We start from the raw sequence: 72,089 nt of genomic DNA on the forward strand, positions 1-72,089 counted from the left end.
AAAGTACTCATGCACACAAGTCAAGGTCTGTGTTCTGTTAAGAGTTTGTAGGCCAACAGCTTTAATTTTAGTTTTCTTGGCTTTTCCTGCAATAGTGCCATGACATTGCCATGAAAGATTTTGTTGGTAGTGTCAGAAAAATAAAAATACAGGTTTGTTACATAAACATTTCTGTCTAAAGTCACAGTAGCCCAAATATTCCATTTATCTTTATAGGCTCTACACAATCTAGGTCAGTAGTGAAAACAGATCAGTAAACAAATTCCTAAATTGCTTCACGTTTCAAGTTTATGTTTAGCAGGGACTACAAGGAAGGACTCCACAGGACAGCAAGTGAGGCATAGAATCATAGAATCATAGAATCAACCAGGTTGGAAGAGATCTCCAAGATCATCCAGTCCAACTGATCACCCAGCCCTAAGCAATCAACTAGACCATGGCACTAAGTGCCTCATCCAGTCTCCTCTTGAATGTCTCCAGTGATGGCGACTCCACCACCTCCCTGGGCAGCCCATTCCAGTGGGCAATCACCCTCTCTGTGAAGAACTTCCTCCTAACATCCAGCCTATACCTCCCCTGGCACAACTTGAGACTGTGTCCTCTTGTTCTGCTGCTGGTTGCCTGGGAGAAGAGACCAACCCCCACCTGGATACAACCTCCCCTCAGGTAGTTGTAGACAGGAATAAGGTCTCCCCTGAGCCTCCTCTTCTCCAGGCTAACCAACCCCAGCTCCCTCAGCCTCTCTTCATAGGGTTTGTGCATAACAGTCTCCTTTCTGCATCTTCCAGTGCTTTGTGGCAACTCACTGTGTGAGCAACACCTTCCTCCTCCAGACTATGGGCTCTAGAGTCCTACAAGCTGCTTGCTCTGGAGAAGGTCATGCAGAAGACAATGAGGGAGGTTGAAAGAACAAGTGTCATGGACAACAAGGAGAGGTAGCTGAAAAAGCTATTCCAGGACATCCTAGAGATGCAGGAGCTTTTGGTGTAGGTGTTTTGAAAGGAAGTCCTCAAATGGCTTACTTCATAAGGTTTTTAGAGGATCTTTTTCCTCTTCCCAGTTTTGATTTTTGTTGTTATTGCAACTTATGTGAGAGCCTCAAGTCTGTATATCACACAATCAGAATTGGTTATTACAGACATCATACCCAGACTTCAGGTCATTGCTACAAGCAAGGTGCCTGAACATTAAAGTGAGGAAAACATCCTGGTGCTGATGCAAAATGTTATAAAAACTTAACTGGAAAAAAGAAACAAAAGGAGTAATTTTCCGTGGTTTCTAAATTGATCATCCCAGCTCTTCAAGGAAGATGTGCAGCTCAGAGTTACTATATTCAACTCTAGAAAAGTTTGTTAGGGCACAGCAAAGGCTGGCCAAAGTGAACCCAGTGCCATCCATGCCCTCACCAAAGGGCACTGTCTTGCAGAGTCTGATTTCAGCAGGCAGAGCCAAAGGGCAACAGGGTCCATTGACAGCTCCTAGTATAGTGAGGGGATGAACCAGGTTCAGGGTCCATCCTGGGGGTTCAGTAAGGAGAGGGCACCAGAGCCAGAGCTGGAGACAAGGCAACAATATAATCACAGAATCAGAATCAACCAGGTCGGAAGAGACCTCCAAGATCATCCAGTCCAACCGATCACCCAGCCCTAAGCAATCAACTAGACCATGGCACTAAGTGCCTCATCCAGTCTCCGCAGGGGGCAGGGATAAAGATGGAGTGAGGGACAAGCTACAGCATCTGTCCTAAGGATCCATCCAGGAGATGAACTTACACAGCCTAAGGCTGAGGTCTACCCAGAGGGCCTGGGGGGACCCACTGTGGCACTGCTGAGGGGGACACTGACTTCTCCAGGCTGAGATGAAATGTGGATCTGTAGGTGGGGGTCCCGGCTGAGGGTTGCTGTCAGGCCTGTTAAAGTACTTACGTCATGTGGAGAAGTCATCTCACAGTATGGTTCTTTGCATAACTGGTGAGCTAATTTTAATTTTTTTGCTCTTTATTCTTTTATTGTTGCATTTTCTTGACAGCTCTTTCGCCCTCTAAATTTGAATGTTGTTAATCTACGCTGCAAGTGAGCCATCAGTACTTAATGGTTGTCAGACATCACTCTGCACATTTATCAGGCAATCTATTTTAAATCGAAGGAAGCAGTTGGAGACAAACAAGCAGAATTACCATGTGAAAAAATAAAGTAGTTAATCAATCTCAAACATTTCCAGTATATTAAGGTAAGAAATTGCAATCTCCAAAAATGTAAGCTATGAAATTTTTTTTTCCCCCAAATTCCCCAGGACTGAACATGCAACTCCGTGAAAACTTGTTGGGTGAAGTAGACTCCAAAGATCCTGCTGACCCTACAAATGAGACATTTTTAACATAATCCTTACTGTAAAAATATAGATTTATATTAATTTCATCCTCTTCCAAACCTTGTGGTTACTCTCAAATACTTCTTGAAAAAGTTATCCTCAGGACTGAGAGTGAGTCTGTCTGCCCATCCATGTTCCAGTGACACTCAGTAGGAATCTCAGAAAAGGCTGGACTTGACCATTTGTAAGTATACTGAAATTAGGATATCACAGAACACTCATGGTTTCTAAAAGCACTGAAACAAATGGAAGTGATGAGGTGGGCTACAGTCTGATGGCACTGTGAGTTTTGATGGGAGTTGTTTTGACTTAATAGAGAGAAAAGAATTTGAGCAGACTTAAGACAAAAAGAAGGATGGTAGGATGGTTTTCTCGGGCATCCAAACAGATGGAGGAGAAATCTGGGGGTGGTTCCAAAATGGAAAGGCAAAGACATGCCTTGTGGGTTGTAATCTCTTTGCTTGATTTTGGTTATTCTCCTGGAAGACCCCTTTTTGATGCCAGTCTGGTGGTGTTACTTTTCTTTACGGAACATGATGGAAGCACCATTACAGCTGATCAGCTGGAACAAAAATGCTGTCAACTTTCACAAGATTGAAAGTAATGTTTGTGCTGCTCAGGGGCAGATGAATATAATTTCAACTTTCTGATGAGTTTAGCAAGAAATGAAGAATAAGCAAGATGTTGGGAAGAAAAACCCAAACAAACAAATAAAAATTGTCACTGTCTAGGGAAAAACATACATGGGGAGGAAGTCTCACTGGTCTACCAGTAGTTAAACTTCAAACTGCTTGTATTTTTACATAGGCAGGATCAAACTTTCTCCCTGGATGGAAATATGTGTTTTGTTTTGTTTTTTTTTAAACACCCTGAATATAGCAGAGTGACTGTGATCACAGTGATTTACTTTCCCAAATCAGAAACATGAGAAGCGTAGCAGTTTCCCCCCCCCTCCTTCTTGATGATAGCAGTGCAAAGAAGTGAAAGTTTGACTCCTTTCTCCAGTTCCAGGCTTTCACTAGTGCTAATATTCTGGGTCTCAGTCTGGAGTTTACCTTGTTTGCCCCACACTTGAGATAGTCATGACTCTAATCCAGCAAGAGCTGCATTTTTGTTTTCTGCTGAGGGCAAATGGACATAAACTGTGCTGGATGAGCTCTAGATAGCAACACAATAAGCTGGAGGTGTAGAGTTATCAAAATATACACAAGTAAGGCTTTGACAAGAGCTCAATACTTTAAATTGCATCACTTACTAACTTGATGACGCAATTCATCTTTATTTGTATGACGCAGAATTGATGAATTTGATATATTTTATTTCTGAATTCATTTTTGTTTGCCTATGTGTGAGTGGAGATTTTTACTGTCATTTATTTTTCCAATTAGAGGTTTCTTTCTCCATCTGAAGAACTGTGATGATGGAGGTTGGTAATAAATTTTTATTTTCTTAACTCTGTTGACCTCAAATACATTTTCAGATAAATCTTCATATTTTACTTCATGGTGCACAAGAGAAGGTTACATCTTCTAGTTTACAATTCTCTTTCATTTCCCCCCCCCCCCCCCCATCCCTTATAAATCATACGCTCTGTTTCTTCCAGATTTATTTCTTAATTTACACCACTTTTTTACAAATACACAAAAAAGCAAGAGTTTGCTTAGATTTCCAGCTTTTGTCAGCATTTCTTTACTGTATTTTGGCATCTTTTCTCACAAAACAAATCCATCCTCTTCCCCCTTACCTTCGGATCTGAAAATCTGCATTTATATTCCTGTAAGGTTCTGCTGTACTGCATGCATGAATATTGGTAGGATGAGAGATACGTATTTGAGGTTGTCAGTGAAAGTGAGAACCTTTCCAAGGAAGCCTTGGCAGAAGGGAGCTTGTTCTTAAATTTGCAATTTCTGGTGAGTGGATTAAAGTAGTGTTATTAATAACTACAGACTTTTTAATAAGGTGACAGCTGGTAGAATAATTTAATGGACAAGCTTGAGAGGTTTGGTGGTTTTTGTTTTTTTTTTTTTTTTGCCTTCTTCTTCTTCCAGAAACAAACTGTTCAAACTGCAAATAAACACTAGTGGGTACAGAATCACACATTTCTGAGATGTTAATGTAGGCTTTTCAATTTGCATATTCAATTAGGACTGGCTAAGTAGGCATTTTAACCATTGCAATTATGCTCAGCGCTGCAGTCCTGAAACACCTTGGACAGCTCAGGATATGGCACACCACTGAACAGTGAGGAGAGTGAAGACAAACTGGTTCAGCTGAAGCCTGGGAAGGTTTCTAATTTCCAAAATTCCACTCCAGGTTGGAGTTTAGTGGTTTATTTACTTCTGAAGCAAATGGAAAGCTGCTGATTTCATCGATGGAGAAAGATCGTATAAAGATTCAGGCTCAATTTCAGGGACTAACTGGGAAAAACAGAACTACATTCTGGTATAATGAAATAAAATAACCTGTGCTCTTTAAAGTGAATAGCCTGCTGTGCTTTCTAATGAGAAAGTACAGTAGAACCTACAATAGTTTAAAATCACATGCAATCAATGAACATGAGTCTTAATCCTCTTCCTTTCTGGGACACTAATTCTGCAAAGGATTTAAGCATGTGTTTATCTCCATTGTTGTTGCTTAAGCACTTGCAGTGCTGGTGTTGAGATGGAACTGGATTTTGTTTATAAAGCTAAACATGAGACTTGATAAAAAGAGTTGGATAGGCTTACTGAGGCCCTGTGCAATCCAGAGCTGAGGATCTGTACAGCAGGCAGTGCCTGGTGATAATCAAAACTGGGTAAAAATATTATGTTTTGGGTACAATTGCCAAATAATTACGTTTTTCTCAAACTAGTGAATATTGATTGAAGCCAAAGATAGAAAAGAAAGGACATATATGCATCAGGACTCAGCAGTGTCAGCAGATTCCTGCAGTGTGCTCTATGAAATCAGTGGAAGGGAATCCAGGGTGGCTGGCAGCCACAGGCTTGGCTCTTAGTCAGCAGATGTAATGCCCTGGCCACTCAAGCCCAAATATCCAGTATAGCCTGGATCGATGTTCATTGTATGCCCTGTCGGATAGATTGCATGGCATAGGACTGCAGCCCCTACCACTAGCAACACAAGTGTGAAAAGCCAATGCCCTGTCTGGAGAAAATACATTCATATATCAGTGGGAGTCCTGGACTCAGGCTGACCGGGGCTGGCAGACTCAATGTCCTGTCTTGCTAATTAAACTGTTTGATAAATTAACACATACAAGGTATCAGCTTCCTCCATGCCACAGGCCAAAAGAAAACTCAGCATTTTGAATTGCAAGACTTACCCTGTGGGGTCACTGAATCACTTTACAAGAAGGTGCAGGCTTTGTCAATCTAGGTTTACTGAGCTTCTCTCTGAAAGCTTTTAGAAGCACCTGACACTTTTCCAAGATCACATAAGTATCTGATTTAGATATTCTGAATCACCCTGGTGGGGTGGGAAGCCTAAAGTTTAGGTGCTGCAGTGCTACACTTAGGTGTCTAAAAGGAGAAGTCTGAATATAGCTTTCGGTATCTAATGTGTGGGTTAGACACAAAACACTATCAGGTTCTAAATTACAGTGTGAAGTTAATTTCAGGCTCCCATCACTTCAGACTAATTAGTGCAAATTAAATTTCATCCTTGTCAGCTGAAGACAGTAGTACAAAATATGCCATTTTGGAATTTGTTTGAATACTTTTTCTGGAAAAGATCATGCAAGGCATAGACTTGGCTGTAGAGATTGGCCAGAACCTTTACAAATGCTACAGCAAGTGTATGAGGATAGGAATATTGCCTTGGCTTAAGATGAACTCGCTGATGTCTCAATATCCTCTGTGACTCCTTGATTTGGTTGCCAATCATTACATCTTTTTCTGTGTAGGATTGGAACAGCCAGGGAGAGATCCTCAACTGATGTTCAGTGTCATTGCACAATGGTGGAAACTTGCAAATATATAATGTGATATGTCCTAGGATACCCATAAGGAATGATGAATTGGTGTCTCCCTTGGCTTCAGTAGAGCTGGAGAAGTTGTTTTTTTTATCTGATTAAATCACCAGCACATGTTTTAATCATTCAGTTTAACTGTACTCCTGTGCATATACATAAAAACTGTAGTTACCCAGTGCATGCCCCTACCCCTTCAAGCATCTCAAGAACTGCAAACTCTGAAGTAGAAGTGGGTTATTTTCTCCTTGCCTAGGGAATGCTAGAGCTGGTTGTGACAAATATGCTATTCAAAAGAAACATAAATATGCACAAAAGAAGGAGGAAGCATTCTCTAAGCTTGCAGGTATAGTTCTTTTGCATCTGAGAGGATTTTGTTTTGTTTTGATTTTTTCCTTTTTTTTTGGTTTTTGGTTTTGGTTTTGTTTTTTTTGTTTGTTTGTTTTTTTTTTTTTTAGTTAGGCATTTTCTGGCATTAACGAAGGGACCACACAAGCGTTCATGACCTCAGAGAGACAGAGCACTAGAAATTTTGAAAGAATTTGTCCAAACCTCAGAAACCCTGTATGCACTTAGCATCCTCAGGCACAAGTGGTCCAAGAAAAGCTCAGCTATATTATATCAGGTGGACTGACTGAAAGCATCCCAGGAGTTGCTGCATTCAGAGATAGTAAAAAAGTGTGCTGCATAGAAAGCTGAGCTGATAACAGATGTATCAGTCATGAATGATCTTGGGGTTCTGTTAGGAACCCACCACTGAGCACAGCTTTGTCAAGGTCATGAATTTCTCTCTTCCTCTGTCTCCACAAAATAAGCTGAGAACAGTTCCTTTCACCCCATGTGCACATAGTTGTACATGAACAAGTGTGCAGTATTTATTGTCTTTCTGCTGCTTTTCCTTAGTGATCATTGTTTTGATGGGGAGAATTTGGCACTGAGAAAAGCAGTACAGGGATTTGTGCTCATATAGTACCTAATTGTAGAGAGCTCTGATTTTATGAGCCTTGGCATCTCTAACTGAAAAGAGAACAGAAAAATCGAGGACATGAGAGAAATCTGGGCTGGATATTAAGAATTACTAACACACAAATGCACAAGGATAAATGAGGTAGAATACACAGAGGAGGATCAATTTGTGTGAAGGACATTTGTTTTTTTGGACACTGTATTCTTGTCTATTACATTTCTGGGGACTAAAGTGGTGAAAGTGATAGAGAAGAAGGCTAATATTCAATAATCTGTGCTAGCTGAGCTTTGCGACGACTTGAACATAAAAACCAATATGCATGCCACAGTCTGCACTGGCCTTAGAAGCTGTAGCTGCAAAATCCAAAGTGTGTAGCATTAGCTGATGCTGGGGAACAGGATCAGGCCAGTGAGGGTCTGCTCTGGTACCGACTCATTTGATGTTGCTCAGGGGAGGCTGTGGTGCACTGGGGAGATGTACCTGCCATGGATGAAGCAGTTGGTGTCCTGTCACACTGCATCCTGGTGTGTGCTAGGGATCTGCAGTCTCCAGCTCCAAGCACATTGCCTCTGGATGCCAATTGTAATACCTCCCCAACAACTCACTTTGTGCTCAGGGTAGCCTCTGGTCTCCCCTGTGCTTTGGTGCTGGCTCTGAACAAGAGGGGCACAGGGAGATGGAGGACAAGACCTGGTTGCAAACAAACATGACTGGTAATTTGTCTAACTATTGGAAGGCAGGACTTTGCTTTTATGTGATCTGCTCCCAAAACACTGAGCTAAGCTGATAAACATCCCACTTGCTGCATTTGTGTTAGCTGCCAGATTCAGCTTTTTCAACCAGAAGAGAGGTAGTGTGCTGCCTGGCTTCTCTGTCTCTCCTGGCATGCTTACTTCATGCTGTCTTTGCAGGTGGCCTTGGTTTCTTCAAGACAATCTTGTCACCATTCAGTGTTTCTTCTATAATGAATTGCAATGTCTCTGTCCTTGCATTTGAAATGATAGTTTGAGGGAAAGATAATTTTTTTCTTTTCTGGTTATGTCTGCTGTCTAGTTAATTAAAATAACAATAACGATAATGGTGGTAGTAATAATAATAATGACAACCACTCTCTCTTCTTGTTTTGAACAGGACAGTGATTTTTAAGGTATTTAGTTGCTAGTCTGCTTCACTTGAAAGCTGTAGGTTGCAGTGTTGATGCGAAAATGTCATTGCATGTTATTAAGGGAAAACTGAATTATGGCAGTGACAATTAAGAGAGCCTGAAAATGTGTCTATTAAACTCTGTGTCACACTTCACATTTGGTTGAAAAGCTCTCGAGGGTTCTGTCTGAGCAAAGTAATTAAATTTGTGTCTAACTTTAAGGTTATGCTTAAAGTTATAAACTTAAGAGGAAGTACATGCTTAGCAGATTTTCACTTTAGAGGAAGCTTTCTTTCAATTGTTTGAACCTCAAGTTTCATGTTTCATCTTGTTCCTTTTCTTAGTATATGTGTTTGTTTTCATTATCCTAGGCTGTCAAAGACCTTACAGCATCTATCACCACCACACTATCTGGATGCTTTCCTTGGCTCAATTTGCCTGCCTTCTTTGTATAGTCCTTTGGTAACAAATTGTGAAGTTATTTTTGAAGGTTTATGTTGCTGTCTGTACATGGTCATGAATTAAAAGTGGAAGAAATATGCCTCATCTTCACCCTTAGGAAGAAAATCCTGTTGAGTTGGTGGAGCAGAATTGCTTACAGAAAGTTTCAGCTGCATGTCATAAGCTAACTTGGAGATACTGAATGCACGTGACCATCTGTACAGAGGAGAACAAGATTTTTAATTTGAACAAAATTTCCAGGGGTGCCAGTGGAGAATGCCTAGGGTAGCTTGGATGGGCAAATGGACAGACACAAAGTCTTTGTCTCCAGGTTACACCATTATCTAGACAGGTGAGGCAGGGTCTGCTCAGTAAAGAGCATGGAAATAGTTCCTCATGGAACCTATATAGTGTTTTTGTCTATCAGTATGAAAGTATACTTCTCACTACAACACGCACATCACCAGGCAATACTATCTTCTATCATTTCTTAATGCACAGGGAAATCAAGCTTTAGAGGAAATTCATTGTGATCATTCTTAGCATATTGTAGTAAGTCCAGAAATGGATTGCCAACAGGAGTAACTCTATCACTTCATTTTACAGTCAGGGCAGCATTTTAATAGCACTTAATATACCCAGCATAGTGGCTGTCCATATTTCATTCTCTGGCTTTGCTTGCCTAGAAGCCAGTGATGAGGCTATTCTCTTTTGGGTATCTGGATGCCTCTTGCCTTCTTGACTATGATCAGTTTAGACAGAGGCATGAGAATTTACAGTATTGTGTATTTGCTTCATTAACACATGAACAAAGGTGTGACTATTTCTTCTTCAGCCCAATATTGTTCTGGTGATCCTTGCAGTTATTGCCTTGAGACTGGTTCCCTCCTTTGGCTTTATGATGGGATGCCATGTCTCGAATTGTTAGGGAATCATCCCTAAGAAACATGAGTGTGAGGACCCAAACTTGGTTTGCACAGAAGGTGCAAAGAGGTTGTAATCAACCTGTCAGTCTTCAGAGTGCAGTAGAGATACTAGAAAGACTGTATAACAACTTGAGGAACTATTGAGTATGTTTCCTCCCTATGTAACTCTTCCTACATTACTACAAAATATTTCACTTCATATAAAGGAGAGATTGTAAACTCAATTCCAAAGTGAGCTCTCATTCAGTATCTGCCTAACTGAAATTGCCAGAAGAATTTTTGTTTTTTTTCATCCTCTGTGTTTCCTGGCCGGGAGTCTTTTGATAGCATTGTGTTTTGATGGATAAAATGCTCAGATAAGCATGGCACAAAGACAGTTTTTGTGAGGTTTACTTTGAAATTGAAGAGACTGTCTATCCTTGGTCATGTTTGCTCTGCTGTATTAATAAACTCATTAGGTTCTAAATCAAGTGTGTAACAATTGAGCTTAAAAGTAACAATTAAATGATCACTTTATCTGTCTCTTCTGTTGCATTATCCATGAAAGCTTCTATCTGATAAGCAGTACAGCTGTTAATAACGTAATGATTATAGGCAGGAGCAAGAAGAATGACAGGATGATATGTTTGCTTGCGTGCTGATGAACACGAGTTGTCTGGATAACTGGGTTACTTAGGAGAGGATGACAGTGGAGTGAAACCTTCTCCAAACATATAACATCTAAACTTTCAAACCTGCAAAGATGCAAACGGCAGGCGCTCCCTGGCTGTGCCGATGGCCTGTGCATGATTGCGTGCTAGCAAAGGACGTGCTGTCACAGTTGATTCATGTCTGCTTCTTCTGGCCAAGAATCTACAATGCACATTATAAATCAGGATCTAGTGATGTGCTAGGCTGATGAAGGGACTGTGCTTTCGAGTGTTTTTGGTCAGAGCTGGATAGAAGCACAGAGAAAGCCAAGACCTTGTTGTGCAGAGAATAAATGTGGAATTATCTAAAATGGAAAGCAGATGGAACGGTTCCAGGTTTACACCAGAGCAATTGGGATCATAACATATCCCAGAAGTGTTTCGATTACTGGCTCACTTTTTCTCATGGATGTGGGTGGAGACAGTAGTGAGGGCTGGTTGGTAGGTTCAAAGAAACACAAGAAACATTGCTTTGGGCTGCTTTCAGACTATATTTACGTTATTATGAGCGTTGCTGGAAACCTTTCCACCTGGGACAAACTGTTCGAACAACTGTTTTCCTAGATGGTTAGAATATAATTATGATCAGACTTCTAAAGTTTGTTGATGGAAAAGGAAAGGCTGAAGACTGAATATAAATATGTTAGTATCTTGGAAAAAAATAGGCTTTTAAGATTTCAAAATCAGTTTTACAGTTTAGATGCTAGTGTTTGGAGAAGGTTTCATTCCAGTGTAATCCTCTCCTACTCTGTAAGACTTGTTCAAGTGTACAGTTTTTAAAATCTCCTCTTTTGGATTCTTGGGACAAGTTTTCTATGATCAAGATATTTGATTGCAAAGAATTTTATAACCTTTGCAAAATAATTCAATGTAGCCATTGGGATAATTAGCACAAATATTAGCTGATACCCTCAGAAAATAAAGGGTGTTAGCCTTAGAAGAGAAAAATATGTCCAAGGCTCAGAAACCTGGATGGGGAGTTCACATTTCAACATCTGACTGTCAAGGTAATTACAGGTTTCTTGCCATCGAGGCATCAAAGCACCTACAGATATTTTTGCTGATTGATGGTGCTCTAAAATTAGGCTGTGCCCCAGTCATTAAGAGCTATTTAAAAATCAGACTTTCTAAGTGTTCTTTTCCTGGGTGCATAGGCTCAACTTGGCATGGTTGTTCCTTCAGCCTTTTTTTGTATCTCTTATAACAATAATAACATTATAATGAGAAATCTAAAAGTTGTTGCATCCACAACAATTGCAAAACAGCGAAGAGCTGGCTGGTTGTCAGGGCAACAGTGAGAGCATGCTGAGCAATACCTGAGGAAAGGCATCTGTGGACTTTTGCTCTGCTTCATTTTGGTGGGTAGCTGATGCTCAAGTTAATACTCAGGGGCAATTTAAAATATCTTGCTCATCTAATTGTCTAAAAGTCAGGAAAGAGACATTAAAATTACTTTTTTCTTTTCTCTCTCTCTTTTTTAATTTCATATTACTTTCGCCTTTCACTATGTGAATACAAAATTGGATTATTTAAGGTTTTCACACTGTACTTCATTCTAAACACCAAAGAGGCTTTTGGTAACTCTTTCCCTGGACATCACTTCCTTCACTCCTGTGTCTTTGCCCAGATCTGGGCAAACTGAGCGCCATCCTTTACCAAACTGTTAGTCCCCGGCATCAGGGAACACAGCATCAGGCAATGCAGTATCACAGTGCTGCTGTGGGAGAGCTAGAGGGTAAAGTTAGGGCTTTATTCCTGCCTGTGGTGAACAGAGGGAGTGTGAGGAGTGAAAAAAGGAAGATTTCCTGGGGAAAGGCCTGCTGGATGCAGGCAGCAGAGGAGAGGGCAATGGTTCCCTCCTTCTTGTACCCCTGTACACAGCACTGGTTAGGCCACACCTTGAGTACTGTGTCCAGTTCTGGTCCCCTCAGTTTAGGAAAGATGTTAAATTGCTGGAGCATGTCCAGAGAAGGGCAACGAGGCTGGTGAGAGGCCTTGAGCACAAGCCCTATGAGAAGAGGCTGAGGGAGCTGGGACTGTTTAACCTGGAGAAGAGGAGGCTCAGGGGTGACCTCATTGCTGTCTACAACTACCTGAAGGGAGGTTGCAGCCTGGAGGGGGTTGGTCTCTTCTCCCAGGCAACCAGCACCAGAACAAGAGGACACAGTCTCAAGCTGCGCCAGGGGAGGTTTAGGCTGGAGGTGAGGAGAAAGTTCTTCACAGAGAGAGTGGTTGGCCATTGGAATGGGCTGTCCAGGGAGGTGGTGGAGTCACCATCCCTGGAGGTGTTCAAGAGGGGATTGGACGTGGCACTTGGTGCCATGGTTTAGATAGGCATGAGGTTTAGGGTGACAGGTTGGACTCGATGATCTTTGAGGTCTCTTCCAGCCTTCTTGATTCTATGATTCTATGATTCTCACTGCTGTGCCCCATGTAGCCCTGGAGAGCCCAGTCTGCATGCGAGGAGCTTGTCACCTTCAACACCGTTAAGTGCTGTGCATGTCAGAGCAGTGCAGTACCACTGTCTGACCAAGAAATTTGCCTCATCCTGGTAAAAAGTGATTTAAATGAATGCTTCCAACCAAAGTGACATTTATGCTAGGGATTGAAAAATGAAATAGCCTTTGTACAGTTGTAGAGTAATGTGGATGTTAATGGGGATGCTGTTCCTTTGAAGATGAACTCATACTGAAGGTTGATGTCCCATTCCAGGTGGTTTTATCTGTTTAGTATCTGCAGCCCATGACTGCCAGCTTTGTAAGATTGCATTGCAGTTTTGATATGCCAATATCAGCAAGAAATTATTCTGAGTACCTCATCTATCTCTTGGTGTGGGGCTTCAAGTGTTACGGACAGTCACTTGTCAGCTTCAGAGTTCCTAATCAGAAATACAGGAGATACTGTTTTTTTTTTAACCTGTGCAGCTGGTATACTGACCCCACAGCAGCTGTAAGTCAAGCCTAACTACTCTCAGTGTAAAAGTGGTACTTTACAAGAAGTAATCCCCAGATCTTCCTCAATCCCCAGATCTTCCTCATGGAGCATGGGGCATTCCTTCATGGTCAACCTTTTGCTTCAGTTCCCTTCTCCACTTGGGCCTTGAGACTTCTGCCCTGGATTCTGGTTTAACCTCAACTTTGCCTCTCTCTGTTTTGCTCTGGCCCCCTGTTTTAGTGGGGGATTTAGTCAGTCACTTCTAAGTAGGTACTCAGCAAGACAGAAGATCAGTGTTTCCTCTCCTGCTCTGGAAAAAGTAGATCTGAATGGAGAACACTTACAAAGGAGAAAGCTGTTATTAGAAATGATATGTATTTTTGAAAGATTTGGCTTTTTATGTCGATTCACCTCATTTAAGAAATGTCTGGGCATGTTTTTAAAATATATTTTCTCCTCTCTTCTCTGGTTCTTCTCAAGAGCAATGTGAGTGGGAGTGTTGAACGGATTTGATCTCACTTTAAGGGGAGAGTGTTACATCTCTGAAGAGGCCTGGTATTCTTCAGAAAGGTTAATCAGTCACTGAAGTTAAAGTAATGCTTGTGAAAATCAAACTGTAAAGACTGTAATTTTCATGAGGTGTATTAACAGATCTGGTGAAATATATTGTAGTCACATTGCGATTTTGGTGCTAATACTTGTTCTGTGACATGTCTAGAAACTGGGCAAAATGGAGTGGTTTCATGCTTTCATGTCATCTGTACTTGCAGTTTTAAATGGTGGTGTGAGGAACCATTGATACAAAGGTTTAAAATAGCCATATGGTGATTTTGGTAGAAAACCTTTTGAACCAACCCCGTGTCCAGCAACCTCAACACTTCTCACAAGCTGGTACATTTTTCATGTCCTTGTAACTAGATTCTTAAATAACAAAAACTTGGTAGAAAGGTATGCCTCAAACTTGAGACATAGATGTCTCAGTTAGCACTATGAAGAGACCCTTTTTCTCCTGGATCAGAAAGTTAAGTCCCAATGCTTTTGTCTTGAGAGCAAAACAATGCCAGGACAATCCTTGAAAGTGATGGATGTGATGCCACTGCTCATGGATAGGGTACATAGCCAGGAAACATGAACTCGTATGCTTTCTATTCCCTCAGGAATTCAGACTTCCAGTTCCTCCCTTGGATCCCAGGAAACAAGGCAGGTGAAGAAGAAAGAAATTCTTCTTCTGTTTGGAGCTATTCCTCTAGGCAAAGGAGAACAGCCAAGATGGGAAAGCATGCCTTGCACCTGTGCCCTCCTTTGGGCTGAGGAGAGCTTGGTTTCACTGTGCACATCTAGTATCTGATGTGATTACATGGCTGCAGCCACAGCCTCCACTGAGAGTCTAACTTCTGGCCTATTACTATGATGCTCCGATATCAATGTGGCAATGACATTTTATCCCTGGTAATTAAAATGTAAACCGGGTTGCCCCTCATTTTATGTTCTTTCTGTTCTTCACTCCCAACACTTTTTTAATCCACCTTTTTTTTTTTTTTTTTCCCTATTTAGAAAGCTCTCTACCAGTGGAAGTCCATGTCTTTAAGATCAAATAATTTTATATTTTAGTTATTTTCTGTTATAATTGTGTTCATCACCAAAAGCAGCACCCATGGATGTGTGGACTTTTGCTACCCACAGTGTTCACTCCCTGCAGTAGCGCATGGCTTCGGATAAGATAAGGAACCAAGTGGTACTGGATTGTACCTCACTTAACATATAATGCTGATGGAATGGCCTGGCTTCTTCACTATGCAAGTAGAAAGTAAAATACTGGAATACAGAATTTATAATCAGAGTATGATTTTAAATTTCACATCCTAGACTGCAAAGTGACACAAATTTCACATGAGACATCCACAGGATGAAAGTCCAAGTGTTTTGGAAAAGGGCTACCTAGATTGACTTGGTAGTATGAAGTTTACTAACACGTGGGGAAACAATGTGTGTGTCTGAAGAAGTATTTGTGGGCTACTTGTGACTACACTGACTGTTTCTTTAATGGTGTTATCTTTTGGCTTGTTCTGCCCAATGTGTCTCCTTGTTATGAAGCTGAACCTGTGGACAAGGTAGTGTTATTCAAACTGTTCTCCCTCAGCACTGGGCAATGAGTCAGCTTTGAGAATGGGAAGAGTGGATGGAGGAGCAATGTGGTAACAGAAAAGAAACCTATCCAACTCTAGAATGATCTGTTGGTGAGTACAAAAACAGATTGAACCTTCCTTATTTTCCCTTCTCTCATTGGTGGCTGTAACACAAACTCTTCTATATATAAAATCAAATACATGTATATACATGCATGGAAGTGCAGGCTGAAAATTATTTTATTTCTGGAGATAGCATCAATAACCTCACCTGGAAGTGCTAAGCCATGTGAAAAAGCATTTATTATAGATAAGTATATAAGGCATATATGTGGATATATACAGTGTATATGTCTACACTAGGGAAGGCCCAGTCTAAAGGATGTGTGGACTTGTGTGGACTTTGCTGTGCAGCAGCAGCAGAAGTGAGTGTACAGAAAAATTAAGGAAAATGTACACTGAAGTTACACAGACCAGAGTAAGTTGGTGAAAAATAGACTGTGAGAGGATAGAAAGGACCACCAAGGCTCAGCCTAGCTATTTGCATATCATTGCACCACTGCAAGGAAGGGAGGTGTCTTACTTATCCAAAGCTGAGAACCAGCACAGCAAGACAAGCAAAGCACAACTGTCAGTATAAACCGCAGCACAAAACTTAGAGAAAGGCAGTTTGTTTATTTGAATCTGTCTGAGTGTACTGAACAGGTCTGGGTGGATAGGGAGAAAAAAGGTCCAGATCCTAATGGTTTGGAAATGGTATTTTTAATGAGCAAGTGTTTCCCAGCAGCTTGATTAGCTGTCTTAAAGCAGTGCAGCAGGTCTAGTATACTAGGAATAGCACTTGCTGGTGACACAAATAATTGTATATTCAGTGGACTTAGAATTGACTTGTATCGATACATTTTGATTTTGTAATTCTGTGAAGAAGACCTGAGATTGAAAGATGTGTGGCAGATAGTGTTTCATTCTTCTCAGAGTGTTTTTCAAGCTCTGTGCTCACTTATTTTGAAATAAACCAGCTGTGGTTTTGTTGTAAAGCAGAATCCCATTAAGGAAGACTAATTGATTCACCTTTTAATCAGGATGCATGGAAGACTATTGTTTATCAGTTCACTGCCAGAAACTGCTTTGGCACCTTAAGAAACCTACTGAGTAACTTAGATATGGAGAGCTGCTTTTAGTTTATCTTCTTATGACATCAGAATAACTTATGCCTAGTCCTTATGGAAAAATAATGTAATGCTGTGGCCTCGTTTTAGTTCTATCTCTTATGATTTTTCTGCTCATTTTAAATGACAGACTGATGACCTGTTAACCTAGTATTCTAGTTCTGTTCTATGTGATCAAAATAGCAACAAACTTCTTCAGCATACTTCCATTAGTGAAGTGGTTACAGAAGTTAATTCACTTGCAGTCTGCAGTATTTAGTCCGCCTCTTTAAAAGTAAAAATGAATGCATAGTCATAACCCCAGAAGAATCAAATATGATTATGAGCCTATGAGCCTCTACTCCCACTCAATTCAGAAGCCTGTCTCTTTAAAATATTCTTTTACTCTCCATCAAAATGTTATTTATTGTCTCTCTCTGTAGACATGGTTATTAGACATTTTACATATAATGCCTCATACATTTTCCCACTCACAGGGGTTTAAGCTGTCAGCTAGGAGGCTTGAATAGCAAGTAGAAATAGATGAAGCTAATGACATTAACACTATACCAGCATAATAAAAAATTGTATTAAATGTCTTGAGATGTAAAATTGTAAAAATAACTTAATGTGAGCTGAATAGAAATAGTCATTATCTTTTACAGCTATTGTTTTTATAAACCAAGAGAACTCTTATTTAGCGAATTAGGCTCTACAATGGTTTGCTGTACCTGGTGATTTCTTGTATTTAACAATATTTGAGAATCTTTTTGCTTTCAAAACAATTAAGTGAACTACTGGACTTCAGTTTCCTAGACATGTTCAAAAGAGCAAAATCAGGTACCCTACTTGGCCTGAATTTTGAGTTGTTCGCTATCTCTGAAAAGTGGGACATTCTGTTTTGAATATTTAAATATTGATATAAGAATTGAGCAGGTTGGAGTATTTCAGGTTTTGGAAGTGTTTTTGTCAAATGTGTGAAAAACTGGGACATTTTCAGGCATGCACTTCTTTCAGAAATCACACGTGTTCATCAGCCTACATATCTCCAGTCCAGAAAGGAATCTGGAGGATCGAGAGGTAAGAGGCGAGACACCTAAAGCGAGATACATCTCCTGTTTCCAAAATTTCCCAAAGGAAGGGCTCAGATTGTCATCTCAGAAGTGTAATATCTACTTCCGTTTTGCTGCAGAATGAAACTTGAACATGCACATATTTCTCAAAGGAAGAATAAATATTTTCATGCCAAACTGCATGTAGCAGGATATTGCTAGACACTCAGATTTGAAAGCTTTCCCTGAAGCAAGTAAGCCAAACCAAAGAAGTGAAGGGACTCAGTTCTGGAAGTTAGTTGTCTTTTGGAAATTGGTTGTCCTTTGGAAGTCTATTGTCTTTGCAAACTGAGAGATTATTCTGGAGGAGTAAGTCCAAGTCAAAATCTGACTTAGTTACTCTGGATCACCCTTAGAGAAGCCAATGTTTCTCCAGTAACTCCAGGCTGGCCTGAAGTGACCAGACAGCAAGAATAAGTGCCTATAATTTGGCACAGTGAACACTTTGCAACACACCTGTTGCTGTTTCCCACTGTGCTAAAAGTGGCATTTTAAGCTTCCCAGCAACATCAGCTACTATACAGAAATCTGCAAAATATATGCCATCAGTTTTGAGACAGAACTTCATTTTAGTGAAGACCTCTCTTTATAAAATCATAGTACCATATGGCCCAGTATATCAGATCTAAACTATATACACTTATATAAGCTTCTGCTGTCGATGAACACCACACGGACTTTGTCTAACTAAGGAACAGGATTTTGCCCTGAAAGAATTTGCCTAGATACCTGACTGGCATTAACTTTCTCAGGACATTAATTTTGATAAGAACTCAACTCATCTTTTAGTAAAAAGACTCTCCTCTGTGCTCAGAAACCCCCAAATGAACAAATCCACACTCCTGGCGGTGCATTTTAATGAATTTGGCATCAGATATCCCTCGATTGTTATGAATAAGTAACGAGGAAATTATTAGTCTGTGAATTAAAATTGGGCATGAATCCCCATCTCGCAAGCAGAAACTGGTGTTTTGTTACACTAAGTTGATAATGATCATCACTATGTTTTATTAAATATAGTAAGATTTCTTTTCCTGACTAAAATGGGGATTGGTTTTCTGATTCAACATAGTATTTTTCACATTGATTTTGGTTTTTTTTGGTTGTTGTTTTGTCTGTTTGTTTGTATTGTTGAATATGAAGCTAAAACAATACAGGAAATTACTTTAAAGACTGCATGCTAAATAATCAAGCAGTAGTTGGTGTTCCCTTGATCTTTGTCTCATGCTGAGAGATGTAGACTGTAATCTGTAGGAGAGAGGAATGATTTTACCCACCGTTAATCCTACACCAGGACCCAACAGCAAATATACTTCATAACCCATGGTGAGTTTGTCCTGCTCCATTTGATCACTTCAGTTGTTTAGCATGACACCAGCACATACAGGCATGCTGAGAGGGAAGTCTGATGGCTCACCCAGTACATGAATCACACTGGGAGTCTGTAGCTACTGGTGCCTGCAGCTGTGAGATGTAGGCATAGGCTAATGTTGCTGCAGGTGCCCTAGGCCCTTGCAAGCTTGTAAGAACACAGAAGAACCTGGAGAAGCAGGGATAGAGAAGGGGACTACCTAGCCTCTCACCTGTAGAAAATAAGGGCAAACATTGACAACTCTAAGGGTTTTGCCACTGTTGCCTAGACTGGCTGAGGGCAGACTGGGCAGAAAGAGCTCAACAGAGCCCATGAGGGAAAGAAAGAGTGGGCACAGGAAGGCTTGGTTGGGAGGCAAGAAGCATTTGATGTGAAGAAGCTGGAGTTCAAGGGGCTGGAGTTCAAGGACTCTTGCTCTGCTAATATTTGAACAATTTCTGGTTTATTTTTCAGCCTCTTTTCCATGAATATACCAGAAACCTCCAGAACCTGCGACCTTGACTGGAGATTGATGTATCTCGTCTGATCTTAGTGGCATCTGCCCAGCAGTGACATATGGCAGATTTGTGGCCTTCTGGAGAGCAGGATGACAGAGAAAATGGTGCCTGAGGAGAGAGACATGGAGGGGAAATGGTTTCTGCCACTTGTCCCTTCTTCCACTTGCATGGGTCATCATTTCCTGGGTATATATAAAGAAGCACTCTCTGTGAAGCCAACCATCCTACAGTATCATTTTCTTGATCACGTTACCACATCAAGAGGATGCTATTTTGATGGGCAGATTCAGCCTGCAGAGAGTGCAGTGGCTCTGTGGAAACTGGGCAGCTTGTGCTCTCTGCGGCATTTGTAGTACAGGACGCTAGTTTTCACTGCCAGCAATCTGATACCTACGTCCTCTCACTGCTGGGCACACACGTAGTCAGCCAAATTTCCTTCCAAGGGTCAGAGCCCATCTGCAGGAGTGCATCTGCTGTTTTGATGCACTGGGGTTTTTCTCTTAAGTGTTCTTATGAACTGAACATATCCTAGATACTCGGTGTGTCTGAGGTTTCAAGCAGTGCTGGCACTGTTTTTTGTAGGTTATGTTTCTGTAGGACCTTTCATGCCTTAACTTCCTCTGTACACACTCTCTGTTCTCACAATTTCTAATGATATGAGAGAGGTGAAAATTTACAAATGAATCTACATTGTGTACTTTGGCTTCAAACTTTAGCCCAGCAAACTTCTTAACCTGGTGCTGTGTCCAGACCATACATAAACATTCACAAAGAAAAGTCAAGCCAAGACTTGCATAGGTGCAGTTCTTGAGCTGTTTCCTGCAGGAGAAGGAAGACCTCAGATCAGATTTTGTCACCAGCATATCTAGGACTGATAATCTTTTTCCAAACCTAGTTGGTAGTTCTGGAAACTGCAGCTATAAGACAATTAGCAAGGCTCAGGCTTCACTTTAAACTGTTGTCTGTTATTTTACTACTTCAGTAGAGATGCAGCTGCTGAGTGTGTGAACACTCCTGGATCAGATGAACCAGTGTTGAGGGTAATTAAGCAGATTGTGTGGTACACTTCACTTTGCACATGTGGGACTGCTTCTCACCACTTCTTTGCTGCTAGTTCAAATCTTCATTTTCCTGAGCTCCTGGATGTCTTTTGTAATTCTGCCAGGTGTCTAAACTGTACATTGGGAGTAAGATAAGCTCACACAGAAGGACAAGGTAATCTCTTTCCTCTGTGGGATGCAGAGATATTCAGCTCTGATCAAATAAGGCAAAATGCCAGACATCTAGAGAAGGTCTGAGTTCTGTACTGAGGGCAAGAATAACATACAACACAGCTTTCTGAACAGAGGTGTAGTGTCAAATACTGATTTGTGATCTTTTGGGGATCATCCCCTTAATCTCTGCTGTGGTGCTGTCAGATCACACATTTCCAGGAGAGGGGTTGCTGCTTCTCTCTGCAGGCCTCAGTACAGCAGGGGCCCTGCTTGGCCAACCACATCCAGCAGAAGATGAAGCTATGGCCCTTCTCAGGACCTGCATGCTGTACTTCCTAGTAGAGTCTGCAATTCAAGAAACTGCCTTGGAAGGCACAAGTCCCCTGTCTTCAGAGGTATGCCATATCTTTCTCCTGATGCATGAGAATTGTATGGGTGCATTCCCCCTGCTGCCATCTCTTCTACCTTTCAGCCTCTGTGGCCTTGCAGATGGAGACTAGCTGGTGACATTGCCAAGGAGAACTGAGTGCTTGGGCTGGATGCATTTTCTTCACGTTCAAGCACTAATGAATCCTTTTGTTCTTCCTTCTCTGCATATTTCATCCTAACATTTGACCTAACATTACAAGCTACTCAGAAACAATGATGATGAGCTTAATACAAATGTGCTGGCAATACTTCCATGCTACTTTGTGAATTTATTTTCCATAAATGCTGGAGGATTGCAAAGTAATGAAAGGTGTGGGCTACTTATTGGTTTCCTTTAGAGTACTGAGTCTATGAATCAGAGAAATCCTATTTTGAACTTGGATTACTTTTGTAAACGTGGCTGCTGCCTACTACTTCCCTACCTCCCTACAGTGGCACTCTTTGTCACAGTGGGACCCTGTGTTAATCACTGCACCATTTCACCTGGAGCCTCATTTAATAGGGTTTTGTTGAATAAGTCAGAAAGCAAAACCCAGGTTGCTTTCTAATTGCAAAATACCTAAATGACATGCATGCTAGATTAGTCAGTGTGCACTTTCTTTCCTTTCTTCCCTTTTCCTTTTAGCATGACATTCGGATTTTTCGCAGCACTTAATTTGCCTTCATCAAGAGAGATGGCAATTGTCAATAATCATTGCTTGTCCACATGAATGAACAAGGAGAACCATACTGTATGCTGCTGAGGAGCCCATGGGCTTGGCAGGAAAATGTTAGGCATCCCTTACTGAGGAAAGAAGAGTTCATGTTGCTGCAATATTTGCTTTACTTTCATTCCCTCATTTATCTGAAATGTTTGCTGAACATACCTATTATCTGTCACAGAGGCTGGACCTCGTTCATTTTCACCTCTTAGCTCTCTTTCTTGCAGAGCTCTACTGCTAGCTCTGTCTCAGATATTACAACACCAGGAAAATAGTGTTCACAAGGTTCCATCAATTTTGTTTAATTTCATTTAATTGCTGTCTCATAGCTGACTATAACACAGTAAGAGCAACATGAATTTCATTGATCACAACAGACTGTAGGCTTCCTTTGTAGTATTAGTCAGAAGAAGTAGCAGCTTTTGGGTAGAAAATACACTTCTCTGTTCTGGACAGCACTTTCTTTTTTGAGAAAGGGTTAATGGTGGAAAATGAGACCTGAAACTTTTCAGATACAGAAATATTTTCTGAATTATAGGGCATTTGGGGTCAGAGTTTCTGCTGCAGCTGAGATCTGCTGGGGCTATGGTTGCCAGGAAGCCAATTATGAAGGATTTGTGTCTGGTTACCACAGCCTGGGGATTGCTCTAACCTGAGCTCAGCTGGCTCTGCTTCCCCAGGGAGAGCATGCCCCCTCTGGATAGTGCCAACACACGTGTGCTGCCCATCCTCCTTCTCACCTAGCTGCTAATAGCTGTATGGAGGGAGCATAAAGAAACAGACAGAAAGATGGACTCAATTTATGAGAACAAAGTGGTTTCTAGCTCTGTGTGTTTGCAACTGAGAGTCAGGCATTGATGCGTGTCCATTGAGACTACATTTGTATTGTCTTTGGGCAAGTCTGGCTTTAACTTCTGAAACCTCTGTTACTCAAGACATTTATAACCACACTGTTTTTATGGGGTCAGCTGCAAGCCCTGCTCGGTCCCAGACTTCCCTATAGCTGGACAGTTTGGCTTGGAGAACCTATGGGTCAAAAGGTGAAAGCCATGAGGATGCCTGAAGAACATGGGTTTGGGCATACATTTAGTATCTTTGCATATTGTCTAAGGAGAGTTCATCTGCTCATCTGATCTAAGCCCAGTTGCTTAGCACCACATCAAATACAGCAATATCCCTGAAGAAATAGTTTGTGTGGTATATCACAGTTCTCAGCTGATCTTGTTTGTGGTTTTGCTCTAATTAAATGGTCCTTTGGCAGACAGATGCTATCAATATCCATATTTGTTTGCTGTGAAAAAAAGATTAAGTAGCATGCCACAGCGTAAAGTAACAGTACAGTAAAGCAAATACTTTCTCCAGAAGAAAAAGTATTGTAAATAAAGTAGAAAGGTGTTTTAAAAATAAAAGAGTTATAGGCTATGAAGGGAAATAAACACTGATGTTTAGACAAATCAAATTTCAAACCATCAGCAAAAAAAAAGCTACAGTAATGTGCAGAAAGGTGTTATTAACACTCAGAACTGATGGCTGATACTTCGAAAGTCACCTGCTTAAGTGGTGCACTCAGGATGCATATTTGCATGTCATAATTGAGGGTTTGACTGTCTCAGGCAGGCAACATGACTGAACCGATGCTACTGTAAGACTGGGGCCTCCTCTGCTCTCTAGTTGGTTTTCTGGCTTTGCTTCTTTCCTGTTGTGAAATTGTAGGTTTGGATTTGGTTTAATTGCTGGGTTTAGACCTCCCCAGGCCACTTCATGATGAAAAGTGCTTTTCATGGCTTTCTGGAGTACCTAGACATAAGTAAGAATGAAGGAACAGAAAAAAAGCAATTTCAAGCTAGAGCAGGAGCTTCTTGGATGGCACAGGGGGTTGTACAAAAATTTGAGCACAGAAAAGACAGACTCGGTATTGGCGATGGTGGAAAGAATTGGCTAGCTAGATGCTCTAGCAATGAAACAATGGTGTTCACTTGAGTTGGATTAGCCTACTAAGTTTAGGTACACCTTAATAGCAGTTCTTTGTAAATCATTAATGTGTTTGTTGCTATATGTCCTAGTTTAGAGCAGGACAGATTGCTCTAATTGCTCCAGAAGGGGCAAAAAGATAACGCTCATACAAATGGATTGGGTAGTCATGGAAAGTTCAAATGAAAAAGCAATTAATATACTACAAAACTACAAAACTACACAGAGGTGAGCACAGCAAAGCATATAAAGTTCAAAGAAATCCCCAATCTAAACACACAAATTCCTTTACACCAGACCAAAAACCCAGCACTTCCCTTCTCCCCACTTGGGGTTCACCAAAAACCCCAGGGCTCTTTCTTCTCCTTCCCTCCCCCCCGCAATGCTAGGCTGATTTCAGGATGGCCAGTCCTGAACTGTCCCCCCCTTTTTTATTTACCCTGGCATTAGACAGGCCAAGATTGTGCAGGAAAAAAAGAGTTACTCAGGCCAAAGAGGCCTCTGATGCCCCTCACCCCCCCCCCCCCACCCCCCCCCCCCCCCCCCCCGGGTCACCAGATAAGAGAACATCTCTGCAGCAGAGAGGGAAGAAAGAGAAAGACAATTGCCTTGCACCCAGATTTATAAGGGTGCAGGATTTATGGGTAGAAATACACTAGCTCCTGTGTCCACCCACTGGGCTGGACACTCTAGACACTGGAGGTCTCAACTCTGTGGTTTCTATTTTGGGGGCACCCAGCCTAAATGGCCAGACTGTATATATGGATACAGGTTTTATACAAACATACTGAAAACAGTGCAGCTTTGGGGAGGTGAATACTCTTGTGTAGCTGTAGCTGACTGCAGCAGTTTCACAGGTGTATATACTTCCATACTGATTTAAGCAGGTTGTGAGCACAAGGATTGCATCCATTAAATCCTTTTAAGTGTAACTAAACTTCTACAAAACCTGAATGCTTGGTCACACAAGGGAAATCAGATCACTTTAGTTATCAACTTGATAATACATGTATTGATTTGTTTTCTTGGTTTAAACAGAGCTAGTTGGCACACAAAATTATTTGACAGTGTATATGAAACGCTGGTTTACTACAGCACTCAAATCTACTCTCTTAGGCGGGACACTGTCTCCTGTATGACTGCCAGTCTGCGCAGGGAGAAATTTGCAGTTGTGCAGACACACAGTGTCAAGTTCAGGGATATGTTAAGCCCTGTCTAATCCCTGTGTTGAGGCTGTGTCACACAGCCCCTTTGCAGACCCTCTGTTAAGCACAAAGTTTCACCTTTCCTTTATTAGTTTTGCTCTGATGTTCAGGTTATCCATCACCCTCCTGGGATAAGCCAGCCTGAAAGGTAAGGGCAGTGCCTGTTGGTGATTTGTCTTTCAAGTGCCAGCTTTGGCCAAACTATCCACAACAGTCACTTTTAGAAATCCAGAGCATTTTTCCAGTGCTGGCAATGCAGATACTTCAGAGAAGTATGTCCCACTTCCCTTGGCTAAAAAGAAGGGAGTATAATTTGCAAGGGACTAAATGAAATTCATACAAAACGTGCCACGTTCACCAAACTTGGCATCTCCCCTACCCTAAACTCTCTGCCTGGTATAACTAGATTTTAAAGGAAAAGAAATAAGGTCTTTTTCTGATGGTGGTGCCACTACATATCTCTGCTGTCCCGCCTCACTGACTGCAGTTAAGAGTCAGTTTAGGCTAGCTGCTTCCTCAGAATACTGCCAAGGTGAGCCCCATCTTTGGCAAAACCTTTAGTCATCTTTATTTAATGTGCTGCCAGCTGTGAAGTGGTTAACAGTGTTAACCTGTTAAGGTGCTCAGCCTTGAAAGCAAAAAAACAACTGGTTTAGTGAGCACTGCAAAAAAAGTTCTCTCTCCTTCTTTCTGTTGTTATGGCTTGCTGCAGTGGACTATAATTCTTCAGTAAAGCTGTGTCTCTGCGTATTATCTGCTTGCTGTGCTGTGTATTGTGCTGTTCTTCCACAATACCATATTTCTCTGGGCAATTCAGGATGCTTTTCAGAAAATTCCTCAAGCCTATCCTGGTCTTTCTGTTTAGAAAGTGAGAGAAGTCAGCTCAAGACAAATAAAAGACTTTCTGGGTTTGTAGCATGCAGGTCTAAAGCCTGTTCATCCTGAAATACCTTGTGAAAATCTGTATATTTGCACTCAGGTTAGACCCTGTTGCCAGGATAGATCTGAGCCTATGCTATATTTGTTCTGGTGGCCCCAGAAGACAGTGGGTTTAGGGGAGTTATAACCTTTTGCACCTGCCTTCCACTGAAACTCTGAGCCAGCACTATAACATCCTTTTTCTTCTTTACACATTTGATGACACAAACCAGTCACACAGCTAAAAAATCCAGCCCCTTCAGCAAAAGGACTCGGAGGCTGGCAAGTAACTATGACACTGATGGAAACATCCCCCAGTCCAGCTGCCCTGAGGTCAGCAGGAACATAACTGTAGTCTTCAACTACTTTCAGCTTTCCCTCCAGCTATATTAAGAAGCTGAGATTTTGCAGCTGAACACTTAAGTGAACATCACCTGAAGTTTGAAATTGACTCAAGTACCTTCACATTTTTTTACCCCTTGAAAACCGGTAGAAAATGTGTTCATAGTTCCTGGGGAATGCAAGAAATTAGGACTTAAAATATAACATCTTTTAAATATTTGAAAATGTAGGAAAACTGAAGAGTTGTCTTTAGACAGATAATTTCTGTATATAGTCTCTGTTCCTCAGTTTGTATTTGATCTCACAGGGGTCTACTTGTTTAAAAAAGTCCTTAATGAAAGTCTGCATTGTCAGTGCAAAGGCTTCTGCACTTAATTGTTTTGACTACGGCATGTAAATAGTTTACAAAGATCCATAAGCTGTGTTTCTTGAGTGTCTTTTCTCTGCCAGATAATGTGTATGTTCCCACAACCACAGGGAATGGGTTTGATTACACCTGGGGATCCTGGAAGAGAGGATGAGATTTTCTGTGTGGCTTCTTAAGATCATAATTACCAGTGGGATTTATCTTGTGCAATTGCAGGGTATACATCGCATGTAAGGTAATTATTTGAGTTTCTTCTGTGAGAGGAAAGTGGTCTTTCCTGTGGGATTTCCTCCCATCTTTAAATGAAAAACAAATGAAATTAATCTCACTCTAAAGGTATTTCTACCTGTCTAATGACCAGAGGAGGAATCTAGATGATTTTAGACAAGCTAAGTGAGATACTGCAGGGTGGATAGGACAGCCTTTTTTTTTTTTTTTTTCTGGAAAAATGTTTTTGCTCAGCTATGATTTGTGAAGGTGCATTTTCTAGCTCTGAAAGTGAACGTGGTACTAGAGCTGTTTCTTGTTGGCCCAAGAGCTCTGATCCCCTTTGTCACACTAGCTGTGCAAAGGAGCACCCCCAGAGGAAGGTTCAAGCTGGCCGGGGTCTGTAAGCACTGGAACATTACCATGGGAGCTCTGTCAGACACAGGTTTGAAGGGCTCCTTTTTAATTTCAAATAAATTGAGCCTTTCTCTCTCTCTGTGTTGGGGATAGAAGATATAATGTGTTTTAGGATAATGTGGGTTATTACAGCTCTTTGCTCAGCTGCTGTTTAAAGTCTTATTTTAAAATGCTGACAAAGTTTTCTGCTACTTCCCCCCCCAAATATTTGTAATCAGTTAAAATACTGAAGTTTTATATCTCTTTCCTCGTATCTATAAATTTCTGTGTCAAGTTTGCCATTTGTGATCTTATTTTCAGTTTTCCAGGATTAGTAAGAGTTTTTCAAGGTAATGGGAGACAGTGGGCTCAGCCTTTCTAGAAGAGAGAGTTATCTCTGTAGAGAAAACAAGCTATGTTTCATATTTTTACAAGAGCAATTGCAGGAGTTTTAGACTGGGGCTTGTGGAAGGACAAAATGTTCCCAGCTTGACCTTGGAGTTTTCTTTTACTCAACTGTTGTGTGTATTGCTTGGCCTTTTTTTTTTTTTTTTTTTTTTTTTGCACAGAGAATGAGAGAGGAATAAAACACAGTCTCCACTGGGAAAACTGGCTAATTTGAAATGGGGCCAATGAAGATAATAACCATGGAAGCCTGCAATAAAATTTAATTGTGTTAATTTTCAGATGATTATGCATATTTCTTTAAATAGTTCTGCGAACTTCTCCATCCACCCAAAATGAGTCTCTTCTCTTTCTTGGAACTTGCCAGAAATAAAAAGTAAGAAAACAATGGTAATCTTCAAATCCAGATCTGTTGTCTAGGGAATCACATAATTTACTGCTAAAGTCTTTTATATTACATCCAAGCTTTCTGGTCCAGTGTGAGAATTTTAGCTCACAAGTTATTTTGGAGCTCCCTGGATTCAATCCTGGTAGTTTGTAATATGTTAACAGAAAGTCACCCTTGACTGAAATAATAGTTTAGTAATAATTTAAACCCATCCCTTTTCTTCCTTTCTAAGGATAGGAGTCAGCACACAGGAGGGACTGGCAGAACAAAACCTGCTGGTAGGGGCTGCAAGCTTGATCCCACACAATGAAGAAGCCATGTGGCCTTTGGACAAGTTTTGTCTTTCTTCTCCCACCATTCTTTGCTCTTCAGACAGAAGCAAATCTTAGACTTTGTTGCACTGTGAAAGTGCTAAACTACAGGGAGAGTCTGAAATCCCATGTGCTTCAGACAGCTCCCCCTCTACAAACAATTTCGTCTTGAGTGCATTCTTTTGCCAAAATAATGCACTCTTGTCACAACTGCAGCCTTTAGTTTCATATTGCATGGTTTTAATTTTAACATCTCAACTAAGAATAACTTTCTCATACAACATCTGGTTAATCATCCTTGATTGTCTGATCAGTGATCCATCTACAGCAGATTGTACAGGTTAACTCATCCCCTGGGACTCATTCACACTCATGTACAAGTTGGGTCAATACATCTCAGCAGATCAGAAAATGATTGCTGAAAGTGAGGGAAATTTACTTTTGATTGACCTTCTTTTTTTCTGCTTTATTGTACATTGCTTACTTGATGAGGTTAGTTGCCCTTAAAATGAACTCTTGATTCATTTCACTTGAGCATGGGACCATCCTGTAAGTCAGCAATTTGAACAGTAATTTCACTCTAACGTCTCTGACATGGCTGGACTGAGAGATTTGCTGCCATCTCCACCAATCTATTCCATTTCATAACACAGAATAGCCCCCAGTTGCAGGTATTATGTCCACTGGGGTTTAGAAACCCTAGGCTGAGCCTATCTCCAAGGTGTGAAACATTTTTAAGAAAGGGTAAAAAATATGGTGCAGCAGTTGTGTGAGAGAGGAGTGAGTTAAAAAGGTTGAGACACAATCCTGCAGCCCAAAGGCAGAGCAGAAGTGGAGTGGGAGAGCAGATGTGTGGGTGACTGGCAGCTGAACAAGGTCAAGCACCTCAACAGTTGATGGTTCTGCCTGTGAAATACCTTTCCTGTGTTCTTGTGTAACTGATGTGTTTGGACTCATCTTCTCTACCATTTATTATGATTTTCCCTCTTTCATTCCCAGAAGTTATGCAAAGTCTGCAAGATTCTTTTTGCCAAATCTATTTCAGCCTGCCAAATAATCACAGAATCACACTGGTTTCCACTTGGATGTTGAGCTGTAACTCATTGATTGTAACTTTTTAAAAGACTTTTGTTAACCCCCAGACCACCAGGTGGTCTGGTTTGTTTAAATCTTTTATAAGTCTCTGTAAGACAGTGAAAATGTAACGGTGAACCCTGTGTTGTTACCATCACATATAGGGATGGACAGTTCTGTTTCCTGGCTGACAACCTGAGGCTCAGCTTTGCTCACAGTTTAGTTAAGGATCACCTTTTAGAGCAGCTATGATTTTAGTCCAAATGCAAAAGTGGAGGGAAACTGCAGGACTGTCTGTAGGATTCATAGATCTGTCCTGAGTAATATTAAACCCACTGCAGAGGAGAGAGAGTTTCTCAAAGGGGTGATGAGAAAAGAAGACAGAAGAGAGATTTGGGGAGCTGAGAAACAAATGAGAAAGAGAATGTTGCTGTGAGGGGTGAAGGCTTGTAATGATCTGCATGATCTCTTTGCACCTCCCCTGTTGGAATCTGAAGGAAAACCTTCTTGCTTCCTCATACCATTGTTCCTGCTCCTGCTCTGCCTTGAGTAGCCACAGCAGTAAGGTGAAAAGGTGATAGAAACATTAATCAATCCTAGTGCGATGTGCAGCCCCAGTCCCATGGGCCCCATTTTGGAGGCAGATTGTGATGAGATGAAGCCTGGAGAGAAGCCAACATGACTCTCCTGATTGATACTGGGTTCACTTACAGTCTGGGAGATTCTGCCACTCCCTCACTTCCTAGCACAGATTTGTTGCAGTTGTAAACATCTTGAACAGGCTTTGAATCCAGAGCTTATAGTCTTTTGCTTTCCTCAACCTCCAAAATTTCTGCCAGAAAAATGACAGAAGTGCATCTTGTCTTCCTCTGCTACTTCTTTGTGGGCTGTGCAGGCCTGCTCTCTCCTCCATTCCTGCTCCCTTATTCCCCTAATAAATGGCTAAGAAAAAGCTGTGTGCTCACGGTTCTGCTTCTAAAGTTCCTGACTGCTGTGACTGTAGGTGATTGCTCTGGGGCAGGACAAGTCTGGAGAGCTCTGGGAGAATATCCATAGTTTCTGTTATACATCTGATTAAAGCAATTCAGCATCTTGGCAGCAAATCAAGATTGCAGGGGAAACAGGTGATCATAAAGGCAGAGTTCTTTTGTGTCAGGACTTGGCTTCAGCTCTCAGCAGATTCAGGTTGTCTACTCTGTCAAAAATTCTTATAGGCCTGATTTACTCTTACTTGGGATTGTTCATTCTCTGTGTGTCCAGCTCCACAATGATGCTTTGGGGTCACCATGGACCTCTCACTGCATCTTATAGGGTGTTGTGAGGAGGTGGCTGCAATAACCTCGTGTGCCAAGCAACCCTTTCCATCTACTGGCTGGGACCCTCATCATCTTCATCACCTCAAGGAAGAGTCCAAAGACTGGATTTGCAAATTGTGAATTATATAATCCTTGGCAAAAGTCCTGATGGGTGAAAGATGTACACTGATACAAAATTTGACCTCTATGGTAGAAGTCAGAATCAGAGCAATGAAGAAATGAACAGAAAGAATGAAACACGAATGAGCTATGACTGACTGAAGACTTGTCAGAATGAAAATATTTATGTAGTGATAATCTACAATGACCACCCTGAATCATCTTTGGGCTCTGAAAGCTGTTGGAGCTCAATGGGATCTCTGTGGAAGAGCAATATATTTCCATGTATAAAACACTAAGGTTTGAATTTACCTCCTTTGTAAATCTCAGTGGGATTTTGTGGATATCAAACACCATACATGAGTTTATGAGACTCACAGTGTTGTCTCTATCTCTGCATGGGATTTATGGGTGGGGTAAGAATTTGAGTGAAAAAATACTAATCTCTTCTTTTTCCTTTCCTTTTTCCTTTCCTTTTTCCTTTCCTTTTTCCTTTCCTTTTTCCTTTCCTTTCCCCTTTCCTTTCCCCTTTCCTTTCCCCTTTCCTTTCCCCTTTCCTTTCCTTTCCCCTTTCCTTTCCTTTCCTTTCCCCTTTCCTTTCCTTTCCTTTCCTTTCCTTTCCTTTCCTTTCCTTTCCTTTCCTTTCCTTTCCTTTCCTTTCCTTTCCTTTCCTTTCCTTTCCTTTCCTTTCCTTTCCTTTCCTTTCCTTTCCTTTCCTTTCCTTTCCTTTCCTTTCCTTTCCTTTCCTTTCCTTTCCTTTCCCTTTCCCTTTCATTTCCCCTTTCCCTTTCATTTCCCCTTTCCCTTTCATTTCCCTTTCCCTTTCCCTTTCCCTTTCCCTTTCCCTTTCCCTTTCCCTTCCCTTCCCTTTCCTTGTATTTAGGTCCAAATTCAGAATGTAAAGGTAAAGAGAGAGAAGAAACAAGAGCACAGCCTCTTGTCCTAGTTCTGAGCCATGAGCCGCCCAGGGCAAAAGGACAGAAAAGGTATTTTACCCCTTCCCAAGGAGTTAAATAAAAATGCTCCACAATGGAAGTTTAAATGGAAATTCTATTTACAAATAGATACAAAAGGCATTCAGGTAGAAGGAATACATCCACAATTAGGCTCAGTTCTTCACCTGGGCCAACCAGCCCAAAAACCTTCTAGAGCCTTCCAAATACCTGCACCCCACTCAGCCTCAGCAGGCCCAAGAGCAGCTGAACTGCCCCCCACTAGACACAGGCCCACCACAGGCTTCAACAGGCCCAGTGGTGTCGCTGGAAATTCACTGCCAGCCAAGGCCAGGAGAAAGCCTCTCCCCCACAAAGCATAAAGATAAGGCATGCACGCTTCCCGAGAAGGAGAGAAGAGAGAGAGCTTTGGCTGTACGCTCCCTTAAATAGAGACATACAGGAAAACAGAATAGAATAACAGATTACAACATCCTGGGACAAACTGCCTGTCCCTCTGGGACTTTCCAGCCTCTGGAGGACTTCTGTTTGTGGTTATACGAATTAACTCTTGACTTCTCTTAACCTACAACACCCCTGTAGAACCAAGACATTCCAGAGACCTCTGAAGTTACTCAGCTGTTGTCTATAGCTTCACTAGAGCTATAGACAAGTCACAGCATGCAGTGGTGACAAGTGGCAAGGCTGAGTATGACTTCTAGTACATTTCTTTCCCACATGTCTTGCATCAGGAAGGGTGACTGTTCCTGGTATTAAAGTCACATCTTGAGATTACACAGCTTTCCAAGGCATTGTGCTTAGAAACAGCCTCTAGAGTCAAAGGTACAGAGCTCTGGCATGTTGAAGAAATCAAGGGTGATCCTAAGAACTTCAAGAAAACAGCCATGGAGTTCACCAAATTCCCACATAATGCTTTACAATTTTGGCAAGAATTTATGCCACTTGAGACAGGACTTAAAAATCCTACTGGTGTTTTCCCACACAGAAATTTATTTCAGCTAGGCTCTAATCAAAAGAGGAGGAGAAAAATAAAGGGAAAGCATAAAGCCTAAGGCACTGTAAAGGAAAATGGCAATAGAATTATGAAGTGCTCTTGCTTCTTCTTATTTCATCAGAATTTGTTTGTCTTCTCCAACTCCAGTCATTGTTTCACTGCAAAAGTTCCACCTTGGTTTTACAGCCTGTTTGGACATAGAGGGCCAAGCAAATCATTCCAAAGCAAGCTCCATACAAATCTTGCTTGTGTGGGGAACCATTGACAGGCAAGTACCAATACTGTGCTAAAACTTAGGAGTTTTAGGTTCCTTGTGTTCTGTTTTGCTTTTTATGATTTATCTATTTCTTGCTTCACCTGCTGTGCCAAAAAGGTTCAAAGCCTCTCAGAACAGAGATTTGGGGACTAACATAATACTGGTTTCGTGGTAATTTTTCTTTATCTTTGGGTCAAAATGATAAATTGCTTTTGTGAATATTATGCACTTCTAAAGCATTTCACTTTGTATGCCAGTTCCAGACAGATGGTGACATTTTCCTTCATTATACTTCTAATTTTTCTAAGGAATAAACTACCCAGGTTGAAAAGTCAAACCAATTCCAGGGGCCTTGGGACACAATTGTTTTTCTCACAAAAGAACATACCTGAAATCTCCGGGCATATTGTTTATTTAGAAGAAATTTACATATGAATAAAAGAGAGCTTTTAGCTGTATAAAATCAGCATTACAATTATGATAGAGATCTCCACAGAAGAGTTTTTTTAAAGCAAATGTTCTTTAAGTAATGATGCTGGTGATACATCAGCCAGAATTTCAAGCTCAGATAATCCCTCAAGGTTGTAAAACCCATGGACGTATTTTTCTCTCCATACCTAATCCGTTGCTGGAGGCAGTAGAAGTGATGAAAAATTTCACCACTAAATTGACAGAATGATCTTCCTTTTCTTCTGGGATGTGAGTCTGTGAGAAGGATTAGTAATATGGTCTATACTTGCAACCTGGAGATCGTAACTGGAAAATTACTTGAAAAATTTGGTGCCTCATGTCTGCAAAACTTTTAGAAGGATAGTCTCACTTGTACTGGAGGTCCCTGTCAGGTTTTAGCCGTGAGGATACGCTGGACAATCCCAGGTGCTGCACGGTGGAAACCATAACAAGGAGATATATGAAGAAATACCTGCAGGGACAGGATCTGCCAGAAGCACATAAGAAGCTTACAAACAGGCCCTGAGGCTATGTTTCATTAGGCTGTCACCTGGCATCTAAGCTTTGGGTAGAACTTGTTCCTTATCACAATATTTTTGTTGTTGTTCTCATTACAATCTGCAAGAACAAGATGTTTGGGGTTACCAGGGTGGTTGCATTGTGTGCAGTTCTTGAATCACTGAAAATACTGGAATATCAAATGATGTTTATCCAGTATTTCAGTTCAACAGTTTATAACCTATGCCCACCCAACCATGACTACGGTGTTGTATTTTTGCTTCTGTGTTGCTTCCTTGCCCTTCTAGCCATGCAACAGTCATGAGGAAAGTTGCAACTTAAAACTATTGTTTGATTAACAGTATGCGGTGGGTTGAAAATTCCCCCCAGCATTAAATTGCCAGAGCAGCCTAGTTGGAAGCAAATGAAGCTGTATTTACAAGCAAAACTACAATCTACAATGAAGTGCCATTAATAAGTACAAAATATACAATATTTACATGTATTTACAGGTATTTACAATTTATAAACAGCAAAAACCAGGGGATCTAATAGCTTTCCCTTCCCTGCTCCCCTCCTTACTCCCCTGGACACAAAGAGACAAGAGAAAGAGCAGAGAATTTTTTTTATAACTTAGACAAAACAAATAACACAGCCAAGGTCAGCAAAGCCAGCCAGAAGCAAGTTAGTGTCTCCCCAGAGCGAAGAAGCCAACCCCTCCGCTCCCCCCCCCCCCCCCCAAAAATAGCTTACAGAACTAAGTTTTATGTCTGTATCTTTTCAATGGGCTTGTTTAGAACTTATCACTATTTTCCTTTTTACACACAATGGTGACTTATTTACATTCTACCACTTTCTGTTCGAGATCTGTGGAAAATTTTGAAGGTACAGCTTAAAACTACCACACGTTATTATGGCATCTGCACTCTTCCTTGTGTTTGGCTTACTAGGGGCACTTCATCTGTCTGAGTCTAACTTACTCAAATACTGTAAAAATTATGTGAATCTCAGTGGATATTACACATTGACTTATTATCACCCTATCCACCTTAGCTGTATCTTCCATTGGAAACCAGCCTAATCTCATCTGATATCTGACACATTTTCCCAGTTACTGCAGTGATTCCAGCGAAGTGCTGCAGAAACATGAATTCCCTAGGCACAAATCTGTCTTTCCTTCACTGTCTGTTGGGCTGATGCCTGGTGTTTCTTCTGGTGCATTTGCCTCAAAAAGGCCCAGAAATTTTGTTCTCACACTTCAGAAGTGTCCAGGGAGGGAATCAGAATGAATAATTTAAGACCAGTACCAAAAGCCATTGAATATGTGTATATACATAGACATATCTGTCTGTCTGTCTATCTATCTATCTATCTATCTATCTATCTATCTATCTGTCTGTCTATCTACCTATCTGTCTGTCTATCTATCTCACTTTAACATCATGGCTCCCTGACTGATGAGAAGGACTGCTATTGAAGAGTAATTCTGAGTGACAGCACTGGGGATTTGTTTCTATATTTGTTATTCCACCTTGACAGGTAATTTTAATGAATCTGTTCCAGTTTTCTTTGGAGCAGCTTCTGTTCTGTTAGTCTAGCTGTACTTCATTGGTAACAAAGTATATAAATAACGTGGTAGAGGAGAAAGGCAGGCACATGGTGCATTGGTGTTCCTTAGAGTGTTTAACAAAGTGTATTCCTTTGGCTCCAGGATAGGATTGTCTGTCACAGAAGGGCTGTAGGTACTTTGAAAAAGCCAGTTAAATAAAGGAAGGCTCCTTTATCCTCCTAGTGCAGCAAACAGAGCAGTTGTTTCAGGCCCAGTTTCAATGAGCTACCCTTGTTGCTCCACAGGCATCTGTCTGAGCCTTTATTAGAAGCTTCAGACAGCACAGGTTCTGATGAGGCCATAGCACAGATGACTTGGAGATGTCTTTTACAGCTGATTGTTGTTCATGACACTAGCCACAGCTGAGACCGCATAACTTGCACATGTCATAAAGCAATTCACAAATGGAATTTTCCAGTGTCAATAAATACCTGGTTTTGCTACCTTTCAGCCTGACAGGTTAGCCCATAAATATGACAACTTTCCAAAATTTTGTATCAGCATTGAAAAGATTGCCCTAATCAGGAAGTACACCTGGAAATAAATGTTCTGAAAGACTGAGAAAAAAAACTCTCTGCCACAGGCAGATCACTTGCAGCAGTAACAGTGTTTTGGAAGGGGTGTTTGCAAGGAAGATGCTGCAATGACACTAGCCTGTGGTACTTTTTTGTGGTATCCTGGAGCAGAAATTGATACAGGCTAGAGAAGTGTTTGTCCATCTTTAAGTGCTAAACGCTGGAACGATGTTCTACAAGCTTCGAAAATCCAAAAGGATTAGATAATGCCAGGGGAGCAGGAGATGTTAGCGGGACGGAGATGCCATCTAGTGGGAACAGCTGATGAACCTCTCTGCAGGAGAAGGCGTTCCTGGCACCTCACAGTCCCCTTTCCACAGCAGTCAGGAGATACCAACAGCTGAGCCCCAGTGCTGCATGCATCCCTGCGATGGGGACATACGGTGACACCGGACTAGGACCCCAAGTGCCAAAGTCTTCAGTAGCATGGAAAAAATCTGCTAATTTGTTCTTTCCTTGATTCCTGAACTCCTGATTGTTGTGCTGGAAGTCAGCTGTATGGAGGGTGCTTGAAATTTGGGACCAAGTTTCCTGTTGTAGAAAGTCAAAAGGTTCAAAAGGAGCAAATGAAAGCTTGTCCACCTCAGAGTAGCCCATTTCCTCAGAAAAGGTGATAGGCAGTGAATGTCTGTATCTAGAAATGGATTGAAGTATGGAGGTGCTCAAGACGGGCTGTGAAGAAGTCACCTTCTGAAGATAAAGCAGAGTGGGATGGGCAGCTGATTTCAGCCTTACATCAGCATGGTACTTTCAATTTCTTGTTTTGTTTTTAGTTTTCTTTTTTTGTTAACACCTGATGGCATGACATTTATCAGTTATCAGTTTAATTCCCTTATAATACAATAAATGTTGGGGATATAGCTCTTTATTGTGCTGCAGTCTTCAGAGTGCAGGAATATTGCAGTACCCCAATGTGTAGCAGAGATGTGAGAGGTGTGAGGTGAGGTAGCAGGCATCACTAGATGGCTCTAGAGCTGGGACAAAGTGCCCTGGAGTTCGTCTCTTCTCTCATCCTTCACCCCTCTAGATCAGTTTCTGGGAGGCTGCTGCTTCTACTTCAGTTCAGAGCCACAGATACATTGCTCTCAGTTACTCATAGGGATCTTGCCAGTGTCTGGAAACCCAAAGTGTGAGACCTGGTTTTGAAGACACGACTGTTTCCACGTGATCCTTGACCATTAAAGAGGACCAATGTCCACTTTCTATATTAAGACTATAGAAAGAGTCACTACACTAGCAGTCAGTGAAAGCTTTGAAGATCCATAGCATTATGTATATATTTAGTCTTTATTCTTAATCTGCAACTTGTGAATGAAGGGATTATAATATCCTTAAAACTTCTTGATGAAATCAGATGTTTGGAGAACAGAATGTGAGTTGCTAGCTCCTGAGATCACTTTGCAGATGTATAATTTAAAAACGAAAAATGTTGCTCACACATTCAGCCAGTTCCATTTTTTCCTTCCTTTTCTCTGTTCCTGCTCTTCTCTCATCTATAAATAGCTACTCAAGTGCCTGGTCCCAAAGCAGTGCTAGAGCAGCTCTTCTTATTATCAGAAAAGACTGATCATTTTTTCTACCAAGAGCTTAAATGTGCTGACTTGAGTTACAAAAAGATCAGGATGCAGGGGAACTAACCTGGTTCTGCTGTTTTATACAGGGAGTAGATTTTCAGTCTCCTTCTGCTGGAACTGAGGGTCAAGTGTGACTTCTTTTCTGAAGCCATTACATTGGAAACTGGAATTTGAGCAGAATTCTGCCTCCCTATGCTTTGTAGGAAGGACTTTGATACCAAAACCAGGGTTATAGATCCCACCTGTGAAACTCAGAAACTAAAAACACTAAAGGCATTTCCTGTCTTCACAGTGGTGGAGTTTCTTGCAGAACTTGGCTTTTCTGTTCTTGGATTTGATCAAGTCTCTAAATATATCCTCAGTTAAATGTATTTTGATGATGGAAGCAGTTCCCAACATCTTGGAGTGCTGCCCGTGCTAAAGAAATTTTGCGGAAGTCATCCGTTGCTGCACACACCAGAACCTCTTCATTGTGGTAAAGCCATACCTCCAAAGACAATTGAACTGCTACTCCCATGGTTGCAGCAGAGTGTTGGTGTTTCATATGATGCTCTAAACATCTGCTGAGTGTGAATAAGATGCCCTGCTGCCCAGGATAGTGGTTGCAGCCAAAGGTCTGTTTGATCTGTCATCTTCCATTCCTGAGCCTGGATTACAAATGGTACAAGCAAAACTCCAGAAACCAGCTGCACCACAGACTGACACATGGCTGACATGGATTGTCAGCAGCTGGCTTCCCCAGGGATGGCACAGAAGAAATGTTTAACTATTAGTATGAGGGAGACTGAAAAGTATTAAGGGTACTAAGTACTGTTCTGCTAGGAGAACCTCCCACAATAGTGGTGAAAATTATTTCTGTCTCATTGACTCAAGGAACAAAGTCACTGTGGACACCGGGGGAGGAAAAAAAATAGTTGGAAAAGGGGGATTTTTGATGCTGACATGCTTGCCAATAGCAAGCTGTTTTCCAAAAGCATATAGACCTAAATGTTTTGTTGTTTTGTTTTGCTGTGTTTTGTTTTGTTTTTCCATTTCTCGGTTAAGAGCTTTGTTTTGCTCAGTGCCTGCTGCAGTTCTCTGCAGCAGACTCCTCTGTATAAAAGGTATTATTTATAATTCACTGTTTGCCTGGACAGCAGGGATGGCTTCTCTCAGCCTGCTTTGTTTACTTTTGCTTCTTTATACCTTCTGTGGCTATTTCTTTTGGTCTTTCTTGTCCCTTCTCTGCTGAAATCAGATCGATGCTTCACCTAGCCATAAACTTGCCAAGATATTTTTCAGGTCATTTATTTAAGAACTGATCATTAGCACTTTGTGTACAGAGGGTCAAAAAAATAACAGGGCAGAAGAGATAAATGTTGGCTTTCCTTCTCTGGAAAATTTAGAGTATAAGGGAGAAATGTTTATTCTTTTATTCTTATTCTTATTCTCATTGCTCCAAAAATATACAAGTCAAGCTTGAACTGATACTGATGAAAAACCAAACCAACCAACCAAACAAACAAAAAAACCCAACCAACCAACAAACCAAAAAACCCCACACAAAAACCCCAAAAAACACCAAAAAAGAAAAAGAAAAAGAAAGAAAAAGAAAAAGAAAAAGAAAAAGAAAAAGAAAAAGAAAAAAGAAAAAAGAAAAAGAAAAAGAAAAAGAAAAAGAAAAAGAAAAAAGAAAAAGAAAAAGAAAAAGAAAAAGAAAAAAAAAGAAAAAGAAAAAGAAGAAGAAAAATGGCCTCAGTCTGCAAAATGACTGCAAAGCCAAAACACTCTCCAGCCTAAGTTGTGGCTGGAGTCCAATATATCCAGGTGGGTCAGTAACTAGGTGAAAAGGCTGCTGTAAGCTGTTACTTTGAATTCTTAGCAGAAGACTCTATGAGTAAAGTAGTAGTACTAACAACAATACCTGTTATACCCTGATGAAAGCTCTTTCAAAACAGTTTACTTTGAACCAGAAGAGGCACATGGGATGCTGAAATTTTCATGAGTCTGGAGGTTTTCAGCAACAGCTGCTTTGCTCCTATTGCACCGCACTCCTTGTTGATGCCAACATAGTCTAATGCTCTTCACCAACTGGTGCCCCATCCATTTTTACATGCACTACTGATTAACTAAGGCTTGTTTTCCACTCATAGTAGCTTAGACAAATTTCAAAAAATACCAAATTCTTTTCCTCAGTCTCACAGCTTGAAGCTTTCTCCTTGAGATGAACTGTTCTATGTACTCTGGGTAGATTGCCTTACCTTACACATTTTGCTTTGTTGACAAGCAACCTTCCCTCTCTGACAAAAGCTCTGTCAGTGGTTACAACATCAATTCAGATCCTGCCAGCCCTGAAGCAGCAAGAAAAACAGCAGCTGGGTGGTATGCATAATATTTTCATTCTCAGTCTTTCATGTGCATAAATAAGCTAGGAAGAAAACATGGTAAATTGATTTTATTTATCAGATAGAAAAGCAATTTGTAATAAGCAGGAAACCAAGGAAAAAAGGAAAGTGAGACTTTGTTGAAAACAATTGCAAGTTTTGTTTTGATTACTTCAGCTGTGTTGACAGCACTATCAGAACACTTTCACCAAATGCCATTGGCATCAAAATCGTGTTCTGTTTCCTAGAAGTAAGACATAAAAGTAACTTTTTAAAAGTGGACACTTGCCTGCATATGGATGTGTGGCTGGTAGAGTCTGCTGACTTTGATTTCTGTGTCTGGGTAGACTTACTGTCTTTGCTAAATGCAGTGCTATTGCACAGTTATAATTCAAAGTGGAAACAAACAGAGGTAGCCCCTCATTTGGCTTCTGACAGCTTTTCGTGCCTCTACTTCACGCAGCCACATACAAAGTCTCTGAACTGCATCTGCATACACTGGTGTTGTGTAGGGCCACTTCAGAGCTGTGCCCTGACCTCAGTCAAGCTCAGTGGGAAATAACTGTTCTGAGATTTGCAAACAGCCCTGATGGTAATTCTGTATCCTCTCTGATTGTGCATAAAAGACATTCATTACGAGTATGTCTATATGACTGTGGTTTTTCCATAAAAAATCCTTAAGAATGGATGCAAGGAATAATCTTATCCCCCAGCCAATGCAGCCTCCAGATGAATTGACTAAAAAGGTAAGAAAAAAAGTGCTTTTACTAAAATATGAATCTTTCAGCTCTCCAAAAGAATACCCAGGCTTTTACATTTACTACAGAAAGATGAATCAGCAGTTAATTTTTAGAACAAAAGTACTCAAAAGAACTTTATTCTTTTGAGTTGCTCTAATTTCTGCTGAGCCAACAGAGCTAAGGAGGAGGACACTGTGAGGTCCAGATGCTGCTTTTATTTTCCTGTTCTGCATAGACTGCCACTTCTGGCACCGTTTACCATGTCAAAAACGGAATAGCAATGCTTTAAGAGCCTCTCCTCATCAGAAGTCCTAAGCAGCCTTTCTCTGTAGCTGCTAAATTGGAATTTCTCTGGATCTTACCCAGTGTTTGAAGGTATTGGTAAAACTTCACCAATCTATGTATATTTGCATTATTTGTCATTCTTTTTATGTGACTGCATAGAAGCCTGCCCAGGTATTTAACATTCTGTCCATGCTGGGTAAGAAGGAGGGACAGCTATATTAAACACAAAGTAGCTATTACAGCGTGGATGGCCAGCTAGCCAGTTTTGCAGATGGTGGAGGGAAATGCTCTGGAAGCTGCTAAGGTGAGTTAAGTGAATATCTTTTTATCTGTGTTGAAGAGTCAAAAAAACTCAGTGTGTGGCAGCATGCAGAATTCATTTCCAGTTACAACAGACTTCTAGGCAGAATCTCATCTTTTGTGTGAAGAAAAAATCATTGAAAGGAAATTACACTAGATGTTTGAGTTAAAAAGAGGCAGAAAACAAACCCTTTGAATCCAGTTTTGGTGTCAGTCCTGCTATGTGTTTATCACTTCTTGCAAACCCTTCTGCAACACTAAATTTGTGGAGTGTGTTTTATCTAGATTCACAGATTTCATCGAGTTGGAAGGGGCCCTCAAAGGTCATCTTGTCCAACCCCCCTGCAGTCAGATGGGACACCAACTAGGTCAGGCTGGCAAGGGCCACATCCAGTTTGATCTGGAATGTATCCAGGGACAGGGCCTCAACCACATCCCTGGGCAATCTGTTCCAGCATTTTACCACTCCCATTGTAAATAAATTCTTATAAATGTCTAATCTAAATCTTCCCTGCTCCAGTTTAAAACCATTGTCCCTTATCCTATCACTACAAACCCTTCTAAACAGCCCTTTCTCAGCCTTCATGTAGGTCCCATTCAGATATTGAAATGTGTTTATAAGGTTTCTCCGGAGCCTTTTCTTCTCCAGGCTGAACAGCCCAAATTCTTTCAGCCTGTCTTCATAGGAGAGGTGCTCCAGCCCTCTGATCATCCATGTCTGTCTTATGTTGGAAGCCCCAGAGCTGGACACAGTACTCCAGGTGAGGTCTACCAGAGTGGCAGAATCACCTCTCTTGACATCTTTTGATGCAGCCTAGGATGCAATTCTGGGCTACAAGGGCACATTGTTGGCTCATGTCTAGCTTCTTGTCCACCAGTACCCTCAAGTCTTTTTCTGCAGGGTGACTCTCAATTTCACCATTCCCCAGCCTATATTGATATTGAGGACTGCCTCAACTTAAGTGCAGGACCTTGCACATTGCCTTATTGAACCTCATCAGATTCTTCTCACCCCATCTCTCCAGCCTGTCCGGGTCCCTCTGGATGGCATCCTGTCCTTCAGTCTTATCAACCACACCACTTGTGTTGGTATCATCTGCAAATCTGTTGAGCCTTCTATAGAGGCTACATCTCTACCAGTAAATTAAACAGTGGCAGGAAACATTCTCAGCTGCCTTAAATTTATATTCTGGTCAGTATAACTTTTAGAATAGTCCCTAATATAGTTTTAGTCTCAGATAGATATGACTCTCAAACGTGTCTTAGTCCCTGTTTGGGAGTTAGCATCTTCCAGAGGCACTTTCCAATAATTTGCATGTAGCTCAGTTAACAGAGACCTTGAGAGTTTGTAAGTGTGAATGTGGCCATTCCTTGCCTTTTAGCTTTGGTACCAAACAGCAGTCCTGGGCACCTTGAATTTATCAGCAGAGATGTAGTGTTTTGCATATGCATATATTCACCATATGGAAATAAGGGCACTATGATTGTTAGCTTATAATCCCACATTTACTACCAAATACCGTCAAATTTTGAGCAAACGTCCTCTGTGTAGGACTCCACTTGTCATTTGGATCCACACACGAAGATGGTTTGAAGTTAATACTGGGTCAGCTTCTCTGTTTTGTGTGTTTGCTTAATCCAGTCCATTCGATACAAAGTAGACCTCTGTCCCTACTAAAGTATGACTCCACAGAAATGGTTCTTTGAGGTACAGAGAGCAATGAGGAAGCTGTCTTGGGAGTCATTTTCCTGCACAACACCCAACCAAACCTTCCCCTCTTGCTAATGCAAGAAACCCTGTCATACATTTGGGTTCCTTAAGAGAACAGTGGGTGCTCAGTGTGACTTTGATCTCTTTGGTTAATCAGATACAGATACAGAGCTTTCCATGAGGGGAATCATCACTTCTCACTCATATATATTTCACTTTTTCTCTCTTCCACGGTCCGCTTGTGCTCTGGGCATTTTAAAGTAAGAGAAAAATTAAATTGGATTGAGCCTTTACTTAAAGTTTAGCTTGTGTTTTATTTGACTGTAGTGCATGTGAAGGCATGTCTATCTCCTCACAGGATCAAGTGCTTAGCGTGGGAAAGATACTTGATTCTCTGTGTTCAGTCAGCTATGACCAGACTGATGCTTGCTGCATGGGTCTTAAATTCATGGATCTCTGCTGCAAAATGTACTTGAGTTAGCTGCATGACATTTTCATGTAGACTGAAAATAAAAGGATATTCAGGGGATTATAACACTTGTTTGCAGACCTACAGAAAAATCTATCAGGGCTTTCATCCCAAAGTCTGTGGGTTTAACATCAATTACTTGAGAAATAATGAATAAGCAGCAAATGAGCGACGCTGTCATTACTTAGAAATAATCTGTTAGCAATACAAAATGGATTAGGGAGAAGCACCATAAATATACAGGACCATATCATCACATTAGAGATGGTTCTTTACAGAACAATGCAGATGGCTGAATATTGAATGATCCTGTTTACAGTCCTCCTTCAAGGAGTTTGTGACTCATTTTGGAGTGAAATAGATTATTCTTACCCTTAGAGCAACACAAATCTTCATGGTGGGTTGCTAACTGGGACTGTTTCACTTCAGGTAAAAGCATTAAATAATTCAGAGAGGGGGATTAACATTCTTTTAAGAGGAATAGTCAGCTTGGTTTTATGAATCTTCTGCTGTATCTGTCCCCTTCCCCATTTCTCTCTCACAGGAGAAGATGGGGGTCTCTCTCTCTTTGCCTGTTTTCGAGTTCTCCAGACTATTTTGTTACATGTAATATATTTCTTGACCTGGACTGACATTTATTCTTTTATTTTCTTGGTTTAATCATTGCAAGCCATTAAAATATGCAGGTGCAATTTTTTCAAGTTAGGTTCCATTCCACCTAACTTCTGCCAACCACCAGTTAAGCTTCTAGACTAGGCTGGTAGACTCCTACAGAAGTAGATGCCTAAATTAGGCAGCTTGCCTCTTGGAGTTCTCTGTTCTCATTGTCTCTGGAGAAAGCAAAGATCACCAGTTTACACAATTAAGTGGATATTTTAGGTAAGATGATTTCCACCCTGCTCTATGCTGTGAGGGGAAATTGCTAGCTCTCCTTGTTTGCAGTTTGCTAGGGTGACAATACATCCCCATGCTTTGTGTTTCCAAAATGTCCATGGAGCTGTTTGATCTCCGAGACAGTCACAAACAGTGCTGTATTCTGTCAATGAAGACTGTATGCCCAGCCTTTTGTAAAGCTGTGCTGAACTTTACTTTTCAGTCTAGGTTCCTGGCATATGAACCCAAAGGTGAGCTCTAAAAGTAATGAGACCATAAAAAAAAAAAGCAGATGCTTCAGATATTCTGGCCTTAGCCTCTATCTCTTCTTTCCATCTATAGTTGTCAAATAGCTAAATTGGAGTTTATCAAGAGTTTTGAAATCCTGAATACACATGCTACAGCCAAGCAGTTTAATCTTCATTCTTACACATCTTCAAATTTCTATTATCTTCCTGTCAGATGCAAACTTCTGTTCCCTGTGATGGCAAGTACACTAACTCGGTTATATGCCTCAGCTTAACCAGCTCTCTTGCTTGCAAGTGGTGTACCTCATGCATGATTTTCTCTTTCCATGTTATATTCCTACCAGTTTGCATAAAATTGTGAAAATTATAATAGTTTACCTAGATAATGTACATTCCCATTGTAAGCATATATTCTAACTGTACATTGAACCTGTTTAATATGTTTTGGGCATTTTTTTTCATATTAATAAAAGGTTATTAATGTATTTATTAATATTTGTCATATCGTTCTTAAATTAAATGATACATTTCTTAACAGATATATAGCTGAAATAATTCATCTACAAAAGAGAGATGGAAGTGTGAAATCTCTCTGCTTCAAATAACCTGGGAGAAAGCACGAATCTCATTGATGAATGTCAACACTTTAATTCCTGGTCATAATCTCTATCTACAATTGAGTGAAAAAGATTTTTATCAATTTATTGTAAGAATCGTCAGTCTATAAAAGTGGCATTCAACAATAAGTTAATGTAATTGCTTTCTGGCAGGGAAAACTTGATTACTTTATATGTTTGGGTTTTACTATCCATGATAGCAAACTTTCATAAGAAGTTTCACTGTAGAGTAATTGTGTTACTAATTTTCAAAAACCAATTTCTTAGTGTTTGACTTTGAAATCAAATTATTATATAAGCTCACTGATCAGTCTGGAACATTCTGGTCAAGGGTTTCTCTCTCTGGAGATACTCAAGACCTGCCTGGATGCATTCCAGTGTGATCTGCTATAGGTCAACCTGCTCTGGCAAGGGGGTTGGACTAGATGATCTTTCTAGGTCCCTTCCATCCCCTAACATTCTGTGACTCTGTGGGAAAAAGCATTTCAGATAGTGAAATAGCTACTGTTTCCCTAGTTTTCCAATTAATTATTTGCACTTTTTAGATAATGAAGGAGATTAGGTAGAAACCTCAACCAATGAGTATTATTCATTGCCCCTCTGTCTAAAACTGAAATAATCTCCCTGAATCTTTGCTATCCAGGCTGTGATTTAGCAAGTCATTTAAGCATGTTACAAATGTTTAAACATGCAAGAAAGTGTTGTATGAAGCCCAGAATTAGTGAGGAATTCAGTCAAGAGGAACTGTTGAAGATTTCTAGATAGCTTTAATCAAAGAAAACCACAATATTATTTTCATTTTAATTTATATAAAAAAAAGTAGCAGAAGAATGACCAAAATGAGGATGTTCTTTCATCATCCAGGGAAATCAGAAATTGTACATCATTCAGCTACAATTGTCTCTAAAACAGTTGAAAGAAGGCTAGCTATAGGTCTTGAAGAATCAGTGACATGAAACCCATATATAAACAGTGATAAAATACTGGAAAGTAAATTATAACTTGGACATTTTGCAGCATAAAATTGAGAAAATCATAAATAGGTGTTCAGTGCATTAAAAAAAACCCAAAAACAAAAACAAAACTTTTGATAAATGTTTACCAGGATGAAAGTAGCTTCCCTAATAAAGTGGATTTTTTTTATTAAATTCAGTATTTTTTAGTGTAGAAGTGACAGTTCACTAAGCAACAGGGCAATCACTTTCCCTCGTATACAGACAGTAAACAAAGGAAGTGCATCTGAAGCTGTGACCCTGGACCTAAAACTTTGTCCGTGTCCTGATATCATTATTTAGATATATATATTATATAGATAGATATATTATTTAGATATATTATTTAGATATTAGATATCATCCTTTAGTGATTTCAGGAAGCAGTAACATTGTTAAAGAGATGTACACATTAGTCAGAATATGCAACTGCCAGATAAACTCTAGGATAAATACGATTCACTGAACAGCCAGAAGATGGCATAGATGCAGCAAGTCTGGTGTAGGGAAGCCTTTAAATACAGAGAAAACAGGGCGGGGGGTGGGGGGGGGGGAAAGGGCAAAAACTTCATGTAAATTCACTTGTACTTCACAGGGCTACTCCAGCAAATAATGATACACAGAGAAAAACAACAGAGTAACCACTTTGTGAAGAAAAGTGTAAGGACCTTGACTTTTAGAGCTACAGGCAGTGTCAGGACTGAGCTTCTTGCAAAGGCTGGAGCCTATAAAAATCAAGGGGCAGTGAGGTGGCTGGGAGAGGCTGCAAGGGGTGGAAGGGGCTGAAGCAAAATCTAAGTAGGGAGGCCCCACTTGACTGTCAATAGTTTCTCACAGAACAGGCTTTGAAAGAGAAGGCAATTTCTTTGGATGCTATTATGATGTTATGAATCTGGATCATTGTAACTGATTAGATGTTTACACAATGTATTATTACATTAAGTTGGATATGATTAAGTGTGCTGCTATTTTTCACACTGACAAGGAAAGAGGTGTATATTTTTAATGTTTCTAGTCTATTTTACTCAGAGAAGTAAAAAAAAAAAAAACAAAACCCAAACCAAATTAAAAAAAAAACTTCATGTGACTCCTCTTGTGTTGTTTGTTTGTTTGTTTTTTTATCAGTACAGAACTAGCACAAAGGCAAAAGGAAAAGAGAGTCTCTGGCTGAAAGAGCTTTCAGCATTAAATGTAATTATAGATGGTACATTACTGAGAGCTTAACACTGTAGCCTGTGACTTGTCACAAACTATTTTGCCATTGTGTCCAAAATGAAGGAAAACGCTGGTCACACACTAAGCTTCAAAGAAGTGGTGAAGACAACTCACAAATGGTGAAAGACACTGCTGAATCCTAAGACTTCCTAAAATCCTGCAAAGGTGTTGCTTTTTGCCATTACAATGCCTGTTCTCACATCAAAGAGAAACTCACACTTGTTGCAACATGGTCTATTGGGTGGCTCTTACACTCATCAGAAACATCCCTTTGATATAGCCATCTTGGACAAAGAGATCTGTGAAGACATGCCAAGAAGCAAATACTTTGAAAGTTACAACAATTATTAATATGGTTGGATGCAAATAGAAATGCAAACTGTGGTAAGAGTCTGAATCATCAGGGAAAAGATGCTATTTCGTCAAGCAGTGCATCGACTTTTGTATGGAGTCAGGACTGGAAACCCACCTGTGTAGTCCTCAGGTTGAGACATGACTGAGAAACCTTGTTTAAAAAACAAAACAAAACAAACAAAAAAACCCCAAACAAACAAGCAAAAAAACCCAAAAAACAAAAATGGGGCTTTTACCTCTCTAAGAAGCAGCAAGGTCTTTTGTCCCCCAAGCCTTTTACTTAGAGCCACAAGTGTAGCTTTTTGATTTGTGTAACAATCAGAGAAATAAGTAAACAAGAGATGGTTTAGTGGTAAGAGACTTGGTTACATATCTGGAAAACTGCTTTTTGATGCCAGTGTTGAGTAGGAGTAGGGACAAGTCACTGAGGGCTGGAGTTGTACAGCAGGACAAGTACCATAGCCTGGGTTGCCCCCAAAGACCTTCTCCATCAAAATGGAGAAATGATGATATTTGTTAGAAATGATGACATTTCTTACAAAAACATTACCTTGATTCTTTAAGGTCCTGTGAAGTCTTGACAAGTCTGAGCACATATCTCATAGTTATGGGATTCACAGGTGGGCTGTTTCCAAACTCATCTCACCCATGATCTGCTTGGGCTCCAGCCAAAACCTGGCTGCCTGGAAAGTCCATCTTTTGTATCCAGCAGCTCAAGGTCACCCACAATGAAACATTTCATCTGGGATGGCCTGCTGGGAAATAAAAAAAACCACTAGGAAAATAAGCTTTCCTCACAGAAATATGATGTTAGTAGAAAATTAGCTAAACTCTTCTGATACATGGTGTCAAAGATACTTAAACCCCAACCTTTGTTACGACGTCTAGCACTTTCTCTGGTAAATAATTAAAAATACTGCTTGATGGAAGAGGAGTCAGTTTAATTTAAGGTAGAAATCACAATTTCTACAAAGAATAAAAAAGAAAAAAATCAAACAGATCAGATTCCTCTGTCTCTAGGAGCAAACCTCTTGCTCTGAAACGTGATTTCCTTCTTGGCTACTGAAGCATCACTTTAAGCTAACTAAAAGTTCTTCCAAAAAGCACAGCACCATTTTCAAGATAGAGTACTAATGTCAGACTCTTCTTCCAAACTCTGAGCTTATGCTGTCTTACTCTATCATTACACTGAAGCTTTCAGTTTGGGATCATTCTGTTTGTTAGTGACGCTACTTGTTATTACTGAACAGATTATAGGTTCTGAGCTGAGAATAAAGAATTGTTTATAATTAGGGTTGCAAAACCTGTTTCTATATTCAGCAGGCATAAATGCAGTGTTTGTTTCATGGAAGAGGAAACAAATTTCCACTTTGTCCAAATGGCATAGAGCTGGCACTTCTAGAAATAATTAACCACAAGTATTGAAAAAAACCTTCTAATTCTGAGATTACATTGTACTTCTTGCTTTTTTCCCCCTTTGTCTATAGTTTTTATATATAAAAGACTCTTCAGTTCATTAACTTAGAGCTACATAAAAATAAATGCTGCTAAGTTGGTTTAAAGACATAATTATGAAATAAATTTTAATTAATGGCCATGTTGCAGCAAATCATATAGCTTCTTCCATGTAAATGCAGCTAGCCTTAGAAACATCTCAGGCTGATATATAATATTCCCCAGCACATTCTTAGACCAATTGCTGTCTGTTCACTTTGATGTTTACATCTTGATTCACAGTGAGGAGGGCAATTGCCTCTCCTGTCTTTACAACGTTTTTTCCTCTAATGCTTGTTGATTTACTCGTTATATTAAAATTTCCTAATCAAATGTCAATTTAGAGCTGTCCTTAATCATACCTTCAACCAGCTTACAGATAAACAGCACATGTGCAAAATACCTCCAGAAAGCCATTCCAACTCTGACATGAGCACAGTAGGACTCATACAGCTTCAGGACTAAAAGAGCTGTGTTTGCTCCATGCCTCATAGACAATCATAAAACTGGTTTTGGTAAGCTTGAAGAAGGTCAGTTTGAAGCGACTTTCTGAAAAACTATCCATAATCTGAGGCAAAGACAATCTCTACCTAGCTGGACCTGCCTGGCTCTGTCTTTGAGTAAAGGAATGAAGATGTGTTTGAGTAATAAGTAAAAGAAGCCACAAAGAAAAATTTACAGCTTACTTTTCCCAAGACTTCTGAAAGAAGCAATCAAAATAAGTGCAGGTTTGGTTATCCAGCTATAAACTGCCTATTCTCAAGCTGACTTGGAGCTGTGAGGGCAAACTTGGTAAAGCTTAGACAGCGCTTTGTGCAGAAAACAATTATCTTTGCTATTCAGTAGCTTTGTGAATAAAAAAATAACTGCACTGTAAGACAGCTGTTTTGTAACCACAACTTTTTTTGCTGAGTTCATATGCCTCAGTGCTCAGTTAGTTAATCACAAACTACCAGTAGGCTGATTTGTTTTATTAACATTAACAAAGTACTTAGTTTTGGATTCCTGCCTTTCTGTGGACTAGGCTTTTCTGCTTGAAATGATGCCTTATGAAGCTCAACTCACTGGCTTCATAAGTCTCTTTTGGTTTTGTTTTAAATTCTCCATTATTTTTAAGATTTACCAGTAAGCAGTGTCTACAAAAAGTTTAATGTTGATGTCTCCTCAAATAAAGGATCTGAATTTTAACCTGACTGGAATTTAAATACAACCTCATCTTCAAGAAGTTTTTAAAAGTAAAACAGAGTATTAACTGGATGCAGAATTTTAAAAAGCATGCACCTTTCCAATCACTTAATTCAGAGATGGCTTGATGTACTTGATGGGTAGACTGTTCAGTGGATAAGGAATTAGGAATTGGCTGAGTGGTTGCATCCAGAGGGTGGTGCTTAATGGCTTGAAGTCCAGATGGAGAGCAGTGGCAAGTGGTGTCCTTCAGGGGTCCATTCTGGGACCTGTACTGTTTAATATTTTTATCATTGACATAGTGAGATTGAGTGCACCATCAGCAAGTTTGCAGATGACACCAAGCTGAGAGGTGTTGTCGATACACCAGAGGGACAGGATGGCATCCAGAGGGACCTGGACAAGCTGGAGAGATGGGCCCAGGTGAACCACATGAAGTTCAACAAGTGCAAGTGCAGGGTTCTGCACCTGGGCCAGAACAATCCTCACTATCAATACAGACTGGGGGATGAAGTATTAGAAAGCAGCCCTGTGGAAAAGGATTTGGGGGTGCTGATGGATGGGACGCTGACTGGATGAGCAGGCAGTGTGTGCTTGTGGCCCAGAAGGCAAATCACATCCTGGGCTGCATCAAAAGATGCATCCAGAGAGGTGATTCTGCCACTTTGCTCTGCTCTGGTGAGACCTCACCTGGAATATGTGTGGGTCTGGAGTCCTCAGTATAGGAAGGACATGGACCTGATAGAGAGGGTCCAGAGGAGGGCCACGAAAATGATTGGAGGGTTGGAGCACCTCTGCTGTGAGGACAGGCTGAGGGAGCTGGGGTTATTCAGGAGGCTCCAAGGAGACCTAATAGCAGCCTTCCAGTACCTGAAGAATGGGGAGAGACTGTTTACAGGGGCCTGTGGTGACAGGACGAGGGGCAATGGCTTCAAACTAGAGAAGGGCAGATTTAGATTGGATATCAGGAAGAAGTTCTTCACTGTGAGGTTAGTGGAACACTGGAACAGGTTGCCCAGGGAAGGTGGTTGAGGCTCCTTCCCTGGAGATATTCAAGGTGAGGCTTGATGAGGCCTTGGGCAGCCTGATCTAGTTGCAGATGTTCCTACTGACTGCAGGGAGGTTGGACTAGATGACCTTTGGAGGTCCCTTCTGGCCTGAAGCAGTCTATAATTCTATGCTTTTTAAACTTTGACCAAGTGTAAGAATTCTCTGTTTACTGGTTGCCTGATAGCAAGTGGAATAATGTTCACCCTTTGAAGGAATTCATTGTTATAAACCAAACCACTGATTTTTTATTTCTAATCAAGTATTCATCCATTTCCAGTGGAATGGTTGGAATAGCAAAATAACTACCCTGGGTGGTTAAGTACATAGCTGAGGAGTCAGCAGCTAGAGAAGGCAGGGGGTTGCATAGATGAGACTGCAACCTCAAGGACTGAAAAAAGGTGGAAAATACAGAGGTCATCCTAGGAGTAGTTCAGAAGGGTAGTTCTCTAAGGAAAATGGTCATGGCAGAAAAGCTATTAAAGGGTGCTGTCACTTGTATCAGAGTTTTAGAACAGCTCAGGAGCATGCTGCTGAAGGTGATCTCTCCTTTGCTTTTGTAGGAGCCAGAGTGAACAAACCAGAGTGGTTCTGCATGGTATCAGACTGGGATTTGTGCTGTGGGCATGCAGTCACTGATGATGCTATTTAGTGCTACTGATCTGCTCTTAGTGGTCCTTTGTACATCCACAGCCTGCTCTCATGCAATTTCAGCTACATGGATGCTGAACTATTGTGACAAAGAAGGGAACTGGATGGGTTGTGGCTAGGGAATTTTGATCAAAATGACTTCCTGTGCATGGGCTCAGTGCACAGAGGAACTGAGAGCGCTGGACCAGAACCTTGCCTCATCTCCTATTTATGGCATGGCCTTTTGGGTCTCTAACATTGGATTTAGACCTCTGTTATGGAAAGCATTTATCCTCAAGCCTGATTTGAACTTGTTTTTACATATATGTGTATGTCCATTTGATTTCCATGAACCTTAAAAAACATGTCTAAATTCACAGCTTTCCTTTCAGCTTGAGGCCTGTGCTGGCCTCAAGACTCAGACCTACAAAGCTGACAAAGTTACTCTTAAAATCTTCCTTATAGCAAAAGGAAAGTGCACCTTATGTAGCGATAAAGCCATGATTTTATTGAAATCTCAAGAATTGAGTCATAAGTAGTCCAGATCTCAGTTGCAGAAGAAGTAGGAACTCTTGAATTGATGTTGATATCCACATAATTCATAATTTCTGCACATTTTCCTGGTGTTATGCTCATCCTTCTACTGCTCCTCTGGGCACTAAAATTGACACTTTTATTGCTATAGCAGTGGGGTCAGAGGAGCTGTTGGCATGCGTAGTCCTTCTCTGAGAGGAAAGCGATGTTCATGTAGAAGGTTTCTTCTTCTTCCCCCTGGGATCCATTTGGGGTCACTTCTGTGTTTGCTAACCTCACCTGGAATGTTGCATCCAGTTCTGGGCTCCCCAGTTCAAGAGGGACAGGGATCTACTCGAGAGAGTCCAATGGAGGGCTACAAAGATGATTAAGGAGCATGTGCCTTATGAGGAAAGGCTGAGAGCCCTGGGGCTTTTTAGTCTGGAGAAGAGAAGACTGAGAGGGGATTTAAGAAATGTTTCTAAACATCTGAGGGCTGGGGGGTCAAGAGGGAGGGGACAGGCTCTCCTCAGTTTCACCCTGGGATAGGACAAGGGGCAATGGATATAAACTACAGCACAGGAAGTTCCACTTCAACATGAGGAGGACCTTCACTGCAAGGGTCACAGAGCACTGGAACAGGCTTTCCAGAGGGGTTGTGGAGTCTCCTTCTCTGTAGACTTTCAAGACCCATCTGGATGTGTTCCTGTGAGACCTGCTCTAGATTATATGGTCCTGCTCTGACAAGGGGTTTGGACTTAATGATCTCTGGAGGTCCCTTCCAAACCCTAACATCCTGTGATCCTGTGAACTTGCCATTACACCTTTGCTTTGTCTTTGTTGGTCTGCAGAACCCTGAGTTTACAATAAATAGCTCTTGTAGATGTATAAGACACTATTTCTTTCTTACTCCTCAAATTGTGTTTGTCCAGGACCACATCTGGCATACCTTTAATCGTTGTCGAGTTGTTTATAATCAATGCCAAGCCTGTGCTCCATCACTCTTCATCTCCTGACTGCACTCCTTGATGTTGCATCTGGTGTCTTCCCTTCTCAAGGCCTCTGCTGTTATATCAGGATTGTATTTCTTTACAGGATGTCATTCTCGAGTCTTACACACCTCTTTCTGCATAAATAGTAGTCACAAGCAGTTATTCCATCTAAATCAATGGTTATATCACACAGAGATAAACACAAGTAGAACAAATTAGCCATAGACTCCCAGTCAATTAGAGAAATTGATGTCACAGCTAACCCAAGAGAAAGAAAGCTGTAGGCAAGTCAAGCTGATGCTCAGGCTGGGCAAGACTGGGAAGCTACAGTTCTGAGGCTTTTCAGACTCAGTACTGAGCTTATGGCCTGTGACAAGCAATGGCAACACTGTAATACAGGACTACATGGTTACAGTTCGAGTCAGGTTTGCTCAGGGCTTCTAGAAATGCTGAGCACCACCCAGGCTCAAAGCTGGGGGGAAAAAAAATCCCCAAAGGTGGTATATACAGGGGCATCTTCTTTCTCTCATGCAGCAATAGGAAGAGGCATGGTAATGTTATGTACTGACATGTCAGGGTGGTAGTTTCTTTCAACACAAAGAAAATAAAGGATTTTTGAAGCTTTTTGGAGCAGTATGCGGTGGAGCAGGGGAAGAAGGATTTTAGAAGCCTCTCTCTTGTTAAACCCTACTAGGTTTTGGCTTACGAGGATCACTGAGAGCACGCAGGGGTTGTGCTGAACTGCTTCAGGCTCTTCAGACCCAGTGCATACACAAAGTCATTAATCTCACATCTTTACTACCAGGTCTGTTCTCAGATGTCATCAGCCACCTTTCCCCTGTGTCATTTACTTCCCTTTCTTACCACTGAGGTTTGATGATCACAGCTACCTGCTCAGTTTTCTTAAATTCACACACGCACCTCTGACATCTTCAAATTAGTTTGTTTTCTACATATTAGGAAACCCATATATGGATAAACATATAAGGATATATTGGAGTCCACATATCTAGCGAAGTGTTTAGACATACATTTCTGCAGAATTAGTCTCAGGATAGAGGGTCACAACTGTGCCTTTTTGAACAAAGCAGTATGTTAAGTACAATGAAGTATGTGCTCAAATTTGATGCTCAATCAGGATCTTAACTGGTTGAAAATCCACAGCTCTGCCTTGAACCTTTGTTTCTGCAGGATATCCCTTTAGCTAATGTGAGGTGAGTCATTGCTCCCTGAGTGCAATTGTGCTTCTTGCAGTCAAATAATATAAAAATCCCCAGTCATGAGGGTACAGGTTGCTTCTGGTTAAATTGGTAATAGTTGTAAATGAACACTCATATCCAGAGACTTACAGTAAAACAGAACAGAATTTGATTCAAATTCCGGTTCTTTGGGGAAAAAAAAAATAAGTGAGAGGGCTGGGAGCTGAACCTACAGAACAAAAGGACAAGAGGAGGGATTCCTGGATAGGAAATACAACTGAAGAGGCATTGCCAGAAGAGTGGCTAGCCTTCACACACTTACCCAGTCTCAGAATTTAAGGATCTGTTTCAGAAATAAACTCTTGAAAATCTTCTTCTTAACTGTCAAGAAGGAATTGGCAGAGACTAAAAGGGAGGTGCAGAAGCAGTGGCTTCTGAGTTACTGAAATATGTGTGAGTGGCATTCAGAAGTCAAGGTTGTTTGACTTTTTTGACATCAAGGCGCATTTTGGTAGAGCAAGTGTATTTGGTAGCATTTAAATTAAGATGTAATGGATTTGGATAGTAATATAAAGTATTCATTTGGAAGGTGAGTTAGGTCTTGAAAGGCAAAATAGGCTGTATTTTGTTAGGGCTATATATACATATATATGCAGTTATAAATACAGAATCTTTCATCCCTTAAAATGGGTGATAGAAGAGGTAGCAGATGTCTGTCTTGCAAAGTTTATCTTTAACCTGGCAATGACACTTTTCACTTTACACATGAATTGTTACACTGTGTGGGGTTTTCTTAGATTGTTAGAGCACTCTCCTGTTTCTTCCCAGACTAAATGTTGTGCCAGGGGTAGCTGAAGAAGTCTTGTCTACCCACACAGTAAATAATTAGAAGTCTGTTAACTTTTGTGCTCCGAAAGGCATGGAAAATGGGGAGTCAGGCTTCTACAGGGATCTTCACACTCGTAATTGCATGCTGAGAAAGGGGAAATAACTTCACAGCACAAACTGAATTTAAGAATACTTTAAAAACTCCAGTGCAATCAAGGTAAGGAAAGCTTCCTGAGCGTGCGCAACTAATTACTTGGGGAAGAAAGCTCCTGAAGTAGTACTGCAGATTGCAGGAAACTTTAAACATCTGTAAAATGTAGATCTAAATGGAACTGAAAAGAACCCAAACCTGTGAAAATGCCCAGGGAAACTACCCAGACAACTTTATCTGTGTCCCTCTGGTGCTGCCTTAGGCAAGAAAATGGAACACCCAGGCAAGTTTATCAAGCCATCTAAAATGTCATTTCATAAGTTATGGCCCAGTGTTATTAGCACAGCCTGGGGAAAGCATCACCAGGGCACTGGAGTGTGTTAAGATATGTTGGCCTGTGCTTTAACTCCTAGTATCCAACAACTGCTGCTATTTCTAAAATGCCTTAGCTTCACTAAATGTAGCTGAGATGTTTATTTCTTCAGGGTTTGCACCATGTAGTTCAGGTTTCTTCATATTGTCCTGGCATACAATATGTATATAGTAGCCATATCCTAGGATATGACAGGTTGGAAGGAGCTGAAGTGCAATTCCTGCCCAACACTTCCACTTTGGAGGCAGAACACTATTACTGCAAAAAGGAAAAAGCCACTTTTGCCCTTCTTCCCCACTTTTCAGAGTTTGCAGTCTTACTGGTCTCTCATTCTTTCCAGGGAGCCAAATTCACCGCTTTCGTATTTAGCTTCAAGACAAGGGAGTCTCAGCTGTCTGCCTTCTCTCTGTTTCCTACCGCCAGCTTCCCCTCTCTTCAGTACGTCATTGGTTTAACCTTCTCTTAATTTCTATTACCTTCCATAAAACAAAAGGATCATGAGCTGTGTTTGTCCCTCTTACACACTCATAAGGGACAACTCTTGCACTGGGGTTACAACTCCACACTGATTGCGTAGCTAAGGAGGATCCGCTAGCCTTGAATTCCTTATGAATTACTCCTGGAAAATGATCCAAACTTAAAGAGTCCTAAGGGATTTTTGCATTAATTGCCCACTGTTAATCAAGGCTAGAGAACCACTAAATTCATAGGGTCTGGGAGGTAAATAAAGAATGGGAATTTTATAATCATAAAGCACAAAATTCTTTTTTACTTTCCACATGCTAAGGAGGAAAAACAGTGAAAAAAACAGTGTGTGAACACATCAGTTACTCCAGGCACAAGTTAAAAGAGGGATTTAAGGCACAAAACCTATAATGGATGTCTAGACTCAGAATCACTCCCAACACCTTGATATTACTGCTCATGTATGGGAACAAGATGGGTATGTCCACATTTGTTCTGAAGTGCATTCCTCCACATTTTCTCTTACTTGTTTTACTCCACACAAATGCAGCTCTCTATCCACTTTACAGACATATAATTAGACAGTTCCTTTCCCTTAGAAACATTTTACACCGAGGTGTCTCAAAATGCACTAAGACATGACTTTTATAGAAAAGAAAAAAAAAATAACCACCAGGAACAAATTAAAGTAATAGTTAAAAAATGAACTGCTAATTCAACCACAGCTTCAATGGAAAATTCATATTACAATGAAAACACCAGCATATTTCTTTCTCCTTTGTGAGTTTAACTTGGAATGTCACCATAGCTTTAATACTGGATGAAAAGCAAAGAGTTTTGGAGTGAGAATTTCTAGCATCTGTTTTGCTGTGGCAGCACTACAAGGAAAAAAGGCCCTTGTGTTAAAAGATAGCTGAGGTTGTTTGGCTCAGTTTTCTGACCTCGATCTTAATGTTGACAGTGGTGAAAATTGATCACCATACCTTAATTTATTTTTTCATAGTGCAAACTATACTTCCATACTTCCTAGTTATTTCTGGAATTATTTGATAGACATTTGCAGGACCATGGTATGGCAATCATGTCTTGCATATTTTTTTAATTTTTTTTCCAAAAGACTACAGGATGTACTATTTTAAAGCTGTCAAATTAAATAAAAATTACACTACAGTTTAAAATGGCAACTGCATTCCTCAGCTTCCTTGCCTGGTGTTAACATTTTAAAATAAAGGCCTGATTCAGCACCTTCTGTCATAGTAGTACTTGCTCACCACTGAATTGAGTGGCCACTAATTCAGTCCCTATGATCATGGACAGACCCTGATGTCTTGATTCATGCAGGCATATCAGTGAATGAGCCACTGAACAGGATTTATCCCAGAATCACAGAATTAAACAGGTTGGAAAAGACCTTTAACATCATCAAGTCCAACCTATCACCCAACATCATCTAATAACCAAACCATGGCACTAAGTTCCTCATCTACCACCTCCCTGGGTAGCCCATTTCAATGGCAAATCACTGTTTTGTGAAGAATTATTCCTAACACCCAGCCTAAACTTCCCCTGGTGCAGCTTGAGACTGTGTCCTCTCATTCTGCCTCTAGTTTCCTGGGAAAAGAAGCTGACCTCTACCTGGCTACAACCTCCTTTCAGGTAGTTGTAGAGAGCAGTAAGTTCTCCCTTAACCTCCTCTTCCCCAGGCTAAACAACCCCAGCTCCCTCAGCCTCTCCTCATAGGGCTTGTGCTCCAGACCCCTCACCAGCCTTGTTGCCCTTCTCTAGACATGTTTGAGCATCTCAACATCTTTCTTAAATTGCATTTACAAGAAACTGCCTAGATCCTCAGTTAACTTCTGGACCTCTGATTACTGAAGAAGGATGTAGGCGTTGTGAGGGTAATTACTTAAGAGTAAAATTTTATTCTTTGATTACTTAACAACTGACCTGTTGTACATTTTCAGGATTTTACTCTCCAGGAATGGTTAAAAAGTATCAAGAACACAGTTCACACAGAATAGGAATTTCAGTGATGTGTTAAACATTGTGGAAGATGAGGTTCTTTAACCAAAGAGTTAATACTGCAGTGGTTCCTGATGCATTGCAGAGAGATTTGTACTTGCAGATTGCAGATTGTTTGAAAAGTGACGAATCTTGGCCCTTGGAAGGGATTTGTCATGTGCTTGAATTTGTAAGTTTTATCAATGGCATATGTCTTCCAAAAAATGAGTATGGCTTTTGCTCTTTGTAACACATAGTGCAGTTTTATCAGTCAAAATACAACAATAACAACAAAAAAACCAAACCCAAAACTAATTCAGTTGTCTGCTGAATCTTCTTTTGTGTTCTTGAGTTTGCCTGTTAGGGTGTCACACTGGTATTGAGTTTTAACTTTCACATGAAGCAGAAGGAAGGGACTTTATAACAGTCACTGCAGTGAATGGATTTCTCAGTGTGATTGTACACTATAACTATAGTCTAATTAAATGCAGATGTAGTGACCAATAAATTTCCCATTTACAGCAACAAGGAAAATGCAAGAAAATAAAATGTTTTATTTGATAAATGAGTGGATTGAGTAATGGATTTTATATCCAAGTGATCTATGGAAAGGCAATGACAGTTTTTCAAATAAAAATATGAAATAATTAATCTCTTCTCCTATAAAACCCATATTGATCAGCTGACCCTCACATCTCTTGCCATTCAGACAGTTTTCACAGAAATCAGGCAAACCAATGACTGAGCCATCTATGTCCTATGCAGAACCACAACGATCAGTCTTTGGGGCTGCCCTATGGTGTGAGTCTGGACCAACCCTTCCCCATACTCCTCTACCACTAGTCCATCCTGGATCCTCATACATAGCGATTGTCAGGATGTCTGTGGCTTCTTGCTTGGATCTGACTGGGAGAAAGAAAAGCTCCACAAACTTAGGTTGAGATAAGGACTTTAACGAGATGATATAATTGTACATTGTAATATACATTGGTACATTGGAATTGTACATTGGTACCTTAGCCTATCTTGCATAAAAACACAACAATATGAGAGGCTTCCTGTTTCTAGTTGCTGCTTTCAGTTTCTGATTTTGGGGACTGGTTTTTTGTGTGTGTGTGTGTGCTGGACTGGCTGCAGGGTTGGGAATGGAGAGGTTGTTTTACGGCTGGCTTCTGCTGCTGCTTCTGCTTTTCTTGTGTTTTTATGTGAAATAGGCTAAGGCACCAATGTACAACTACAAGTCCCTTGATACTTTCCTCCAGCCAGCACTTTCATTTAAAGCTGTCATGACAGCAACATGGTATTGCATACTCATCTGAAGATTCAGTTGGCTAAACCCATGACAGAGACATCATAAATGCCAAAGGACCAGAAGGAGACGAAAAACTATATAAACAGGTAGTGCATGAAGTTCTCCATTTGCCATGCTTTGACTTCGACCTTAGCTCTTTCCTTCACTCACATCTCCTTAGCTGTGTCTGAAGACAGCTTTGCTGCCAAACCATTTTTGTTGCAATTTTTTTTTTTTTACATTACTGAGATCAAAATCAGCATGCATCAGTGTAGTCACTGATACACTTTTGTAAACATACTCTGTTTACTGTCATTTGAGGCACAAAATCTTGAAACTAAGAAATTCCAAATTCTGCTGGCTCTGGCTAACTCACTGTCTGTCTTTCCTAAGAGAAGACTGAGAAGACTATTTCAATAACTCTAAATTGTAAAGTTTACTACTTAGTCAACTCTGACACCTGACATTTCTCATCTGAGTTTTCAAGATTATTGCACTATGCACATGGCTTTGTCCTCATAGAATTGTAAACTGATCAGGTGTTTGCAACAGTACATTGACTAATATACTATTCTAAAAGAAAGGTTACTCTTTGTCTCAGTTCTGCTAACTACATAGTAAAATACATCGCTGTTTGTTCGAGGAGCCAACAGTCTCTCAAAAAGGCAGTGTGTTGGAACAGCTTTAGTCCAATATCTCTGCATGGAGCTGTGTGTGCATGCAGGTCTGTGTTGGAAGTATATGATTTACTCCAGTATATTAAAGTTATGCATCAAGGGTATAGAAAAAAAATTGCACAGAATGTAAATTACTATGTTGAAACGCAGGCTAGAAAAGCTGCACGTGTTCTACAGGAATAAAAGCAGGGTGCTTACCACAATCATATCTGTGGTAAATTGCTAGTCCACTTAATTTACAGTACTCACAAGAAATGCCAGTGGGCTATTTCCCTAATCAATTTGGATCAAAAACGGTGACACAATGCACTTGAAATTCTAATATCAAGGATAAAAGCACTAAAACTTCACAAAGAATCAACATTGCAAACCTTCACTTATTTAATTCATCTGCTTAGTACAGAGGCAGCATCTGTTTTCAGTGAGATGCTGCTTTTTCTGTTGGTATTTTTCCTCCTAACTCCACAGCTGGGATAAATGAAATAGTACTCAAAGACCAAATTAACAGTTTGAGGGCCCCAAGTCTGCTGGAATGAGGGAAAGGGAGGACAGTTGAGTAGGACAGTGACAGAAGGAATTGTAACCTCCAGATGTCCCAATAATAACTCTTAGGCACGTGATCTCGTAATGTGGCATGTATTGTGCTCCACAGTAGATCACTCTATCTCAGACAAGTTTCTGCAGTGCTGCTGTTCCTCTGTTATCCATTTCCTCCCACAGCACTAGAGAAAGAAGATGAGTGAAGGAGAAGTTCCTATGAAACCACCACACATCACCAATGCTGGCAGCTTCCAACAAGACATGAGCCACAGTGTTGTGATAGGAATAAACCTGCCTCGCTTAACTTTGTAACTGGAGAGCCAAGTATTTTGGCCTCAAGTCACGTTCTTAAGCTTCTCCCTGGATTCCAGCTTCCAAAATACCAAAGTATACATTCTCTTCTTTCTCTTGGCTCTCGAACTCTGCGACTCACCACCTCAACCTTCTCCAGCTGCTGAGAGCGAGGAAGCTGTAGGAGTGATTAGGAATGGGTAAGACTAGAAGAAACAACAGAGCTTCAGTAAGCGGTGGGGAAGAAGAGAAGTGAGATGAGCCTCTTGATCCTCAGCAACTGACTGCCAACATATTCAGGAGATGCCATTGAGGAGTCCCTGTCTGCTGAGGAAGGCAAGGAGGAGGAACCAGGAATAAATATACTGGTGTGGAAAGGTATTTGTGGGTGCATGGCTGAGTAGAGAGAGTGAGAGGCTGGCATGACTGGCAAAAAGGAAAAATGTAATGAGTTTAAACTGGCCTTATTATAATGAAGAAAATCAATGGTGTTTTCATTCATCTCAATTGAATTATTCAAGCTTTTACCATATCAGGTTGCCCTGACTAGAATGAGAGCTCTGTCACTGCTTGAATATAAAAGTGTCTCTATTTAAGTACTCTTTCTAGTTTTGCATTTTCGTTAGATGGCCTGAACCATTTTTAAACTTCAATCTCTCCATACTGCCAGAAAGATGTAAAAAGAACTAAGTGGTGTTGAGAATAATACTGGAATATTCTTCATTCTTTCTCTCAATGGCTCTGTGACACTGCAGAGAACTTGTTGGTTTTCATCCTGTAGAGGGTTATTTACTTAACAGTGGCACACTGCAGTGGACTTAAAGTGTGTAATTTCTCTCTCATACTCCAAGCTGCCCTACCCTTTGCAGTTTTTAATACAGTGCCCACAGTATGAGCCTGACCATGAAGGGTCAGGGCCTGGGCCTTAGTGAAAGGATTATCCTGCAAGGAGCTAGAACATGTTGGTGAGAAACCCTGCACAAAAGCAAGATAATAGTGCTGACAGTATTAATTACCTTTAGTTATGCTTTGTAGGGGTGGGAGGTAACTGAATGATCTCAGAGACAGTATTTGCAGAAACAACTTTGCACAAAGAGGTCACTGGCACTTAATTCAAAACAGAATTTTATACTTAGCTTTGCCTTCTTTCCCTCTTTGAAGGAAATGAGAGGTGACACAATTGGATTAGATACACATTTTAGGCTTTTTTAGAAACTAGGATATTATTTACTGAAAAGATTGTAATAGTTCCAAGCTGATAAATGCAGTACATAGTTTTTGGCATACATATAAATTCTTAAAACAACTACTAATTACCAGAATTTTGGTAGAAGCTACTTTGGACTTTCAACAGCCTATTAGGTAAATACAGGATTTTTTACAGAAGCTTTTTCAATTTTGGCAACACCATCCAACAAAACCTCCTTTATTCTGTAACAATGTTCTGGAGATTTGGATTTTAGGACTCATTTGCCAGAGTCCACAATACCTGGCCTGCTCTTATCATGACAGTAAGAGAGTGAGGGAAATAGAGATGTACTTTGATTGTCAAATGTGCAAGGACCAGAGATATAAAAAGGAGACTCTGAACTGAAGTAGTTCCAGAAGCCTGGGAGAAAAAAAAGGACTCCTTTCTCCAACACCATGATATCTGGGATCACAGAAGGTGAAGGTGGTCTGGCCTGCCAAGGGAAGTCTGAAAACCTCACTTCTGGAAAGTACTTCAGCACTTGTGTGCATACATGCACATGTCACACATATGCCATCTAGTAGGAGTGTGTGCATGCAAATTCAGTTTTATTTCCATGCGGGTGCCTACCTTAGTGCAGACATAGATATAGACTACAATTACTTTAATTTAATCTGCTTGCAAACCAGAAGCTGCTGGCAGTAAGAGGCAGTAGATCTTTTAAAGCTGACCACTTCTTTCAGCCCCCTTTTTCTAGCAGATAGGTAGTTTTCTCTTTGCTAGAACTCTAAAACATTTCACTTGCTGTGGAACTATGAATAAGGAAGGATTCACCTGCTTTGGAGTGTATGCCCAAAACCAGAACTGGCAGGACATCTTGTAATGTTTTGCATCCAAATATTGTCTTGCCAATGCTGGAATGAAATTGTCTCACTCAGCTTTGATAGCTCCAGATTCTTGGAGGTTCGACTTTCTGGAAATCCAGAGACCTTTCCATGGCCTAGGCCTGATGGCCAAGTTCCAGAAAAAAATTCTTGGACAGGATGGGTGTTTTTTTGGACAGTCTGTCTTGTCCAGCAGAAAGGAGATCCATGTCAGGATCCACTGTCTGGCCAGGACCAAGCAAGCCAGTCTCCATCATCCAGGTGAGAACTCAGGACTGCTCTCTGAGACAGACTCACCTGTGTAAACTCTGTGAGCTGCCTGCCTGGAGTCTGTCCCCCACACACTTGGCTCAGTAGCATCTTATCCATGTTATTCAGAGGAAATTTTATGGCTTCAATCAAGGCAGAGTTCTTCCATCTTTCTATTCACCTGTAGAAAATACCTCAAACCTTCTGTGTCTAAGTACAGGACTGTATTAAAGAATGAGTCTTAGAGACAGTTCTTTAAGGCAGTTGTTTTTTGTGACTTCTCAGGCTAGCGATTTGCAATGATGAAGAAATTTCACTACAGATCAGCTGGGTTATATTCAAGGAAGTTATAAAAAACAAAGTGAAGGAAGTTATTGGAAAGTACACATAGTTAATGACAGTCTAGACGAGCAATAAAACAAGACAGTATGGGGAAAATATAAACAAGCCAAGGCTGAGGTGAAACAAAAGAAGTCAAAGTATCTAGCAGAAGTTGAGCAAATCAATCTCAGGTTGGACAAGCAGGGAAAGATCTGAGGGAAGAGCAAGAAAGCAAGTTATAGGAAAAGTGTGCTAAAGGTTAATTTGTGTAGAAATTCAGTTGAGTCAATAATACTAACAATTAGGAGGTAAAAAAGAGTGGTGAACAACAAAGGTAAGAAAGTGGCAATAAAGTAAATACAGAGGATACATATGGGAAGTTGCTTTTGCCAGCTTTACAAGCTTTTAGTCCACCCTGTAATGCAAACATAGTAGACACACTTGAACGGGTTCAATTGCTGCATCACAGAACTCTGCTTCAAGAAAGAGTTAAAAGAAGATGTCCTCTAAGGAGAGATAAATAGCACAGTTGGCCTTTCAGAAACCTTTTGGAGGAACAAATTCTGACAAAGCAGAAAAAAAAAATCTGAAAAGGTATATTGGAGCAAGTGGAACTTCAAGGCAGTGGAAGGAACCCTGAGGAAAAGAGTTCCTTTCATTCCAAGCAATCCCGGTGAATAAATTCATTGTCCTGATGAAATCAATTGTCAACCAGCTACAGTTAGCTGCAAAATAGGGAGAAGAAATAGTGTGACTTCAAATCAGAGTATGTTGCAGTGGTCAACATAACAGTACTCCAGAAGTAAATGGAAAAGTATGGAGGGTAGAAACAGTTCACTGTCACTGTTTCTGTTAGATTCATCATAGCATGCAGCTGAGATATATTGCGAGAAGCAGAAGAAACATGGAGAGCGCCACATAAATGCGCAGAAAAAAGCTGCACCTAAACTCCTACAGAACAGTGCCAGGCAACCAGCAGCAGAACAAGAGGACACAGTCTCAAGTTGTGCTGGGGGAGGTATAGGCTGGGTGTTAGGAGGAAGTTCTTCACAGAGAGGGTGGTTGCCCATTGGAATGTGCTGCCCAGGGAGGTGGTGGAGTCGCCATCGCTGGAGACGTTCAAGAGGAGACTGGATAAGGCACTTAGTGCCAGGGTCTAGTTGATTGGATAGGGCTGGGTGATAGGTTGGACCGGATGATCTTGGAGATCTCTTCCAACCTGGTTGATTCTATGATTCTATGATAAGGATTTATGGAGGTTAAGCAATTGCTTCATACAAAAATTTAGTGAATGATAAAACACTATGGATGCACCATCACTCTTTTTTTTCTTTTTATCAGGGATTATAGGTACTGGATGTATTAGAGAAGAAAGACACTGGTGGTTTGATGTTAAGGTCCATATGCAGGTGCAATTTCATATCTGACAGATATTCTTAACATACAAAACTGGAGTTTTGTATTATTTAACAAAAATTTTCATGTAGCTGCAGCTAGGGAAAAGGAGATTTTAAAACTATCAGATCATCTTGTGCTTCTTATAAAATTGATCTTTTCTTGGCATTCTGTTGTGTTTGAGATTAAAATTATTGCATTAAAATGTCTTACTTCATGTCCAATGCAAATGCATCAAGACAGTGCACAAATAGTGTATTTCTGTGGACTGAACGGTGTAGTCAACAAAAGCAAATAATCAGGCACTCAAAGGTTCAAGTTGGAACGGTAACAGATATAAACCGCAACCATCTGAAGATAAATAAGGAAACTGGAAGGAGGGTAGGAGGTGGAATCAAGGCATGGGAACAGCTGAACCCAAAAAGATTATCATGGTGGGAATACTGCAGAAATCAATGTCAGAGATAGTCATGCAAATGCAGCCAAGGTCAGCTCAACAAGAAACAGACCAAACGGGTTGGTCTGAATGGGCTCAGCTTAGTGGTCTGGCACTATCTGCAGGGATGTAGCCAAACTGGACTCAGTGGAGGAATAAGCCCTCAGGGAGGGACAAGCAGCAATGCTGCTCTGTTCCCAGTATCTGCTGAAAGCTAGGAGATGCAGAGAAAGATGGCATTTAAAGACATCGTTCACAGTTGCCTGCAAAAGTTTTGATACATAAATTAAAGATTCAGTGTAACTCTCTGGTACACTGGTTGTGAAGCTTTACTATAGCCATTCTGTTTCTAGAAAGCTGATCTCAGATTTTCACAGACTGTACATTAAAATCTGTGACATAAATCCCTTTAAGAACACACCATGAGAGACAAACCTAGAGATGAATACTAATCAACTATTCAGCAGCATTAAAGGTCATACTGCAATTAAATTTTCTCCACCTGCCACCTGGCACCAAATAAAGCTGAAATCTAAAGGGTGTGAATCCTCATAAACTAGAACTTCTGAAACAAATACACTTGCACTCCCAGAGACCTTTGGACAGCTGTAGTCTTTATTGTGGCCTGTAAGGAGACTGGCTTTTCCTGTCTGTACAGTATCTTTCAGACATATTTTCTGTGAATGATAAAATCAGGAGAATATGTGAGGGCACATGAGGCCACCGGGGTGCTATGGCTTAATAGCAGACTTAGATTTTTGTCTGGGGATTGTTTTTGGCTTTGAGTTCTGCACATCATCTCTATCCTAATGCATAGACCGCAGTCTTCAAAGCCCTGAGAGACCATTTTCAAGCATGAGTACCTGCAGTTCAGCATCTATATCCATGTTTTAAGGCTCCTTCAAGTGAAGAATGAAGAGCATCTAATATCCTTGACACAGACTTAGCCAGCCTTCCACGAAACCAACTGACTTAGGGCAATGGACGGACTTGCGCATTGTTTTACTTCTTAATGGAGAGAAGCAAACATCCCATCTAAAGCACACTCAAAGGGACAAAATATATCCAGTGGCTTGTTGTGTTGCTGTGCCTTGAAGACTGTATCTAACACCACTTGTCAATAGTTGTCTCTGTAACCCAAGAGTTCCTCGTGGTAGTATCAAGGACTCTCGTTAAAGGAGTCTTTTGCTCGGTTCAGTATCTCCCTTCTCTTTGTCTGCTGCCGTTTGCAAGCCTAAACAGTTCTTGCAAACCTTTAAATGAGGAAAGCTCTGATTTGTTTTTCATACTTTTACTTTTCTGCTTTACATGACGGATGGTAGGATTTATTATAGCTCAGAGGAGCAAAGCATTTGCTATACAATCTGCTTGAGGCAAGCTGTCCTGGCAACGGCTGAAGAGTAATAGCCATGGTCCCTGAAAAGATTTTGCTCAGACTTTCTGAAAGAATTCTCCTTTGGGGCAGAGAGCAAGCATGGAAAAATGCAGCCCCAAAGGTCAACATTTTGCAATGCTTATGGTGTATGAAAATAGGAGGTTGCAATGGAAACTGTGGTGCAATCACAGTGACAATGGGTGCAGCCAGTACCCCTCTGCCATCTCCTTGCCATGAAACAACTATTTTCTTCCCCTGCATTGCCATGGATTATATTTTACTTCCTCTCAAAGTTGATTTCAATTGATAAATTATGACAACTTTGCTTTTTACAAATTTCATCTTAAAGAGGAGTCTTTTTAGCGCTGTCTTGACAAAAGTTTGCACTTTGCTTTTGGAAGATTACTTTCTTAATCTTTTTTTTTTTTTTTTTTTTTTTTTTTTTTTTTGGTAGAAAGACCATCATCTGTGTTGTATGCTTGAGGACAGTCTTTGTACATATCCCTTGCACCACAAACTCTATACCCTTCTCTATATTGCCCTCCTTTTTTGCATTTTCAGTAGCGTTGCATGTTGTCAACTTGTCTGCAGACTTACTTCATAATCCTCTTTGATAAAGTTTGGCAGTTACTTTCATTCAAAGCAGGGTGAGTTATCTAAAATGCACAGAAGTACTAATTTAGTTTGTTCTGCCTTTTTAGTATGACTTCCTAACAGACCATCTTGTCTGAACATCTGAAACTGGTAATTGTAATGCCACATATTTTGTCCCAAATGGTCACAGGCTTGAACAACTCAAAGAAACTCAATAAAAGAAAGCCCAGAGCAGGTTTCTTTGCAGTGCTCTTATTGCTTCTCCTGAAAACGACTTTCCAAGTAAAAAAATCCATTATTTCTCAAATTGCACCAGTGCAGAACTCCATTAAAATACCAGCGAGTTACAGAAGTAAGAACATAACCAACCTGCTTACTGGAGGCTGCTAAGTAACATGTTTGAGAATTAGAGACTGTGGCCCCATGGTGGAGAATTCAGAGTGGACTGGCCAGATTTAGTGACCCCAATAAACTAAAGTCTGATTGAGAAAGATTTCCTTTCCCCTTGTTGTCCTCTGAAGTGTGCTATCGAGGATATGTGACTAGATATAGGTAGGAGGTAATGAGTGTGAAAGAGTCTCTTTGACTGATGAATGTTCTTTATACCACAGAAAACATATCAAAAGAAGAACATATCCAGTGTCTGAGAAGCTGGAGCCATCCAGTATTTCCCAGAAGTATTTCTGGTCATCAGGGCAGCTCTAAGTAAGGAAATTTACACTTAAGGAGAAGCCACAGGAACACTAGGGGGACCAATCATCACGGGTCAAGCGGGGCAAAATGATAGATCAGAGAAAGCTGCTTTCCTTTCTTGTGGTCAGTGGTTCTTGCAGCCGACTGCTTTTAGCCTTGTTTCTCCCAGCATCCCCTAGAGCAGCTCTTCTGGACCATAACCCTGAGCTATTTCTTAGGCCAGATATCCTGCCTGTAGCTGAGAGCAATTTTCAGGCCCTGTAGAGCATAGTTCTTCATGACAGTGGAGCTGATCCTGTTGCAACAAAACCAATGTTAGAGCTATAACCCAAGTGGCCTGGAGAGCTGTTTGCTCTTGCTCTCATAAGACTGATCATGGAAGTGCTACAGGAAGCATCTTTGCCTCATGGGGTGCTACCAGCAACGTGAACAGATCATCTCCTTAGAAAGGTTTATGCATCCTGCTGGCTCACCATGTGGCAAACCAAGCATGCACCCACCAGAGAGTTTTGGAAAGCAAACACATGTGGCCCAGTTCCAGGAATTTGAGGTGAATTTTGGATGCTTTAGACATTTTGACCAGACTGGCATGGGAGAGGAAATTAAAATCCTTCTTGGATCTGAAGTACATGATCATTTTCACTGTGATGTGGAAAGACAACTTGCAATTGTATTCTTGCTTGTGAATCTGCCCTTACTCTGGGCTAGAATCAAAACAGGAGGATGCTTGTTTCCACAGTTGTGGAGAAAGCAGCCAAATATGCTTGGGAATGAGCAGCTTTTCTCAGGGGACTGTATATTCTCCAGAACTTTCTGCTTCCTGGTAATCCTTTTGACATCTTGGGTGGTAACTTGTCAGTAGTTCTGTCATCAAGAAGCAACACCTCTGTGGAGGAGCTTAAATTTGGAAGCTGAGGTTTGCCATCAAAGTCTTTCCACACCTAGCCTTGACGAGGCTCTGAAACACTGAGCCAGGTTTATGAAGAACAATCATTTTCCTTCATGTTAACAGATAAGACACATCCAAACAACTGCAGTCTTCTTGAATCCATATTGCTTGGGCTGAAGTTGAAGCTTTTGAAAGCATTAACTGCCGTGGTAATTAGGTTTCCACAGAGGTCACTGCTTGCTTCATTGAGAACAGAACTGGGTCTTTCTTAGCCAGCTCCTTCCGTGTGAAGCTTGTGAAGTGGAAAAAAATCTCGTTCCAGTTATATGCTTTTCACGTGCACAAATCTCCCTTAGGAAGAGCCACAACGTCTCACAGTCTCACAATGCAAAGAACATATGTTGGAGAGCTTGTACACAAACCACTGCTTTAAAGCACAGCAGGCTAGGTAATGTGATGTGAATTCCTTGGTGTGGTCGCTCCTGCAATGTCAACAAAGAGGCGACAAAAGAAAAAAGAAGGGGGAAACTGTGCATCAACTATCCTGAGAGCACACATAGACCATGAGAGCTCCTTTGGAGCGTGAAGATTCATGTGCCCATTGCCATTCACATGCTTGGAGAATTGCATTTCCTATAGCACCTTCAAGTCTAATGCTTCACCTAATTGGAATGTGTGTAATGAATTTTCACCCTTTCAATTCTTTTTTTATTGGGACCTTCTTCAGTAACGAGCAGATGAGTGGTTTGACTTGCAGTGTAGATGAGTAATAAACAGGGGGAAAGTATAAAAATAGGAGACTATTAGAAAACAATTAAAGGAAATATATAGCAAAGAAAGTACATAGTTACAGGAGAGTTTCTCTGTGTTTAACAAAAAACCAGTTTTGGTTTAAATACTTCGAATGTCTTGTATTCAAACATGCTGCTTTGGAAAGTATATATTTATATTTCTATACAAGAAAGTCAGTGAAACTTTAGCTGCACGAGCTCTTCTAGTAAGCTTATGAATAGGAAAACAAATTTAGGTTGGTTTCTTACTTTTAAAATCAAATTCTTTCATGTGCACAGCAATGTGGAGGTTTTTGCCGTTTTAAACATTTAATTTTAATCACGGAGGTGTCTTGCACTGAATGCTTCATAAAATGGTATTTGATCTTAGTTCTGCATTTGTGCTATATATTGTTATTGTTAATACAAAGTGGATAGTTTCTGTTACACCAGTTTTACAGTACTTGCTTTCAAATCAAGACACATTTTGAAGTAACAAGTCCATGGAAAACTGAGGCAACATCCTTACCAGTTTCTTCTACTAACTGAAGGCCCTGCTACTACTGATGCAGTTTTTCAAATAGCTGCAATAAAAAAAAGCATAAATTAAGATGGAAATTTAGCTGGCTCATGCAGAAAATATTAGATTCTAACAGTTTATTAGTGAAATATTAAAGTAATTGGTTGGGCTGTAGGACTGAAATGGCTGCAGAATGCAGAGCACCATGAATCACAGCAGAATAGTTCTGGCCTCCAGCCAGCACAACTGAACACTTCACCAAACTGTTTTGACTTGAAAGGTGCACTAAAAATAAATGTGCTATTACTAGAGATAATTTTTTGTGCTTCCCCTCCCCATCTTTATTGTGTTTGTCAAGAAGTGCTTCTAAGGTTTCGCTCTACAGTTATCCCAGTATTACAGAAGGAGCCTGAGTCCTGAGAGACCATGAGTGCAACAGTGTGTAGGCATCAAGTGTGATTTTTCTGGGAGTTGTGCTCCTCAGTACTCCCAAGGATCTGGGGAAAAGTAGACAAGGCTCAGCTTTACACCAATAGTTAGGTGCATAAAAGTCCAAGTACATGTTTAGCAGTTTGCAGGTGACATGTCTGCTCAGGACATGTTGAACAGGACAACTTTGTGAAAAGTTCATTTCTGGTCATGTCTGATTTTGTATAACAATCCAGATTTCTTTATGTCCTGTGCCTGATTTTTAACTCATGAATTTGAGGTTCACAGGAACAGAGCTCGAAGTGTCACTGGGGTTTTTCACCATTCCTACTGTACATAGCTTCACAAGCTTAGGGTCACACATAAGAAGTCCAAAGCACTTTTTCTGTAAAAGAAGAGTTGACTTTTAGATTAAGGATAAGTTGGGTGAACAGATCTGATGTGTAGAACCTACTTTCCTGCCAGAGATTCTAGTTTTATTGTCTATTTTTCTAATTAGACTCTATTCAGAGCCAACATAAAAACTGAAAAAGCCCTGAGCAAGCCTTTTACCATC

The sequence above is a fragment of the Indicator indicator genome, chromosome 1 (genome assembly GCF_027791375.1).
Source record: "Indicator indicator isolate 239-I01 chromosome 1, UM_Iind_1.1, whole genome shotgun sequence".
NCBI lineage: Eukaryota > Metazoa > Chordata > Aves > Piciformes > Indicatoridae > Indicator > Indicator indicator.